This window comes from Salmo salar, chromosome 23 (genome assembly GCF_965601325.2).
Source record: "Salmo salar chromosome 23, fSalSal1, whole genome shotgun sequence".
Classification (NCBI taxonomy): Eukaryota; Metazoa; Chordata; class Actinopteri; order Salmoniformes; family Salmonidae; genus Salmo; species Salmo salar.
In genome coordinates this window covers 18,296,141-18,368,229 of record NC_138313.1, presented here as the reverse complement: position 1 = coordinate 18,368,229, position 72,089 = coordinate 18,296,141, and the positions used below count along the sequence as shown (strand labels likewise).

At 42.2% G+C, this 72,089-nt stretch overlaps 1 protein-coding gene across 2 annotated transcripts; it reads right to left on the bottom strand.

The window, feature by feature from the left end:
• Positions 1–16,923: 16,923 nt before the first annotated feature.
• LOC106584157 (zinc finger protein 644) lies at positions 16,924–70,211 on the bottom strand. Of its 2 annotated transcripts, none has more exons than XM_014169088.3 (9): positions 70,083–70,211; positions 66,438–66,487; positions 30,392–33,466; positions 29,914–30,121; positions 25,606–25,816; positions 24,711–24,876; positions 22,370–22,495; positions 20,416–20,521; positions 16,924–20,134 (listed from the first exon to the last, which is right to left on the bottom strand). In XM_014169088.3, the coding sequence occupies exons 3-9, from the start codon at positions 33,450–33,452 to the stop codon at positions 19,678–19,680; spliced, it is 4,335 nt and encodes a 1,444-aa protein (XP_014024563.3). In that variant the 5' UTR covers positions 33,453–33,466; positions 66,438–66,487; positions 70,083–70,211; the 3' UTR covers positions 16,924–19,677. The 2 variants fall into 2 exon arrangements, with proteins under 2 accessions (XP_014024563.3, XP_082824067.1); XM_082967941.1 differs by lacking the exon at positions 70,083–70,211 and adding an exon at positions 69,087–69,251.
• Positions 70,212–72,089: the final 1,878 nt, after the last annotated feature.

Sequence of the window (72,089 nt, the reverse complement as noted above, 5' to 3'; positions counted from 1 at the left end):
GAAAACACCATATTTTCGAAGTGTTTTAATTTAGTTCTAGGTCAATCATACACTGTGGTATGTTCAGCTATAGTCTCAATAAAACATACAATTCTACTCCTAACTATTATTGAAATGTATATCAGCACTTAGTCTATTAAATAATTAATAGTATAGGCTACTAATGCATTTGCAACACTTTGTATGTGTGCTCAATAACACCAGGCCTGTCCTCAATACCAAAACGTTCCCATAATGCGTATATTTTCATAAATAATAAGAACCATTCAAATATATTCTTTAAAAAAATCAAATTTCCTATACTATTTAACCCACTGGTGTATGCTGATCATTCCAGCGGTAAATGTAGCTTTAGTAAAGTGCCAGGACAAGCCAGGGGTATAGAGAGGAACAGAGGTGTTTCTATGATTTAAAGACATTGGGGACTTAGCAAAAAGCCAAGGGGGTTTGGGGGCATCCTCCCCCAGCAAAAAAAATCTAAAAAACTCAACAACTAAATGCATGAATTTGGTGCACTTTGAGATTAACATTGAGAGTTTAGAACATTGCAGGATTAAATATTTTTCAGGTAACTTGCACCTTCCCACCTGCCACAGCAGACACTCAATTACATGCATCTCACATGCACATACTGTGCAGTAGTTGGAATCCATTGAGATATTGTCTACTGTGTGCTCACCCCTCCTCTGCCTCTCCATTGCTTTCTCTGTGTCTCTCTTGTCAGCTGTCTTCTGTTGCTGTCTCTTAGTCTATGTTGCTGTTTCTTTTGTCTACCCTCATCTCTCATCCTGTCCTGGTTGGAAAAAGTGTAAAGTTAAACAATTGTTTTAATAGTAATTTCACCCGCCTTTTCACATCACCTGCAAATTCTTTGTAAATCATGTTTTACTTTTTCACTGTCTGTGTTTGACCTGTTATAATTTGTGCAAATACATACAACTAATTATAATCTATAGAGCAGCTTGAAATGACAAAGTCTACTGTGTGCTCAACCCACCTCTGTTCTTTCTCCATCTGGCCTCTTCTGTCACTTTCTCTATGTTTTGTCTGTTGCTGTCTGTCTTGTCTGTTGCAGTCTCAGGTTTTTGATTGTTAGTGTCTCCTTTGTCTATCCCCTCTGGTATGGTCTTTTCTGTTGTTATTGTGTCTCATATCATATCCTATTTTTATGTTGCTGTCTCTTGTCTGCAGTGGTGTGTATTCATGGATGCCAAGGGAAGCCAGGCTTCCCCAAATATTTGACCAATAAAAACATTTAAATTATGAAATAATTTATATTTAGTCTCTCTGTGTTTTCATAATATCAGTCAATTCGCAAATGACTGAATCTCACCAGAGAAATCATCCGAGCGAGGGAAACAGCACCCCTCTGTCTCAATATGTGTAGCCCATGTATTTGATGCTGTCTGGAACAAAAGAGTATGACATGTTGCTGTCACAAGTGTAGACAGGAGTAGGCAGGAGGCAGTCGCTGGTTTAGAACTTCTGAGTTTATTAAAGCACTATATATATATATATATATATATATATATATATATATATATATATATATATATATATATATATAATAGCGGGACAAAACCCAAAGTGCAAAATAATAAAGAACTCAGGAAATAGTAGGAGAAATTTCTCTCAGGAAAACAAACCACAATTACAATGACCGACAAAGACAAATGACAGAGGGAGTATGTATACAGTGATAGAGTGGGGATTGGAACCAGGTGTGTGTAATGATGATGAGAGTAGTCGGGGTTGATGAGTGAAGGGCGTTTGCCAGAAGCAGGTTCGGCACCAGGTAGAAGGCCAGTGATGCCGAACGCCTGAGCTGGACAGGAAGGGGAGCCAAAGTGAAGGCTGGTGTGACAGTTGCCACCGTAGCATTTGATTGATTGATGCCAGCAAGCATTTGCGCTCAACTGTGGGTTGTCCTGGCGCTGAAAAACTGGCCGGATTTGGCTTCACACCAATCAAATCCCATCCTAAGCTAAACGAATCGTCATTGTCAGCAAAACGTGTCTGTTTCTGGTCTGCTTGTGTTGATGTCCTGCAGTAGCTAGCTTGTTAAGCCATGGATGGAGATGTGGATATGGACTTGTGGTTTTGACTCAATTCTCTGTACAGACCAATGATTATGATGGAAATTCCGATCTACCCATAAGTGCATATATTGTGCCACTGGCCCGAGATGATTGAAGTTCAATATGTAGCATAGATGTAGCCTAGCAGGCTCACGTTAACTAGCTAGCTAACTTAGCTGGTTCATTGTTGCCCATGTGAGGAAGATAGGCCAGCAGGCATTTTAGCTAGGTAACCTATGAAAACTAAAACTAAAAGCAAACTGTATGACAGAGCCATAGACCGTTTTGACAACATCATTCAACTAGTCTACAAATAGTGAGTCAACCTTTTTTTTTTACTTGCACACGCACGCGTGCACACACACATTATGCTGTTTAAATGTTTAAGTTGAAATGGTGATGGAATAACGGAGGCAGTGCTCCTGTTGTCTTTGTGCTGACTTGCGGTAATTCTGTGGTTATAAATCAGTAGTTTCTTTAGTAAAATGTCAAAAAACATTAACTTGCTTGACCCTGCTACAGATCATATAACTGTTTGTTACATGCAATATTTGCTTTGTAGACTTCACCAGACAGATCTTGCTCTCCGGTTTTGTGATGAAACAAACGTATGTGTAATTTAATTAATTCCGCCACTGTGTCACTGTTGTCTTTTTGTTGTCATGGCCTATTGTATATCACGGTGGCATATGAACAAATGTTACAACATAGGTTATAATATGGCTTTTTAACTGGCTTGACTTCCCCAGTGATTTTACCCAAGCGTCGCTACTACTTGTCTGGTGAGTCTCTCTCCATCATATCCTATTATTCTGTTGCTGTCTCTGTGTCTTGTTTGGTGTGTCTCTCTCCAACATATCATATTCTTCTGTTGCTGTCTCTGTGACTTGTCTGGTGTCTCTCTTCATCATATCCTAATCTTCAGTTGCTGTCTCTGTGTCTTGACTGGTTTGGCTCTCTCCATCACCTATTCTTCTTTTGCTGTCTCTGTGTCTTGTCTGGTGTGTCTCTCGCCATCCTATCCCATTCCTCTGTTGCCGTCCCTGTGTCTTGTCTGGTGTGTCTCCCCTTAAGGTGTGTGCCCTCAGGCCTGGAGAGAGCCAAAGGTTATTCTGCTGCCCAAGAATAGCAGAGCACCCTTTTAATGGTTCAAACAGCCGACCAATCAGCCTGTTACCAGTGCTCAGCAAACTTCTGGGAAAAAATGTTTTTGACCAAATGCAAAGTAATTTTAACAGAAAACTCATTAACAACAGTCCTTCAGCATGGTTATAGTGAAGGGCATTCATCATGCTCGACAATGACACAAATTACTGATGATTGGCTGAAAGAAATTGATAGTAAGAAGATTGTGGGAGCTGTTTTGTTAGACAGTGCAGCCTTTGATATAACTGATCATAACCTATTGCTGAAAAAAACGTAGGTGTTATGTATTTGCATCCTCTGCCTTATCATGGATTGAGAGTTACCTATCTAAAAGAATACAGAAGGTTTTCTTGAATGGAAGTCTCTCTAATGCAAATTCAGTTGAGTCTGGTGTACCGCAGGGCAGACAGATTGGGCCATTATTGTTTTCTGTTTTTACAAATGACCTTCCACTAACCTTGAAAAAAGCCTGTTTGTTTATGTACGCTGATGGCTCAACAGTATACACGTCGGCTACGACAGTAAAATAAAAACCATAGCGCTCCAGTCAGTTTGAGAATGGGTAACTAGCAATAGGCTGATGCTAAATATCTATAAAACTAAAAGCATAGTTTTGGGACAAATCACTCGCTCAACGCAAAACCTCATTTAGATCTATTATTTAATAATGTGGCGATTGAGCAAGTTGAAGAGACTAAACTGCAAGCTGTAACCCTAGATAGCAAGCTCTCATGGTCAGGATACATAGCAATTGCTAAAATGGGAAGAGGTATGTCCATGATAAGGCGTTGCTCTGCTTTCTTGACAGCTCAATCAACTAGACTGGTCCTACAGGACCTAGTTTTATCGCACCTGGACTACTGGTCAGTTGTGTGGTCATGTGCGGCAAAGAGGGACATTGGTCAATTGCAGTTGGTCCAGAACAGAGCAGCACGTATTGCACCTGTCACGTCCGGACCATAGTAAGATGTGATTTTCTTTGGTAGAGTAGGTCAGGGCGTGACAGGGGGTGTTTTGTGTTTTCTATGTTTTCTATTTCTATGTTTAAGTTCTAGTTTTTCTATTTCTATGTTGTTTTTTTGGGGTTGATCTCCAATTGGAGGCAGCTGGTCCTCGTTACCTCTGATTGGAGATCATATTTAAGTCGGGGTTTTTCTTCCTGGGTTTTGTGGGTGATTACATTTTCAGTAGTGTTTGTTTCTCTCTGCGTCACGGTTTGTTGTTTTTGTAAATTCAGTTATTTATGTTTTGCAAAGTTTCACAGATTTAATAAAATGTGGAACTACAACCACGCTGCACTTTGGTCCGATCCTTTTGACAACTGTGACAGCACCTAGATGTACACAGAGGACAAATGTCAGTAACATGCATGTCACTCTCTACTGCCTCAAAGTTGAGGAGAGATTGACTGCATCACTATTGGTCTTTTTGCAAGGTGTTGATGTGTTGAAGATACCAAACTGTCTGTTCTAGCAGTTGGCACACAGTTCGGACACTCATCGATAGAACACAAGAGAGGTCTCTTCACAGTCCCCGTGTCCAGAACAGAGGCACACAGTATTTAATAGAGCCAAGACTACATGGAACTGTCTGCCACCCCAGGTAACTAAAGCTAGCAATAAAACCATATTAAAAAAAGAACATCTTAAGGCTCAACGGGGACTGTGAAGAGACACGGATATTTTTATATATTTTGTATTGTAATTTGCATTGTATTATGTAGGTGGGTGGCGGCTTGCATGAACCTTGACTTGTGCGAGCCGGAAGGGCTCATAGGGCAGGAGCCATCTCCTCTTTCTGAAGCGTGAGGCAGAGGCAGGAGATGATGTAGTGTTATGTATATTATGTACAGTGAGGGAGAAAAGTATTTGATCCCCTGCTGATTTTGTACGTTTGCCCATTGACAAAGAAATGATCAGTCTATAATTTTAATGGTAGGTTTATTTGAACAGTGAGTTGTTTTGTATAGTGCTCTGAGTTAAATAATAAATATTTATCATGAGCACTCAACACGCTGCACCTTGGTCTACTCCTTACGGCGATCGTCACAAAGGGAAATAAGTATATGACCCCTCTGCAAAACATGACTTAGTACTTGGTGGCAAAACCCTTGTTGGCAATCAGAGGTCAGATGTTTCTTGTAGTTGGCCACCAGGTTTGCACACATCTCAGGAGGGATTTTGTCCCACTCCTCTTTGCAGATCTTCTCCAAGTCATTAAGGTTATGAGGCTGACGTTTGGCAACTCGAACGTTCAGCTCCCTCCACAGATTTTCTATGGGATTAAGGTTTGGAGACTGGGGACCTTGCGGGCGATGCAGGATTTCAGTCCTTCACGGCGTAGTGTGTTACCAATTGTTTTCTTGGTGACTATGGTCCCAGCTGCCTTGAGATCATTGACAAGATCCTCCCGTGTAGTTCTGGGCTGATTCCTCACCGTTCTCATGATCATTGCAACTCCACGAGGTGAGATCTTGCATGGAGCCCCAGGCTGAGGGAGATTGACTGTTCTTTTGTGTTTCTTCCATTTGCGAATAATCGCACCAACTGTTGTCACCTTCTCACCAAGCTGCTTGGCGATGCTCTTGTAGCCCATTCCTGCCTTGTGTAGGTCTACAATCTTGTCCCTGACATCCTTGGAGAGCTCTTTGGTCTTGGCCATGGTGGAGAGTTTGGAATCTGATTGATTGATTGCTTCTGTGGACAGGTGTCTTTTATACAGGAAACAAACTGAGATTAGGAGCACTCCCTTTAAGAGTGTGCTCCTAATCTCAGCTCGTTACCTGTATAAAAGACACCTGGGAGCCAGAAATCTTTCTGATTGAGAGGGGGTCAAATACTTATTTCCCTCATTAAAATGCAAATCAATTTATAACATTTTTGACATGCGTTTTCTGGATTTTTTTGTTGTTATTCTGTCTCTCACTGTTCAAATTAACCTACCATTAAAATTATAGACTGATCATTTCTTTGTCAGTGGGCAAACGTACAAAATCAGCAGGGGATCAAGTACTTTTTTCCCCCACCGTATGTAATGTATATCCCAATATGTAATGTAGATCCCAATAAATACTAAATACAAAAGATATGTGATTTTATGTGAAGTTAATGTGATAACATGTGACATATGAAAACATGTGAAATCAATGTGATTTGGGGATGCAACATTTCAACATGTGATACCATGAAACTACACGTGACAACATTTGACCAGGTATCAAACGAGGATTTGTATTTCTTAACTGGAAACCATTTGTCATGCCAGTAACCTACAGTGCCTTCACTGACTCTTCTGTTGACAAACATTACTTGCTAATTGGCAGCGTACTGTAGCAGTGGCGGCCTATCAGAATATTGCAGGTGTGACTTATTGTAGGTGTGGCTTTCAGCTAGCTCTTTTTTCTCTTCCATGAGAGGGAATATCATCCCAGTTCATATGGTCTTTTGTATTCTGTTTATAAACATTAAGCTTGTACATTGTCCGTTTTCCAGCCTTATTAAAACTTACCAAAAGCACATGTGATAGCAAACAGCCATATAAAATTTTAGTTATAGCTTCTCACCATGTTGTTGTAAAACTCATTAAGTTAACACACCATCAGGTCAGTGAGATACAGTGAGTTACTGTGAAATTTACAATAACTGACTTGCAGCTAGTTGACAGCAAGTTTTTCCAAATAAAAAATGAATTTTCTGTGAACCAGCTGCCATTAAGTTATTGGAAAATGCTCACTAACCTCTTAACAGTGCAGCTCTTGATGGTGACAAGTTATTACAAAGACTGCAGAATTGTCAGTGTCAATAAAGGTGCTCAACCTTCATCAACATAACGATAGACCAATTAAACTCGTACATTTGGCACAAATACAACATATTTCACACCATGCCCCCTAAATATGCTAATGGCCCTGAGCCAGCACATTGCCACCACCTACATTTAAAAGTGGAGTAATGATTGTACCTTATATTAATATATATTGTGTAAAATGTTTTACCATTATGCATTATATATACAGTGGGGCAAAAAAGTATTTAGTCAGCCACCAATTGTGCAAGTTCTCCCACTTAAAAAGATGAGAGAGGCCTGTAATTTTCATCATAGGTACACTTCAACTATGACAGACAAAATGAGAAATAAAATCCAGAAAATCACATTGTAGGATTTTTAATGAATTTATTTGCAAATTATGGTGGAAAATAAGTATTTGGTCAATAACAAAAGTTTATCTCAATACTTTGTTATATACCCTTTGTTGGCAATGACACAGGTCAAACGTTTTCTGTAAGTCTTCACAAGGTTTTCACACACTGTTGCTGGTATTTTGGCCCATTCCTCCATGCAGATCTCCTCTAGAGCAGTGATGTTTTGGGGCTGTCGCTGGGCAACACGGACTTTCAACTCCCTCCAAAGATTTTCTATGGGGTTGAGATTTGGAGACTGGCTAGGCCACTCCAGGACCTTGAAATTCTTCTTACGAAGACACTCCTTCGTTGCCCGGGCGGTGTGTTTGGGATCATTGTCATGCTGAAAGACCCAGCCACGTTTCATCTTCAATGCCCTTGCTGATGGAAGGAGGTTTTCACTCAAAATCTCACGATACATGGCCCCATTCATTCTTTCCTTTACACGGATCAGTCGTCCTGGTCCCTTTGCAGAAAAACAGCCCCAAAGCATGATGTTTCCTCCCCCATGCTTCACAGTAGGTATGGTGTTCTTTGGATGCAACTCAGCATTCTTTGTCCTCCAAACACGACGAGTTGAGTTTTTACCAAAAAGTTATATTTTGGTTTCATTCTCCCAATCCTCTTCTGTATCATCCAAATGCTCTCTAGCAAACTTCAGACGGGCCTGGACATGTACTGGCTTAAGCAGGGGGACACGTCTGGCACTGCAGGATTTGAGTCCCTGGCGGCGTAGTGTGTTACTGATGGTAGGCTTTGTTACTTTCGTCCCAGCTCTCTGCAGGTCATTCACTAGGTCCCCCCGTGTGGTTCTGGGATTTTTGCTCACCGTTCTTATGATCATTTTGACCCCACGGGGTGAGATCTTGCGTGGAGCCCCAGATCGAGGGAGATTATCAGTGGTCTTGTATGTCTTCCATTTCCTAATAATTGCTCCCACAGTTGATTTCTTCAAACCAAGCTGCTTACGTATTTCAGATTCAGTCTTCCCAGCCTGGTGCAGGTCTACAATTTTGTTTCTGGTGTCCTTTGACAGCTCTTTGGTCTTGGCCATAGTGGAGTTTGGAGTGTGACTGTTTGAGGTTGTGGACAGGTGTCTTTTATACTGATAACAAGTTCAAACAGGTGCCATTAATACAGGTAACGAGTGGAGGACAGAGGAGCCTCTTAAAGTAGAAGTTACAGGTCTGTGAGAGCCAGAGATCTTGCTTGTTTGTAGGTGACCAAATACTTATTTTCCACCATAATTTGCAAATAAATTCATTCAAAATCCTACAATGTGATTTTCTGGATTTTTTTTCTCATTGTGTCTGTCATAGTTGACGTGTACCTATGATGAAAATTACAGGCCTCTCTCATCTTTTTAAGTGGGAGAACTTGCACAATTGGTGGCTGACTAAATACTTTTTTGCCCCACTGTATATACACACACACTACCGTTCAAAGGTATAGAGAGTACCAGTCAAAAGTATCAGTCAAAAGTTTGGACACACCTACTCATTCAAGGGTTTTTCTTTATTTTTACTATTTTCTACAGTACATTGTAGAATAATAGTGAAGACATCAAAACTATGAAATAACACATATGGAATCATGTAGTCAAATCAAATCAAATCAAATTTTATTGGTCACATACACATGGTTAGCAGATGTTATTGTGAGTGTAGCGAAATGCTTATGCTTCTAGTTCTGACAGTACAGCAATATCTAACAAGTAATATCTAAAAATTCCATAACAGATACCTAATACACACAAATCTTAGGAAAGGAATGGAATAAGAATATATAAATATATGGATGAGCAATGATAGAGCGGCACAGGCTAAGATGCAAATAGTAAAGAATACAGTATATACATGTGAGATGAATAATGCAAGATATGTAAACATTGTTAAAGTGGCATTATTAAAGTGACTAGTATTCCATTTATTAAGGTGGCCAAGGATTTCAATTCTGTTTGTCGGTAGCAGCCTCTATGTTAGTGATGGCTGTTTAACAGTCTGATGGCCTTGAGATATAAGCTGTTTTTCAGTCTTTCGGTCCCAGCTTTGATGCACCTATACTGACCTTGCCTTCGGGATGATAGCGGGGTGAACAGACAGTGGCTCCGGTGGTTGTTGTCCTTGATTATCTTTCTGGCCTTCCTGTGACATCGTGTGCTGTAGGTGTCCTGGAGGGCAAGTAGTTTGCCCCCAGTGATGCGTTGTGCAGACCGCACCACACTGTGGAGAGCACTGTGGTTGTGAGCGGTGCAGTTGTCGTACCAGGCGGTGATACAGCCCGACAGGATGCTCCCAATTGTGCATCTGTAAATGTTTCTGAGGGTTTTGGGTGACAAGGCACATTTCTTCAGCCTCCTGAGGTTGAAGAGGTGCTATTGCGCCTTCTTCACCACACTGTCTGTGTGGGTGGACGATTTCAGTTTTTCCGTGATGTGTACGCCGAGGAACTTAAAAATGTCCACCGGTGCTCCCTCTGCTGCTTCCTGAAGACCATGATCATCTCCTTTGTTTTGTTGACGTTGAGTGAAAGGTCATTTTCCTGACACCACACTCCGAGAGCCCTCACCTCCCTGTAGGCTGTCTTGTTGTTGTTGGTAATCAAGCCTACTACTGTTGTGTTGTCTGCGAACTTGATGATTGAGTTGGAGGAGTGCATGACCTCGCAGTCATGGGTGAACAGGGAGCACAGGAGGGGGCTGAGCACACACCCTTGTGGGGCCCCACTGTTGAGGATCAGCGAAATGGAGATGTTGTTTCCTACCTTCACCACCTGGGGGCGGCCCGTCAGGTTGTCCAGGACCCAATTACACAGGGTGGGGTTGAGAAACAGGGCCTCCAGCTTAACTTTTTATGGATGGGGGCAGTATTTTCACGGCCGGATAAAAAACGTACCCGATTTAATCTGATTATTACTCCTGCCCAGAAACTAGAATATGCATATAATTATTAGCTTTGGATAGAAAACACTCCAAAGTTTCTAAAACTGTTTGAATGGTGTCTGTGAGTATAACAGAACTCTTTTGGCAGGCCAAAACCTGAGAAGATTCCAAACAGGAAGCGCCCTCTCTGACCATTTCTTGGCCTTCTTGATCATCTCTATCCAAAACAGGGGGTCTCTGCTGTAACGTGACATTTTCTAACGCTCCCATAGGCTCTCAGAAGGCACCAGAACGGGGAATGATGACTCTGCAGGCCATGGCTGAAAAACAGTTGCGCATTTGGATAGTGGTCGATCTGAGAACAATGAGACTGGGGGCGCGTGCACGAGCCGACTCCATGTTTTTATTTTCAGTCTTTGAACGAAAACAACGACTCCCGGTCGGAATATTATCGCTTTTTTACGAGAAAAATCGCATAAAAATTGATTTTAAACAGCGTTTGACATGCTTCGAAGTACGGTAATGGAATATTTAGCATTTTTTTGTCACGAAACGTGCCGGGCGCGTCACCCTTCTTTACCCTTCGGATAGTGTCTTGAACGCACGAACAAAACGCCGCTATTTGGATATAACTATGGATTATTTGGAACCAAACCAACATTTGTTATTGAAGTAGAAGTCCTGGGAGTGCATTCTGACGAAGAACAGCAAAGGTAATCCAATTTTTCTTATAGTAAATCTGAGTTTGGTGAGGGCCAAACTTGGTGGGTGTCAAAATAGCTAGCCATGATGGCCGGGCTATCTACTCAGAATATTGCAAAATATGCTTTCACCGAAAAGCTATTTTAAAATCGGACACCTCGATTGCATAAAGGAGTTCTGTATCTATAATTCTTAAAATAATTGTTATGTTTTTTGTGAACGTTTATCGTGAGTAATTTAGTAAATTCACCGGAAGTGTTCGGTGGGTATGCTAGTTCTGAACGTCACATGCTAATGTAAAAAGCTGGTTTTTGATATAAATATGAACTTGATTGAACAAAACATGCATGTATTGTATAACATAATGTCCTAGGAGTGTCATCTGATGAAGATCATCAAAGGTTAGTGCTGCATTTAGCTGTGGTTTTGTTTTTTGTGACATTATATGCTAGCTTGAAAAATGGGTGTCTGATTATTTCTAGCTGGGTACTCTGCTGACATAATCTAATGTTTTGCTTTCGCTGTAAAGCCTTTTTGAAATCGGACAGTGTAGTTAGATGAAGGAGAGTCTTGTCTTTAAAATGGTGTAAAATAGTCATATGTTTGAAAAATTGAAGTTTTCGGATTTTCGAGGACTTTGTATTTCACGCCACGCCCATCATTGGATATTGGAGCAGGTGTTCCGCTAGCGGAACATCTAGATGTAAGAGGTTAATGATGAGCTTGGAGTTACTATGGAGTTCTTACATAGGTATTCCTCTTGTCCAGATGGGATAGGACAGTTTGATGGCAATTGCATCGTCTGTGGACCTATTGGGCCAGTAAGAAAATTGAAGTGGGTCTAGTAACCAAAAAAGTGTTAAACAAATAAAAAAAAATATATATTTGAGATTCTTCAAAGTAGCCACCCTTTGTCCTTTGGTCTGATGAGTCCATATTTGAGATTTTTGGTTCCAGCCGCCGTCTCTTTGTGAGACGCAGAGTAAGTGAATGGATGATTTTTACATGTGTGGTTCCCACTGTAAATCATGGAGGAGGAGGTGTGATGGTGTGGGGGTGCTTTGCTGGTGACACTGTCAGTGATTTATTTAGAACTCAAGGCACACTTAACCAACATGGCTACCACAGCATTCTGCAGCAATACGCCATCCCATCTGGTTTGCGCTTAGTGAGAGTATATCATTTGTATTTGTTTTTCAACAGGACAATGACACAACACACCTCCAGGCTGTGTAAGGGCTATTTGACCACAAAGGAGAGTGACGGAGTGCTGCATCAGATGTCCTGGCCTCCACAATCACCCGACCTCAACCCAATTGAGATGGTTTGGGATGAGTTGGACCGCAGAGGGAAGAAAAGCAGCCAACAAGTGCTCAGCAAATGCGGGAACTCCTTCAAGACTGCATTCCAGGTGAAGCAGGTTGAGAGAATGCCAAGAGTGTGCAAAGCTGTCATCAAGGCAAAGGGTGGCAACTTTGAAGAATCTCAAATATAAAATATATTTCGATTTGTTTAACATTTTTTTGGCTACTACATGATTCCATATGTGTTATTTCATAGTTTTGATGTCTCATTATTACACTACAATGTAGAAAATAGTAAAAATAAAGAAAAATCCTAGAATGAGTAGGTGTGTCAAAACTTTTGATTGGTACTGTGTATATATATATATGTATATATATATACACAGTGAAGGAAAAAAGTATTTGATCCCCTCTCAATCAGAAAGATTTCTGGCTCCCAGGTGTCTTTTATACAGGTAACGAGCTGAGATTAGGAGCACACTCTTAAAGGGAGTGCTCCTAATCTCAGCTTGTTACCTGTATAAAAGACACCTGGGAGCCAGAAGCAATCAATCAATCAGATTCCAAACTCTCCACCTTGGCCAAGACCAAAGAGCTCTCCAAGGATGTCAGGGACAAGATTGTAGACATACACAAGGCTGGAATGGGCTACAAGAGCATCGCCAAGCAGCTTGGTGAGAAGGTGACAACAGTTGGTGCGATTATTCACTAACAAGGATGAGAAATACACTTTTTGTGAATATGGAAAATTTCTGTGATCTTTTATTTCAGCTCATGAAACATTAAACCAACTCTTACATGTTGCGTTTATATTTTTGTTCAGTGTTTATATATATATAACCTACCTGTCAAAAGTTTTAGAACCCCTACTCATTCAAGGGTCTTCTTTATTTTTACTATTCTACATTGTAGAACAATAGTGAAGACATCAAAACTATGAAATAACACATACGGAATCATGTAGTAACAAAAAGGTGGTAGCCACCCTTTGCCCTGATGACAGCTCTGCACAATCTTGGCATTCTCTCAATCAGCTTCACCTGGAATGCTTTTCCAACAGTCTTGAAGGAGTTCCCACATATGCTGCTTTTCTTTCACTCTCCAGTCCAACTCATCCCAAACCATCTCAATTTGGTTGAGGTCAGGGGATTGTGGAGGCCAGGTCATCTGAAGCCATACTCCATCAATCTCCTTCTTCGTAAAATAGCCCTTACACAGGCTGGATGTTTTGAAAAACAAATGATTGTCCCACTAAGCCAAAACCCGATGGGATGGCGTATCGCTGCAGAATGCTGTGGTAGCCATGCTGGTTAAGTGTGCCTAAATCACTGACAGTGTCACCAGCAAAGCACCCCCACACCATAACACCTCCTCCTCCATGCTTCACGGGGTGAAATACACATGCGGAGATCATCCGTTCACCCACACTGCGTCTCACAAAGAGACGACGGTTGGAACCAAAAATCTCAAATTTGGACTCATCAGACCAACGGACAAATTTCCAACGGTCTAATGTCCATTGCCCGTATTTCTTGGCCCAAGCAAGTCTCTTATTATTATTGATGTCCTTTAATAGTGGTTTCTTTGCAGCACTTCAACCATGAAGGCCTGATTCACACAGTCTCCTCTGAACAGTTTATGTTGAGATGTGTCTGTTACTTGAACTCTGTGAAGCATTTATTTGGGCTGCAATTTCTGAGGCTGGTAACTCTAATGAACTTATCCTCTAAAGCAGAGGTAACTCTGGGTCTTCCATTCCTGTGGCGGTAAACATGCGAGACAGTTTCATTATAGCGCTTGATGGTTTTTGCAACTGCACTTGAAGAAACTTTCAAAGTTCTTGAAATGTTCCGTATTGACTGACCTTCAGGTCTTAAAGTAATGATGGACAGTCGTTTCTCTTTGCTTCTTTGAGCTGTTCTTGCCATAATATGGACTTGGTCTTTTACCAAAACGGCTATCTTCTGTATACCAACCCTACCTTGTCTTAACACAACTGATTGGCTCAATCGGTTTAAGAAGGAAAGAAATTCCACAAATTCACTTTTAAGAAGGCACACCTGTTAATTGAAATGCATTCCAGCTGACTGCCTCATGAAGCTGGTTGTGAGAATGACAACAGTGTGCAAAGCTGTCATCAAGGCAAAGGGTTGCTATTTGAAGAATCTCAAATATAAAATATATTTTGATTTGTTTAACACCTTTTTGGTTACTACATGCGTTATTTCATAGTTTTGATGTCTTCACTATTATTCTAAAATAGTCAAAATTACGAAAAACCTTTGAATGAGTAGGTGTTCTAAATCTTTTGACCGGTAGTGTATATATTATTATTATAATTATTATTTGTAATTTCTTTGACCATCAAAAGGTTTGGGGCTGGACCAAAAACATCAGCGGCTGAAGCTCTGGAAGCCCAGGCCTATGGACGCCACTGAGGACACCAGGGTCAATGGAGTTGATGAATTTCCATCAGCCACAATCAGTGCACCTGGGTTTCCTTTCCTTTGGTGTATCCAGACGTAAATTATTAAAGGGAGGATAAAAGCGTGAGTGCTGTGGAAACGAGACAGTCAGACACAGACAAACAGACAGACGACAGTGGCTGAGGCAGACAGGCTGACAGGCTGGGAATCCAACCCCCATCACCCCTCCATCCTCACTCACCTCCCCCTTCACTGCCCCTCCCCCCATCAACTTGCCCCCTTGCCCGTGTGGTGGGCTCTCACTCTCGGCCTCCTCAGACGACCGCTTGAAGTGCAAATCTGTGTTCCCAGAACTTCCAACTTATTCCTCTTGTCAGTGGAGCAAGCAATCGGAAGCCTCCCAAATGTCTCCCTATTCCCTATATAGTGCACTACTTTTGGACCATAGGAATTTGGAATAGGGTGCCATTTGTGACACAGACATGGAGTGGGGGCCCCTCGCCCAGCCGCCTCACCCCTGTACCGCCCCGGTAACGGGATCATTGACAGGCCAGTGACACTGCCCAAACAGATAATGGAAACCTATGGATTTTTCACTCCTTTTTTTGTACAGGAAGCGTCGGACAGCGGTCCCCGGGTTGGCACTTCAGAATAACCAGCCAGAACAGAAAGATAAAGAAGGACGTGATCAATGGATTTGAACTCTGGATCTCCGCTGCTGCCACAGACGATAAGGTGGGTGAAAAAAGCCAGGCTTGACAGATAAGTGCCATCAGTCAATCACCCAGTTTCTCATGGTGCAGTGATAGGCTGCTTCTCAAATGACACCCTATTCCCTACACCCCTAGGGCTCCGGCTCTGGTCAGAGTTAGTGCACTATATAGGTAATAGGGTCCCACTGGGCACATACTGGTTGAATCAACATTGTTTCCATGTCATTTAAATGAAATTACATTGAACCAACGTGGAATAGATGTTGAATTGACATCTGTGCTCAGTGGGGTGCCAGTTGCGACGGAGACATAGTCTACTGGTCCACCTGAAACACCTTAACATACACTATTTTTTATTTTTTATTTAACCTTTATTTAACTAATAGGAACTAACCTTCTTAGAGTGGCTGGAAGCTTCCCTTTAGTCTCCCCTACTGCAGTATCACACAGTATCACAGACACTCCTAATGTGAGTTTTTTTTTTACTTACCTCCTAAGGCTCTCCTATTAAAATTAAACAACTTGTCTCGTTGCTTATACTTTCTGGAGAGACTAAAATTAACAAATAAAATACCGTGATGATTCAAGGTAAATGCTGTTGCTATTCTCTCATTTTACCACGCTAACTCATTACTATTCACTGGTTCTGGTTAAATGCAGCTAGCCCCTCTCTCTCTCTCTCTACTCCATGTGGTATAGGGGAATCAGACGTTTATATACAGTTTTAATAGAGAAGTAATCTCCAGAGAGGGGCGTCTTTGATTCTCAGGCCCTAATAATAACCATGCTTTGGTCTACTACTAGCTACCACTGGACCACTACTGCAGATGGCCAGTGTGGCTCCTACCATGTAACACATTTCTTTATGTCTCTCTCTCGCTCTCTCTCCGGGCTGCCGGTGAAATAATAAAAACCCCACTCCTGGTCATGGCTGGCTCAATCTCATTATAATCTCTCTTTGGTTTTTATTCATGGTGCCCTTTGGGACGGTGTCTGCCCCGTGACGTGGCTCCCAACCTCCGCAGAGAACATCTTTTGAAACAGCCAGGAGACCTAATGAAGTCACAGAGTAGCACAATTATTTCCCTGAGAAGGAGCATTAATGTACTTGAGAATCCCCTCCGGAGGAACATGATGACAATTGGTTTGTACAGCTTTGATCATCCTGTTTTAAATACGGACCAGGATAAACTGCAGTGTCGGCCCCCTGTGCCATGGGTTGGGTTTCTAGCAGACGTCGAGTGCGTGTCAAATGGTACCTTATTCCCTATATGGTGCACTACTTTTTCATTGGTGAAATTTAATAGGAACTCTATGGTCCCACCAACCAAGCATACTTACAAAAGCTAAAAACAAAAGGCGAGAATGACAGGTTATATAAAATCAGTGTATATTTATTTTGTACAGCCACAATGTTATAGACCGAGTTACCAGGACTTGTAGGGGGTGAGAAACGAATAACTGTAAAAAAGTTAAAAGGCCAATTTAACTATTTAATTTCAGTATTTTATTTCAGCAAGTTCTTGATATATTTATTACAGAAAGCTGAACGAATACAATGTATATAGAGCCTACCTTTCTTAATCATCCAAAATGAAGTATGATGTTAAACCAACCAGACATTATTACAGTACATTCACATCTCTCAGACATTCACATCTCTCAGACATTCGCTAGTGTTGTCTAGATGAATAAAACATTAAACTTGTGTATTTTACTTAGCATAATACAATATCTAACTGGAAGTTTCAGCACCATGGAAATGTGATTTACGCTGTAACTTGACTTGGATTAAAAAGCTCCTAGTCTTTTTATTAGACTGTGAAATCCATTTCAGAAGGGATAGGTAAGTTATCCATAATAATATTAGAAATGGTGCTTGGCGGTGTTGAATCATCAAAAGAACAGTACAGAACAATGTGCTTCATTAACTAGGACTAATAAACGCCTTAAACCAATAATTCACCACTATCTCAGCCTTTCTTCATCTTTAGTCTTACCTCTAAATGTTATTGAAAAAAACTAGCCTCAATCCACTGCTTCTGCATGTTTATTTGGCAGGGTTAGCAAATTGGCAAAGGTTGATAGTCAAACCAATTAACAAGCAGTGTACTGAAGCACCTGCTTCTCCATAAAACCACTTTTGAGGTAAATGTGTATATTGCATGATATTGATGAGCTACTCAGCTTACACTGTACAAGAATCCAGTGACACAATGTTCAAACTTGTTGAATATTTCAGGAAATACACTATAATATTGGTCTTAGAGATAAATCACAAGAAAACATGTTTTCTTTTGTTGATTAACTTAAAATGAGAACATATCGCAATTCCAATTTCATCAGAACAAGACAAATAGGAAATAATTAACATGACAGTTAGAGAGAAAGCAGATAATGTGTCCATTCATACAGTATGGACAGTTCTAGCAATACATATAATTTGTGATATACAGTACCAGTCAAAGGTTTGGACACAGAAAACTCATTCAAGAGTTTTTCTTTATTTTCACTATCTTCTACATTGTAGAATAATACTGAAGACATCAAAACGATGAAATAACACATATGGAATCATGTAATAACCAAAAAAGTGTTAAACAAATCAAAATATATTTTAGATTCTTCAAAGTCGCCACCCTTTGCCTTGATGACAGCTTTGCACACCCTTGGCATTATCTCAACCAGCTTCACCAGGAATGCTTTTCCAACAGTCTTGAAGGAGTTCCCACATATGCTGAGCACTTGTTGGCTGCTTTTTTCGTCCAACTCATCCTAAACCATCTCAATTAAGGGGAGGATAAGGACATCTGATGCAGCACTCCATCACTCTCCTTCTTGGTCAAATAGCCCTTACCCAGCCATGCAAAGATCATCTGTTCACCTACTCTGCGTCTCACAAAGACATGGCAGTTGGAACCAAAAATCTCAAATTTGGACTCATCAGACCAAAGGACAGATTTCCACTGGTCTAATGTCCATTACTCTTGTTTCTTGGCCCAAGCAAGTCTCTTCTTATTATTTGTGTCCTTTAGTAGTTGTTTCTTTGCAGCAATTTGACCATGAAGGCCTGAGTCTCTGAACAGTTGATTTTGAGAAGTGTCTGTTACTTGAACTCTGTAAAGCATTTATTTGGGCTGCAATTTCTGAGGCTGGTAACTCTAATGAACTTATCCTCTAAAGCAGAGGTAACTCTGGGTCTTCCTTTCCTGTGGTGGTCCTCATGAGAGACAGTTTCATCATAGCGCTTGATGGTTTCTGCGACTGCAGTTTCCAAATTGACTGACCTTCACGTCTTAAAGTATTGATGGACTGTCATTTCTCTTTACTTATTTGAGTTGTTCTTGCCATAATATGGACTTGGTCTTTTACAAAATAGGGCTATCTTCTGTATACCAACCATACCTTATCACAGCACAACTGATTGGCTCAAACGCATTAAGGAAAGAAATTCCACAAAATAACTTTTAACAAGGCACACCTGTTAATTGAAATGCATTCCAGGTGACTACCTCATGAAGCTGGTTTAGAGAATGCCAAGAGTGTGCAAAGCTGTGACCAAGGCAGAGGGTGGCTATTGTGTTATTTCATAGTTTTTATGTCTTTACTACAATGTAGAAAATAGTCAAAAGAAAATAATAACCCTGGAATGAGTAGGTGTCGCCAAACCTTTGACTGGTACTGTTTATTGACCCTGTATTCTGATTATGGCTTCTATAGGCTACAGTTAAAAGTAACGGACAAAGCATATATCACTTACACAATGCTGAGGTGTCAGTTGTCACATTTGGTAATGGATTTAACGTTCTGACTGACTGCTAAACAGTGCAAAGAAGGAAGCAAGAAGACACATTTAACATGTGTACCTGTTGCAAGATGGCAAGATTACCTGTAGGTAAAACTTCCCCTAAACATAGTAGAGTAGAAGCGGTTACAGACTGCAAACGTTCGGTTAGAAAAGTTGAGATACAAGGTTCTGAACTGACTACTGTTCTAGCTTCAGCGATTGTTGGCATTTTTGCATCTCAAGCACAAGTCTTTGTTTCTGTACATATAAGTAACAAGATCCATTATATACAGTATAGAGACAGGTCTTATAAAATAGAGGGAAGGGCTGGTATTGTGCATATTAAGAAAAACATATAGCTTTAGAATTGTTCTATCTATCTATATTTCTATGTTTCTATCCATATTTACATGTAGAGGATACAGATATAAAGTGAAAATGTGTAAACAACCCTCTAGTTCAGGACGCCACTGGAAGAAGCTCTGGAAAGGACGTGGCCGTGTGCTGCTCCAGGCTTGGGTGCTCATTGGACGAGGGGGGTGCATGGTGCAAGGGATGCTCATCATGGAGCTCAGGGTGCTCGTGGGTTTCGGGGTGCTCATTGGGCAAGGTGGGCCCATGGGGCAAGGGGGGCTCCTGCTGGGGCAAAGGGTGATCATGAGGAGAGGGGTGTTCCAAGCAGGGGTGCTCATGGTGCGTCTGGGGCTCATGAGCCGTGGGGGGCTCATTGGATGTTGGGGGCTCCCGAGAGGGGTGCTGCTGGGGGGGCAAGGAGGGCGTCTCTTTGTGTAGTCGCAGGACCTCCACCATGCCAGCTCCTGTGCGAGGGACACTGGTGTGCATGAGGTGCCTCTGTAAGTGCCTGAGCCAATCCTCCTGGATAGACAGAGGACCCTGGAAGACGAGGTCACAGAATCTGCATAGGAGAGAGAGAGAGAGTTAAGTTATGTTATGTTAGGCTAGGTTAGGTTAGCATACATACGGATACTGTTTAGCATCTGAAGTGGCAATAATTTTCCTGTTCAGGTGTACAATACATACAATATATTTTTAGAACCGATGCATGACCATTTCACAATATTAAAGGGGCAATCCGTAATTTCTTTGTGCCTTGTGGCTACAGGGTGGAATGCACAACAAATCAATACGCGAACAAAAACAGGGAGGGGACAGAGAAGCTTGTGTGGTCCTACATACCTGCAGGTGAGTCTATACATCTCCTCAACAGCACATGGGAGAGCTGAGAACAGGGTGTTCTTTGGTCCAGCCCTCAACCTAGGCTTCTTCAGTATACAGGAATAGGCTGAAAGACACAAATCATGTCATTGCAGACCAAGTCAGTACAGACCAACTTACTATAGACAACTCCATGCAACTTAGCACACTGATTGACACCAGGACAGAGAGAGTCACAGGCTGTGTCCCAATGGGGGCCCTGGTCAAAAGTAGTACACTATACAGTACTGTACATTCGGAAAGTATCCAGAACCCTTGGACTTTTTCCACATTTTGTTACGTTATAGCCTTATTTTAAAATGTTCTTTAAAAAAAAAATCATCCTCATCAATCTATACACAATACCCCATACATTTTTGCAAATGTATACAAAAATAAAAAACAGGAATAGCTTATTTACATAAGTATTCAGACCCTTTGCTATGAGACTCGAAATTGAGCTCAGGGGCATCCTGTTTCCATTGATCATCCTTGAGATATTTCTACAGCTTGATTGGAGTCCACTTGTGGTAAATTCAAGTGATTGGAGATCGTTTGGAAAGGCACACACACCTGTCTATATGAGGTCCCACTGTTGACAGTGCATGTCAGAGCAAAAACCAAGCCATGAGGTCAAAGGAATTGTTCGTATAGATCAGAGACAGGATTATGTTGAGGAACAGATCTGGGGGAAGGGTACCAAAATATTTCTGCAGCATTGAAGGTCCCCAAGAACACAGTGGCCTCCATCATTATTCAATGGAAGAAATTTAGAACCACCAAGACTCTTCCTAGAGCTTGCCGCCCGGCCAAACTAAGCAATCGGGGGAGAAGGGCCTTGGTCAGGGAGGTGACCAAGAACCTGATGGTCACTCTGACAGAGGTCCAGAGTTCCTCTGTGGAGATGGGAGAACCTTCCGGAAGGACAACCATCTCTACAGCACTCCACCAATCAGGCCTTTATAGTAGAGTGGCCAGATGGAAGCCACTCCTCAATAAAAGCCACATCACAGCCCGCTTAGAGTTTGCCAAAAGGCACTTAAAGGACTCTCAGACCATGAGAAACAAGATTCTCTGATCTGATGAAACCAAGATTGAACTCTTTGGCCTGAATGCCAAGCGTCACGTCTGGAGGAAACCTGGCACCATCCCTACTATTGAAGCATGGTGGTGGCAGCATCATGCTGTGGGGATGTTTTTCAGCTGCAGGGACTGGGAGAGTAATAAGGATCGAGGGAAAGATGAATGGAGCAAAGTACACAGAGATCCTTGATGAAAACATGCTCCAGAGCACTCAGGGCCTCAGACTGGGGCAAACGTTCACCTTCCAACAGGAGAACGACCCTAAGCACACAGCCAAGACAACGCAGAACTGGCTTTCGGGACAAGTCTCTGAATGTCCTTGAGTGGCCCAGCCAGAGCCCAGACTTGAATCCGATCGAACATCTCTAGAGAGACCTGAAAATAGCTGTGCAGCGACACTCTCCATCCAACCTGGCAGAGCTTGAGAGGATCTGCAGAGAAGAATAGGATAAACTCCCCAAACACAGGTGTGCCAAGCTTGTAGTGTCATACCCAAGAAGACTTAAGGCTGTAATCGCTGCCAAAGGTGCTACAACAAAGTACTGAGTAAAGGGTCTTAATACTTATGTAAATGTGACATTTGTAAAAACCTGTTTTTGCTTTGTCATCATGGGGTATTGGGTGTAAATTGATGAGGGGAAAAAAATGTCATCCATTTTGGAATAAGGCTGTAACATAACAAAATGTGGTAAAATGAAGGGATCTGAATATTTTCCAAATGCACTATATAGGGAATAGAGCACCATTTGGGACGCAATGTTCTGTACATGTTCAATAAGGTACACTCAACACTGTCATTTCAGAAAGGTGCCTTTATGTTCTTGACTTTTGTGACCAGGCTTAGTGAACTTACTTGTTCCTTCTAACATGGCAACCCTCTTCCTGCGTGCGTAAGCGCGAAGATGATTGGACAGGCTAACAGCACTGGGAAATGTTGTGTTACAGTGAATGCAAATCTTCTTATTAGATGCATTTCTCTCTGGAAAGTGAGAGAGACATTGAAAGAGAGAAAAATCAAAAGAAAGCAAAGCACACAGAAGTTGAGTTCAAAACTTTAAACATGTTCCAGAAGCTCATTGACAACACTTTTCTTGCAAGGAGAACGTCTTTGAACAAGTGTCAAGAGTGTAGCATCTAATCAAAATGCCTCCGGAAAACCATGCTCTGTTTGTTTTTAACTTCATTAACAGTTACCTTCCATTAGAGACACTTTGTTTGGATGCTGCCCACTTTTTAAAATAGTTCAATAAGCATTACATCTATATTAATTGCTGCTTGGGTTTCATGGTCTTTGATAAGCGTCTTTGAGAAATAAAATCTGGAGGTGAGTTGAGGTGACTAAGGGAAGAATCTGAAGAAATATAAGAAATATGACTACAGAGCACATAGATGAACATGAAGTAAAACTGCTACTCCCTGAGTGCCATCACCTCTCCCTCCATCTGTTTTCATATTTTAAAGATGTTTTGCACTTAGCAGTTGGAGACGTGTTGTTGAGAGTAATGTTTATCACAATCTAAGGACTCCAGGATGCCTATTTTCACCTGTAGCAGAAGATTCACGCAGGGTTTGGAACAATTTTGGGTTTTACATTTTTATTTTGGCTATGGCAAGAAATTCGTACTGTGCTGATTGTGTCAATATTGCACATTAATTACAATGGTTTGGCATGGCACTGCAGGCTACATCTAGAGCATGATAAAATCGTAAAGGCGTTAGATTATGAAAGGTCTCTTCGAACACCTGTTAAAACAGATTTGATTGGGTAACAAGCCCACACCGAGTTTCTATGCAGGCTGTCCTGAAGCTACTGGCAGTTGTGTGAAAACAATAGCGACAGCTTCCCATTCATTTCACACCTAATAGGTGAAAAAACATCTGCTACTGAGGTGTTTTTTAACCATGACAAGGTACTAAAGGTTATTTAAATTACCAGCAAATTGTTTGCAACAATTTGTTTGCAAAAATGTGTGTTAAATCTCCATTTAACATAACACTGATTACAGCAATATGGTGTAGAAGCCATTGTTAGATGGTTAAAAGCAAATGCGTGAGTCAGTCTATTCTACCTTTAAGGTTTCAGCTTTCAGCTAAAATGTAAAAAGTAACTATGACATTCAACACTGTCAGCCACAAAATGGGCAATCACTGGAATTCTGACAGACCAAAAAAAATTGCTATCTGATTTAAAATCTTTATTAATCATTCTGCAAAACGGACAGGAACTCTTATTTGGACAGACATTAAACAAAGGTGTTTAAACACAGCTGATGTGCTTCCAGAGCCACATCAAAAGAACGTGACAGTTTTTTTATTTCAATTTCAAAGCCCCTTTGATGACATTCATTTTGTATGTGTGCGTTACAATACTTAAATTGACTGTGAACTTTTCTTTTTTTAATGTTTCTTCTTTTTAATCCAAGTCCATTTGATTGACATTTTGTGATTTAACATGGGCTCCTGTAAGTAATGAAAAGCTGTAGAGTTAGTAAAACATGCAAAACGGCTGTGGAACAAGACAAGTTTGTGTTTCATTAAAGCAAGCTGATACTGAAATTGGTGTGCACAAGTCACATATTATGTTAATCTGTATCATCGCACTCTATAAAACTATTACGAAGAACACCTAAAAGAATCATACTTATCCGCAAAGGACTAAACTGATCAATCTTATGAAGATAGAACACTGTGAAAAGAACAGACCGCCGACACAGTTTAGCTAATAAAGCTGTGTCTGTCACTTCTATCCATCATCTATCTGCCTTAACTGGATTTTTTTTGTCTTATTTGATTCTAGTTGAAACAGACTGTTTGTCATATATGATTTGCCATCACAAAGGGGGCCTTGTTGCACTACAATAATAATTACCATCAAATAAATTATACTTGGCAGACAAAGTAACTGCAGTTTGTAACTCTATAGTTTTTGACACTGTTACTCGGCAGAAAACAGAAAAATTGCACATTTTGGTTAACTGGGTTGTTTTAAACACTGTTCAGTCTCATCACAATAAAAAAAAAATGTTTTTTTTGGGGGGGGGTTGGTGAAAAAGACATGTAAATAGTCCTTTTCAACTGTACCATGATGTCACCAATTTTGAAATTGTACAATCTCAATGTCTTTTTCAGTTCTGAAAGTGCTCTAAAATGCTGATATTCTGATATGTATAGAAATTATTTGTGAGGCTTCTTACCATGGGCCCAGTGTGTTTCCAGGTTGCTGGCCTGTTGGTTCGGTCTCCCCTCAACCCTCTCTTTGGTCACAGTAAAGTGGTTCATATCTGCATCATCCTTGTCCAACTTCCTCTTCCTCAAAAGCTCGCCTAAAGTGCTCCGGGATGGTTCAATGACACCTCGTATCTGTAATAATAATAATAATAATACATTTTACTTGCACCTTTCAAGATACCCAAAGACACAGAGTAAAATAAAATAAAGACATTGAACATAAGCAAATCAAATCGTATTTGTCACATGCGCCGAATACAACTGGTGTAGACTTTACCGTGAAATGCTTGCTTATGAGCCCTTCCCAACGATAAAGAGTAATATATATATATATATATATAGTTGAAGTTGGAAGTTTACATACACTTAGGTTGGAGTCATTAAAACTCATTTTTCAACCACTGATTATTAGAAAACCCTTTTGCAATTATGTTACATAATTGCAAAAGGGTTTTCTAATGATCAATTAGCCTTTTAAAATTATAAACTTGGATTAGCTAACACAACGTGCCATTGGAACACAGGAGTGATGATTGCTGATAATTGGCCTCTGTACGCCTACGTAGATATTCCATAAAAAATCTGCCATTTCCAGCTTCAATAATCATTTAGAACATTAACAATGTCTACACTGTATTTCTGATCAATTTGATGTTATTTTAAATGGACAAAAAATGTGCTTTTCTTTAAAAAACAAGGACATTTCTAAGTGACCCCAAACCTTTGAATGGTAGCATATATATATATATATATATATATATATATATATATATATATATATATATATAAATAAAAACATAACCAAAAGTAAAAGTTAATCACACAAAATAGCATGGTAACAATACAGCACAACAACAGTACCTCTATACTCTTCCTCTCAGGAAAGAAACCCTCTCTCTCAACTCCCTCCTGCCTGGGTGTATTTGCACTGGGATCCCAAGGAGTGGGAGTGCCATTCTGGCCCAGCTGGCAGCCATGTTGGATCTTCACTGGGATCCCCATCGGTGTTAGGAAGAGCCCGTCGCTGCCAATGAACTTCTGGGAGATGATTGGTCGAGAGATGAACTGCTTCCTGTTCAGGTTTAAAATAAAACACAACAATGATATAGCCAGAGAGATACATGAAAAAGTACAATAAATAAAAGTAGCCAAAATGAAAAATAAATAAAAATTAAGACAAGTTCAAAAAAAAGAAATCATATCTACAGTACCAGTCAAACGTTTGGACACACCTACTCATTCAAGGGTGTTTCTTTATTGTTACAATTTTCTACATTGTAGAATAATAGTGAAGACATCAACACTTTGAAATAATACATGGAATGGAATCATGTAGTAAAGAAATCAAAATAGATTTGAGATTCTTCAATGTAGCCACCCTTTGCCTTGATGACAGCTTTGTACACTCTTGGCATTTGTACACTCAAGCATACTTCCAAAGTTGTGGCAAAATGGCTTAAGGACAACAAAGTCAAGGTATTGGAGTGGCCATCACAAAGCCCTGACCTCAATCCTATAGAAAATGTGTGGGCAGAACTGAAAAAGTGTGCGATCAAGGAGGCCTTCAAACCTGACTCAGTTACATCAGCTCTGTCAGGAGGAATGGGCCAAAATTCACCCAACTAATGGTGGGAAGCTTGAGGAAGGCTACCTGAAACATTTGACCGAAGTTAAACAATTTAAAGGCAATGCTACCAGATACAAATTGACTGTATGTAAACTTCTGACCCACTGGGAATGTGATGAAAGAAATAAAAGCTGAAATAAATCACTCTACTATTATTCTGACATTTCACATTCTTAAAGAATCTTGTTTCTCATGGTCTAAGAGTCCTTTAAGTGCCTTTTGGCAAACTCCAAGCGGCCTGCCATGCGCCTTTTACTGAGGAGTGGCTTCCATTTGGCCACTCTACAATAAAGGCCTGATTAGTGGAGTGCTGCAGAGATGGTTGACCATTTGGAAGGTTCTCCCATCTCCACAGAGGAACTCTGAAGCTCTGTCAGAATGACCATCAGGTTCTTGGTCACCTTCCTGACCAAGGCCCTTCTCCCCCGATTGCTCAGTTTGGTTGGGCGGCGAGCTCGAGGAAGAGTCTTGGTGGTTCCAAACTTCTTCCATTTAAGAATGTTGGAGACCACTGTGTTCTTGGGGACCTTCAATGCTGCAGAAATGTTTTGGTCCCCTTCCCCAAAACTGTGCCTAGACACAATCCTGTCTCGAAGCTCTACGGACAATTCCTTCAACCTCATGGCTTGGTTTTTGCTCTGACATGCACTGTCAACTGTGGGACCTTATATAGACAGGTGTATGCCTTTCCAAATCATGTCCAATCAATTGAATTTACTACAGGTGGACTCCAATCAAGTTGTAGAAACATCTCAAGGATGATCCATGGAAACAGGATGCACCTGAGGTCAATATCGAGTCTCATAGCAAAGGGCCTGAATACTTACGTAAATAAGGTATTTGTTTTTTATAAATTAGTAAAAATATCTAAATACCTGTTTTCACTTCGTCATTATGGGGTATTGGGTGTAGATTTCTGAGGATTTTCTTTTTATTTAATATATTTTAGAATAAGGCTGTAACGTAACAAAATGTGGAAAAAGTCAAGAGGTCCGAATACTTTCCGAAGGCACTGTGTATATATATAATATACAAACTACATGACCAAAAGTATGTGGACACCTACTCATCGAACATCTCATTCCAAAATCTTGGGCATTAATAAATGCGGAAGACACACCTTTTGCTGCTACAATAGCCTCCACTATTCTGGGAAGGCTTTCCACTAGATGTTGGAACATTGCTGTGGGGACTTGCTTCCATTCAGCCACAAGAGTATTAGTGAGGTCGGGCTCTGATGTTGTGCGTTTATGCCTGGTTCGCAGTCAGCGTTCCAATTCATCCCAATGGTGTTCGATGGGGTTGAGGTCAGGAACCTGAGCAGACCAGTCAAGTTCTTACACACCGATCTCGACAAACTATTTCTGTGTGGACCTCGCTTTGTGGACGGGGGCATTGTCATGTTGAAACAGGAAAGGGCCTTCCCCAAATTATTGCCACAACGTTGGAAGCACAGAATTGTCTGGAATGTCAGTGTATGCTGTAGCATTAAGATTTCCCTTCACGGGAACTAATGGGCCTAGGCCAAACCATGAAAAACAGCCTCAGACCATTATTACTCCTCCACCAAACTTTACAGTTGGCACTATGCATTGGGGCAGGCACTATGCATTGGGGCAGGTGGCGTTCTGCTGGCAATCGCCAAATCCAGATTAGTCTGTTGGACTGCCAGATGGTGAAGCATGATTCATCACTCTAGATAACGCGTTTCTACTGCTCCTGAGTCCAATGGCAGCGAGCTTTACACCACTCTAGCCAATGCTCGGCATTGTGCATGGTGATCTTAGGCTTGTGTGCGGCTGCTCGGCCATGGAAACCCATTTCATGAAACTCCCGACGAGCAGTTCTTGTGCTGAAGTTGCTTCAAGAGGCAGTTTGGAACTCGGTAGGGAGTGTTGCAACCGAGGACAGGTTCCATTCTGTGAGCTTGTGTAGCCTACCACTCTGCGGCTGAGTCGTTGTTGCTCCTAGACATTTCCAATTCACAATAACCACACTTACAGTTGACCAAGGCAGCTCTAGCAGGGCAGAAATTTGATGAACTGACTTGTTGGAAAGGTGGCAACCTATGACAGTGCCACGTTGAAAGTCACTGAGCTCTTCAGTACTGGCCATTCTACTGTCAGTGTTTGTCTATGGAGATTGCATGGTTGTGTGCTTGGCCATGTAGTAAATATACAAATTATACTAATTTTGTGTCACTGATTTACACACAATACCCCATAATGTCAAAGTGGAATTTAGCTTGAAGAACATTTTAGAAATCCATCCAAAATTAAAAGCTGAAATGTCTTGAGTTAATAAGCATTCAACCCCTTGATTATCTGTAAGGTCCCCCAATCGAGCAGTCAATTTCAAACACAGATTCAACCACAAAGTCCAGGGAGGTTTCCAATGTCCCGCAAAGAAGGGCACCTATTGGTCGATGGCAAATTGAATATCCCTTTGAGCATTGTGATGTTATTAATTACAATTTGGTTGGTGTATCAATACACCCAGTCACTACAAAGATAAAGGCGTCCTTCCTAACTCAGTTGCCGGAGAGGAATGAAACCGCTCAGGGATTTCACCATGAGGCTAATGGTGACTTTAAAACAGTTACAAAACAGAGTTTAATAGCTGCGATAGGAGAAACGTGAGGATGGATCAACAACATTGTAATTACTCCACAATAGTAACCTAATTCACAGAGTGAAAAGAAGGAAGCCTGTACAGACATCCTGTTTGCAATAAGGCAATAAAGAAACTACAATTTGGCAAAGAAATTAACTTTATGTCCTGAACACAAAGCGTTATGTTTGGGGCAAATCCAACACAACACATCAGATTTTTTTCAAGCACAGTGGTGGCTGCATCATGTTATGGGTATGCTTGTAATCGTTATGGACTGGGGAGTTTTTCCAGGATAAAAAGTACTGGAATGGAGCTAAGCACAGGCAAAATCGTAGAGAAAAACCTGGGTAGGTCTGCTTTCCACCAGACACTGGGAGATTAATGTACCTTTCAGGGCAAATCTACACTTGAGTTGCTTATCAAGAAAACAGTGAATGTTCCCGAGTGGCTGAGTTACAGTTTTGACTTAAATCTGCTTGAAAATCTATGGCAAGACCTGAAAATGGCTGTCTAGCAATGATCAACAACCAATTTGAGCTTGAAGGATTTTGAAAAGAATAATGCACAATCCAGGTGTGGAGACTTACCATAAAGACTCACAGCTGTAATCACTGCCAAACATGATTCTACAAAGTACTGACTCAGGGGTGTGAATACTTATGTAAATTAGATATGTCTGTAGTTCATTTTCAATAAATTAGCAAACATTTCTAAAAACACATTCACTTTGCCATTATGGGTTATTGTGTGTAGATGGTTAGAAAAAAACATATTTAATACATTTTGGATTCAGGCACAACAAAATGTGGAATAAGTCAAGGGGTATGAATACTTTCTGAAGGCACTGTATACATGATATAGGATAGAACATTGTATTACATCCCTTAAAGGTGTGAACAGTAACTTTTCAGAGGAAATGTATACAGTACCTGTTGAGAATCTGGAGGATGTTCTGGTGTTCCTGCTCGTCCTTTAGCAGCTCATTGAGGATACACACTGGACTCTTACTGGTGCTGGTGCTGGTCTTCCCTATTCGCTTCAGGTGGCCCCTCACGTGGTTGGAGAGGCCTGTCTTGGTGTCGAACCAGCCCCAGCACAGGGGACAGGTGTGCTCCGCCTGAGACTCCGGCTTCTCAGCTGCAACATGGAGATTATAAAAAAGGTTACGTTTTAACTATCTACATTTACATGTATCGCTCTTATCCAGAGCGATCTAGGTAAATTACTAGCTAACTTTGGGGTAACTTTGAATATTATACACTATCTATAGAAAAATAACATGACACACTTGACTGGGAAAAAAACTGTAATAAGTATAGTTACTTTGTAATAACAGATTACTTCAACCCTATTACAATGCAATAGTGCAGAAAACAATAAGTTATTGAATATAAATACGTTGCTCACCTTTTTTGATCCTCCGCACCACAGAGGGGACCTTCCTGCGTATGCGTGGCTGTCGGTCCTGTGAGGCTACCCGCTCAGGTGACACCACATGGCGAGCGTCATAACTCAGCCCCAACCTGTACAGGTGCCCTCGCACGTGATTGGATAAGCCCACCCCAGACTCAAACACAGCAGGACAGTAGGGGCAGGACTTCCTTTCTGTTCCAAAAGAAGGGGAGAAGTCATAGTCATAGGAGAGACTCTGGTTGTGTGTGCCGGTGGTGGTGGGTGACTCTGGAGAATCGTCACACACTGAGCTTTCTATACACTCCTCTTTGATGATAAGCTTCTGTATGTCATCACTGTCATACTCCCCGTCCTTGTCGTCAGTCTTATTAAAATGGTGGTCAACCTGAACGGCGTTCTTTTCAAAACGGCCGACGTCAGCAGCAGGTGCAGGATTCTCTTTGATAGAAGAACCCCTCTGTCTGCGTATGAAGTAGCTACGGGCGTAGGGGTTCCTCTCGTTCTCACTACTATCCAGGAAGTTGGCTGTAGCCTCACTGGTGTAAGCACTAAAGTCATACGTGTCCTCATAATCATCGTCTCCCTCTGTGTCCTCAGGAGTTGTAGTCTCTTTTAACTTTGGGTTCAGTTTTGGCAAAACATTATCAACCACCTTGTCCACACTGTTGTGGAAGGGAGTGGACATTTTTCTTTTGGATGGAGTCTTTTGGGTAACAGCTTGTGCCTCTGACTTCCTGCCGGTCAAGTCGTTGCTATCTCCCTGACTCTTGTCAGAGTTGTAGCTATGATACAGCATCTGGCCTGGTTTAACCATCTTGGATGTAAGCAACGCATCAACATTTGAGGGATATTTTGTCCTTTCGGAGATTCCTGAAACCACATTGTCGTATAGTTGATTGTCTTCCTCAACATAAGGGAGACCTGTTGTCACGTCTATTTTCTCTGTTGGTTTAGGAGATAATTTGCTTGGCTTGTCACTGCTCCACAGGGATGGTGACAGCTTGTTTGCTGAGCTGACAATGCTGCACTTGAACTGAGAGGAGGTAAGACCTTTGTAAGACTTCTGTGTGTCTGCTGTGTCTCTCATGTAAAAGTCAGCTACACTACCGGACCAAAAGCGAAAATCCGCTCTTTTCCAGAAAGCAGGCTTTTTAATACAGAACTTTGGCTTTAGCTGCAGTAGTTTTAAATCTGCTGTTTTTTTGGACGGGTCAGCTAGGCTATATTGATCTGGATGGTTAAGTGCTTTTTCAAATGGCAGATTTTCACATTCATCATCAGAATCAGACTGTTGGTGTATCAGCTCACAATGCCTTTTAAGGCCATCTTCGTTCTGGGTGCTGAAAGGGCACACTTTACATTGAAACAGAACATTACTGGATTCATCATTGTTATCTGTAAGAAACTCTGACTCCTCATCTTTGATCATGTTCTTGTACTTGGACTTCAGTGTGTCACAGTGCATCGCGTACAGGTGTGCTTCAAGCTCCCGTTCCGTCAATGCCACGTGGTTGCACTCCGCGCAGAGGTAATAACGTTTATCCTTGGTATGTGTCTTGGCGTGCTGGGCGAACGTCTTGGGGCAATTGGTCCCGAACACACAATGCGGGCACTGGAGCTTGGCGTTCCTGCCTTCGTCTCGGAGTTTGTTGAGTCCCTGTATCTCCTCCATGAGTTTCTCCCGTCTCTCCTGGTGGATAATCATGTGCTTGAGGAGGGAGCTGCGATCGCGGAACGAACGCCCACACTCCCTGCATATAAAAGGCCGGGGAACTTTCTCGTGGTGGTGTACCTGGTGATTTTGCCTATCTAAATGATACATCATATGTCTATGCAAATGCCTTTTCTCCTTGAAATTAACATTGCACATTGTGCATGGGAAGAATGATGGTTCTTGTTCGGATTGCTCTGTCTTAAGCTGTTTGGGCTTTCTACTAAAGAGGGAGACGGAGTGATTGTCCTCGTGGCAATCTGCTCTTACAATCAGCTTCTTGATGATTACAGGGCTGTCACTGGGATGCTCTTGACATGAATTCACAGAAGATTGTACATCAGCCTTTTTACAGGAGGAATCATCTTCATTTATGTTGGAGATGTCAAAATCCTCATCATCCTCCTCCTCTTCAATATGCCACTTTTTGTAGGTGTGATTTGTGCTGCAGTTGTAAACTTTTTCAGGAGAGCCTGCCGTACCCACCAGGTGTATTTTACGCTTCCTCTGTCTTTGGTTGGTAAGCTGAGACATCACTCCCACTCCTGCAGCGTTTGTCTCTAAGCTGCTGTCAACTGTGCGATTCTTCCACAACGCCCGTATGAGCTCTTTCTGTGAATCCCAGCGTAGTGCATCAGTCCCGTCAAAACCGTCCGACGAGCTCTCAGAGGACTCTGTGGTGTTTAAGTCCCATATAGATCTAGCTCTAGCCTTGACTCCCTTGGCCGTCCATATTTGGTTAATTGGCGTTTGGTGTGGCTGTGGACTGTGGCGTGACAAGGTGGTGTCGGGGGCCTGGTAGGGCAGTTCAGCCTCACTAGCCTCAGAGTCTGATGGTGACGTGTTGTTGGCCCCTGGCTGCGTGGTGGCTAGTGTTTTCAGAACGAGCCCTGCTGGGTTCTTCAGGGCGTCTGATTGAAGCTCACTGGGTGGTGGTAACACCTGAGGGCTTGTGTCCCTCCCAGATTGTCGTAGTTGGGCGTCCTGGGCTTCCACCAGGACATTGTTGGACATTGTGCTGTTTTTGTTCAGGCCACAGCTCTCCTCTGAGGCAGGGTGTGAACCAGGTCCATTAACAAGTGCTCCTGAAGGCAGTGAATGGGCTGCTTGGGCTGTGTGGGGAACAGCAGGGACACTGTTGGGTACAAATGAACTGGGCTGTGCTCCATTTAAAGGGGTTGGGAGTCCGTCAGAAGACAGCTGCTCTGACAGACCTGCAGCATTGTTCTTCAGGGAAGACGTGTGACGCTGTAATGGCTCCAGAGTGGCACCGGAGCTGTCACACACTGGTTCCACCACATCTCCTTCTTTGTTCTCTTGTGCATTTGGCTTTATATCAGCCATCTCACCAGTATGTTCTGAGAAGAGAGAAACAGAGAAAAATAACCAAATCAGCTTTAAACATGCTCAATAATTTATGTCATGTTTTGAGAGCTAAAGGCGGTGAAAAATGCATTATTAAAATGTGGCAAATTGAAATATGTACAGCCCAACCCACAACAATTATCATATCACTACATTGTATATTGTTTTAAAATCAAATGCAGGCTAATACTATGTTGAATAACAAATCCAAACAATTACTATTTTATTCACAGTGTTAAGTTTCAGCTCTGCCTACTTTCTCCCCAACTGTTCCACACAATGAGAGTTTTATCTGCATTACTTCAACGCTCCTCTCTGGTACTGCATTATGATTTTCCTCACACCCTCGTCCGCCACTTCTCTTCACAACAAACCCTGCTGTTAGCCCCAGATACCCCGGTGAGGGCTCTTAATTACCAGAGCACACCTCTGGGATACAACCTTCCTGTTCCTCCCCCGAAAGCTCCCAGACGCCTGCTAAAATTGACCAATTTCCATGGGAACAAAGTAGACTTCCAATGAGATCATACTCAGTCTTAGCACTCTGTGATGGTGCCAACACGGGTCCCAGCACGACGCTGTTGTTGCTCCAATCCTGACAAATTGGCATGCGTCGGGCTACACAATCAGTCTGTCTCACACAAACACACGCATGAACACACACACAAATACGTGCATGCACGCACACACACACACACACACAGATATAAAAACACACACAGCTATAAAAACACAAACATATAAACAGAAACCAATAGTCGTCAGGACAGATTGCTGAATGTAATAGAGACTCAACTGTTTAAACAAGTCACTTAAAAGAGTGAAAATACATGAATAAAATCTTCTAACATTTAACACTCTTCCTAGCCTTGTAATAGTCAAGCTGTGAGACTAAGAGACGAGGTGATGTATTTTACAGCTTGGTACAATGTGAAGTGTCCAGGCAGGGTTGTTGTAGCCCTAGCTGATAGACATAGGCTTCATCCCAAATGGCACCCTATTCCCTATTTAGTGCACTACTTTTGACCAGGACCCATAGGGGCTCTGGTCAAAAGTAGTGCACTATAAGGAATAGGGTGCCATTTGGAATAAACCGTAGTGTAGTCCACAATGTATGCTCAGTGGATTTGACATGATCCAGTGTTGGCTGCTCTCTACAGGAAGCTACGTCGCTAACGAAGTGGTAAATTCAGTGTTAATGAGTGGCTTCACTGTTACCACCTCTGAGGTAAAACCTTCCGAGCACCATATTCCCTCCATCTGCTGTAGTGTTACTGTAGGGGCTTGGGTTAGCAGGGAGGGTGAGGCAGAAAAGATGCTCTGCATTTAAAGCTAACGTCACTGCTACCCCCCTTGAACAGCAGGGTGGCAAAGCCATCAGAATATGATTACAGCTTTACATTTAGAGGCTCATTAGGAGTAGTACTAGCCAGGGGTGAAAGTAAGGCGGTACGGTCCGGTAAAGGGGTCCCAGCAAAAAAAATTGTGAGGGTATGCCGTACCGGTATATCATGAGCCTATCACAATAATGAAAACAAAATATCAAGAAAACGGTTGGCTATTACACCATTATTAATCATTAGGCTATCACATGTCAGAGGCATGAAAAATTAGCGAATGGACTTGAAAACGGGTGGTATAGCCTGCACACCAAAATGCGATGTGGTTCAACGAGAACACCGACATTTTGCCAAGGTACAGATGAATGGCCGACACTGAGCTGTGCGTGGACAGCAGTGGAAGCATACATTCTGGGCTAACGACTATCGCCTAAATGTCATTGGACTTTGTGGTGTTTTGTGTAACGGAGGCCTCTTTCCATTCATCGCTTTAGGTTGTGAGTGGATGACGTGCGCGGGTAGCCTAGTAAAGGAGCCCTTTGAATTGATTGTTGACAATCCGATGAAAACATCATGACTGGTTGTGTTTACGCCACTATCAATCAATCAAATGTATTTATAAAGCCCTTCTTACATCAGCTGATGTCACAAAGTGCTGTACAGAAACCCAACCTAAAACCCCAAACAGCAAGCAATGCAGGTGTAGAAGCACAGTGGCTAGGAAAAACTCCCTAGAAAGGCCAGAACCTAGGAAGAAACCTAGAGAGGATAAAATAGGTCATACATTTTAAAAGTTAAATGACACATCTTTACAACTAGGCCCACAGAGATCCTATTGAATTATTATGGATTCTATAAGTAATTATTGGATTAAGCGCGTGCATACATAAGAGGTCACCAACCGGGAAGAAATGACATCTACTTTGACCCCTGGTACTAGCATACAGTATGACTCTCCCTCTTTCTGTTCCAAATATAACAACCACAAGCAAGCTGCTAGGGTTCAACAGCAATGCAATTTTCAAACATTTATTTGCTTTTATTTACTTCATTTAGTTCATGTGAAAAAGGGCTGACTTTGTATTGCCAGAAGCTATTTACAATGATTATAGGCTTAAGTACATTTAAGCCGTATGCATAGATCGATCTCTATCTTTTCTATGAGATGTATTTCTATTAATCCAGCTCTACATCTTACCCCAGGACATCTTACTGTATATGGGAGAATGTTCAGTCATCATTATGTTCTAGAACATTCTTAAATAAAACCTTTGTGTTCAGCCAAATTCTACTGAATGCGTAAAAAAAAAAAAAAATCCCGGATATGTATAATATGTCACTGGGATTTTTCTTTCTTTGAATCCTTTTGGTTCTGGGTGTATCAGCACTGGCAGTAACACTCGTATAGCACCTCATCTTCAGGTTACTGCAGGAAAAACAGTGAGGCGATAATTGCATATTATCATAATTTTTCTGTATTCCCTGAAGATACACAAACCTTTCTGACATATTTTATAATCAGCTTGTCTCAGCGACCCAATGTCTTTAAAAGCATCGTAGAAAAGCAGTTCAAACTTTAGAACTTGAAGCATCTTACTCTTGACCTTACACCAAAACCTGCGACAAAAGTGTACAAAAGAGTGAACAAAACATTAAGAACACCTTCCTAAATTCCCCCCCCCCCCCCCCCCTTTTGCCCTTGGAACAGCCTCAATTCGTTGGGGCATGTACTCTGCAAGGTGTCAAAAGCGTTCCACAGGGATGCTGGCCCATGTTGACTCCAATGCCTCCCATAGCATCCCATTGACTGGATGTCCTTTGGGTGGTGGACCATTCTTGATAACACACAGGAAACTCTTTAAACTGTTGAGCGTAAAAAAAAACACCAGCGTTTCAGTTCTTGACACAAACCAGTGTGCCTGGCACCTACTACCATACGCCGTTCAAAGGAACTTAAAAATGTTGTCTTGCCCATTCCCCCTCTGAATGGCACACATACACAATCCATGTCTCAATTCTCTCAAGGCTTAAAAATCCTTCTTTAACCAGTCTCCTCCCCTTCATTGACACTGATTGAAGTGGATTGACATTAATACGGGATCGTAGACTGACCAGGTGAAAGCTATGTCATGGAAAGAGCAGGTGTTCTTAATGTTTTGTATATTCAGTGTATATTACATTTATTACAGTGATGAAACATTTTTATTTCAATTTTGTGTCAAAATGAAAGAAAACATATTTCTGTCGTTCCATTCATAGACATATGAATCACAATGTGTCCCTGAAATGGCTAAAATCTCACGTGAACAGCCTGAAAACATAATTAAACAAAGAAAGAGCCAGGCTTAACATCAGCAGAGAATCAGTGTTAAAGGCTTTGAGTTTAGGGTGTCTAAGGGAATTCCCTCTTCCCAACTGGGACCAGTCACCCAAACCAGTTCAACCGCTGGAGCTGTCTGGATGGATCAACAGACAGCCACCCATCCCCATGCAGTATGTCTATGCCTCCGCCTTCACCAGGAGAGAAAACACACAACTAAACCAGGCGGGGCCGCTGCCCCGCAAGTGCTGCAGCAGCTCGACAACTTCCTCAGCTAATGGGAACTATTGATTTACTTGACACAATGGGAATTTATGAAGCCGCCTCTGAAGTGTGAGAAGAGTATCAAAGCCCACGGCTCAAAACAAACAGGCAGAGATTCAGCCTGACACAGTCCCAAGGAGAGGAGAGCATAGTGTTGTTCAGCCACAATTCCACAGCGAGGAGGAAAGGCTTGGTTCAGTTCATATTCTGGAGAGCAGTCTAAAGTCTACTGTACCACACAGACCACGATACACCAGAACACCTTATATTTTGGCAAAGGATGGGGTAGGCTTTTGAGGCATTTAGAAGTTATATACTTCAAAAATCAATAGTTAATACCACAGGTTGCACCTTTACCCACACATACCCATACAGAGACACCAGAGAAAGGCCCAAAACGTTTAGTGTAGCCTATAACCTTCATAGTCTATGGTAATAATTCACTAGTTTCAAGTTGTATTACTCCTACGTACAGGATACACATGGTATACATTACACAGTCCAGAGAAATGCTTACTTGCAGGATCCTTCTCATCAATGCAACAACAATAGTAAATAAGAAAAGATAAGAATACAAAAATAAAGTAAATGGCTCAGTAAAATAGAAGAAACTTTTCAGCATAAGTATAATACAGGAAGGCACAATTTATAGTCCAGTATTTACACGGATTTTGGGGAAGTGGGGATTAAGGGGCAGTGTTTCGCAATAATAATAATAGTCTGCTAGCAGCAGTTGTGGTGTGTGTGTGTGTGTGTGTGTGTGTGTGTGTGTGTGTGTGTGTGGGTGCGTGTGTGTGTGTGTGTGTGTGTGTGTGTGTGTGTGTGTGTGTGTGTGTGTGTGTGTGTGTGTGCTAAGGTTCGGACAACTACAGCTATTCTAAAGAGCTATTCAGTAACTACTGTAAATTTAGAGCTCACAATGTTAGTTGACAATACATTCAATGGTGCTTGCATTCACAAAGAGAATAAAGTGGGCAGTTTCATCCATGATATTTGGCTTGATTAAGTGAATATTTATTTTCCAGATAGCTTGTCACCAAAAGGTCATTTCCATCATAATGGCATCCACTCTCTCTTTTGGGGTGTGATTATGTACGCCTGTATCCTGATTCCGTGTGTGATTATGTATGCCTGTATCCTAAACAGACACACTCGGTTCTGTCAGCCTGAATCGTGATAATGTGTTTACAGATAACCAAACAATGTCATCCACTGCTAGAGGAACAAGACATATATATGTATTTGACTCAAATGGTTCTAATTAGAAGATATGCATGAGTCACTGGCTACTTCCCAAATGGCACCCTATTCCCTATATTGTGCAGTAGTTTTGATCAGAGCTCTATACTATTTAGGAAAAAGCAAGTCATTTGGGACGCAACCACCGTTATAGATAAAAAAATGATCTATTAATAACTGAAAGGCCTATGATCTAAAATGAGTTCTGGTGTTAATTATTTGGAAGCAGTAATCAAAGATTCAGAAGAATGTATGAATTAAGTGATACTGCACTTTAAGCGTGTGTTTTGAGGATATATTGTCACGGGTGTTGTTAGGCCCGAGACGAAGTCCATTCGGAAAGTATTCAGAGCCCTTGACTTTTTCCCCAAAAATGTACGTTACAGCCTTATTCTAAAATGGATTAAATTGTTTATTTTTTCCCCTCATCAACCTACACACAATACCCCATAACGAAAAGCAAAAAACAGGTTTTTATACATTTTTGCAAAAAAACAGAAATAAGTATTCAGACACTTTACTCAGTACTTTGTTGAAGCACCTTTGGCAGCGATTACAACCTTGAGTCTTCTTGGGTAAGGCGATACAAGCTTGGCACACCTGTATTTGGGGAGTTTCTCCAATTATTCTCTGCAGATCCTCTCAAGCTCTGTCAGGTTGGATGGGGAGCATCGCAGCACAGCTATTTTCAGGTCTTTCTAGAGATGTTCGATTGGGTTCAAGTCCGGGCTCTGGCTGGGTCACACAAGGATATTAAGAGACTTCTCCCAAAGCCACTGCTGCATTGTCTTGGCTGTGTGCTTAGGATCGTTGTCCTGTTGGAAAGTCCTGAGCGCTCTGGACCAGGTTTTCATCAAGGATCTCTCTGTACTTTGTTCCGTACATCTTTCCCTTGAACAAGCCTAGTCTCCCAGTCACTGCCGCTGAAAAACATCCCCACAGCATTATGCTGCGACCACCATGCTTCACCGTAAGGATGGTGCCACGTTTCTTTCAGTCTTGACATTTGGCATTCAGGCCAAAGGGTTCAATCTTGGTTTCATCAGACCAGAGAATCTTGTTTCTCATGGTCTGAGAGTGCTTTAGTTACCTTTTGGCATACTCCAAGTGGGTTGTCATGTGCCTTTTACTGAGTAGTGGTTTCCATCTGGCCACTCTACCATAAAGGCCTGATTGGTGGAGTGCTGCAGAGATGGGTGTCCTTCTGGAAGGCTGTCCCATCTCCACAGAGGAACTCTGGAGCTCTGTCAGAGTGCTCATCGGGTTCTTGGTCACCTCCCTGACCAAGGCTCTTCTCCCCCGATTGCTCAGTTTGGTTGGGCGGCCAGCTCCAGTAAAAGTCTTGATGGTTCCAAACTTCTTCCATTTAAGAATGATGGAGGCCACTGTGTTCTTGGGGACCTTCAATGCTGCAGAAATGTTTTGGTCCCCGTCCCCAGATCTGTGCCTAGACACAATCCTGCCTCGGAGCTCTACGGACAATTCCTTCGACCTCATGGCTTGGTTTTTGCTCTGACATGCACTGTCAACTGTGGGACCTTATATAGACAGGTGTGTGCCTTTCCAAATCATGTCCAATCAATTGAATTTACTACAGGTGGACTCCAATGAAGTTGTAGAAAAATCTGAAGGATGATCAATGGAAACAGGATGCACCCGAGCTCAATTTCGAGTCTCATAGCAAAGGGTCTGAAAACGTATGTAAATTGCTTTGTCATTATGGCGTATTGTGTATAGATTGAATGGGGGGGGGGGGGATTTATTTTTATGCAGTTTAGAATAAGGCTGTAACGTAACATAATGTGGAAAAAGTCAACGGGTCTGAATACTTTCCGAATGCACTGTATACCCTACAAACACCGGCTTCAAGGGCATTATCACTTTTATACAACGGGTTACCAACATATTCAAATAGCAATTGACCTATTATCATTATAAATGTTATTTTGATGAAATTATTCATACTATTTGAATCTTCCACAGGATATAGTCCCGACACAAATCCAGGGTTGCTACGCAAGCCAGCTGGTCGTTCGTTCTATCGGTTCAGTTGCTTGAGACGCGACCCAGTCATTCGTTCTGAATGTTCCATTGCCATACTGGTTGGCAACGTTCTTATCCCTTGCTTGCTAGCAAGCCAACTAGCAAGCAAGGCAGGGGGTACAGAGGGTAGTGCGTACAGTCCAGCTTCCTGCCATCCAGGACGTTCAGTACCAGTCAAAAGTTTGGACACTCCTACTCATTCAAGGGTTCTTTATTTGTACTATTTTCTACATTGTAGAATAATGCTGAAGACATCAAAACAATGAAATAACACATATGGAATCATGTAGTAACCAAAAAAGTGTTAAACAAATCAAAATATAGTTTAGATTCTTCAAAGTAGCCACCCTTTGCCTTGATGACAGCTTTGCTCACTCTTGGCATTCTCTGAACCAGCTTCACCTGGAATGCTTTTCCAACAGGATGCAGATTTTTAGACTGCCGATTTTCTGCAGTCTAAGTCATCCCAAACCATCTCAATTGGGTTGAGGTCGGGTGATTATGGAGGCCAGGTCATCTGATGCAGCACTTCATCACTCTCCTTCATGGTCAAATAGCCCTTACACAGCCTTGAGGTGTGTTGGGTCATTGTCCTGTTAAAAAACAAATGATAGTCCCACTAAGCGCAAACCAGAAGGGATGGTGTATTGCTACAGAATGCTGTGGTAGCCATGCTGGTTAATTAAGTGTGCCTTGAATTCTAAATAAATCACAGACAGTGTCACCAGCAAAGCGCCCCCACACCATCACACCTCCTCCTCCATGATTCACAGTGGGAACCACTCCTAATCGCGACTTTTAATCCATGCTTCTTAGTGGGAACCGCTCATGGTCAAATAGCCCTTACACAGCCTTGAGGTGTGTTGGGTCATTGTCCTGTTAAAAAACAAATGATAGTCCCACTAAGCGCAAACCAGAAGGGATGGTGTATTGCTACAGAATGCTGTGGTAGCCATGCTGGTTAATTAAGTGTGCCTTGAATTCTAAATAAATCACAGACAGTGTCACCAGCAAAGCGCCCCCACACCATCACACCTCCTCCTCCATGATTCACAGTGGGAACCACTCCTAATCGCGACTCTTAATCCATGCTTCTTAGTGGGAACCGCTCATCCGTTCACTTCCTCTGCGTCTCACAAAGATACAGCAGTTGGAACAAAAAATGGCAAATTTGGACTAATCAGACCAAAGGACTGATTTCCACCGGTCTAATGTCCATTGCTCATGTTTCTTTGCCCAAGCAAGTCTCTTCTTATTATTGGTGTCCTTTAGTAGTGGTTTCTTTGCAGCAATTTCGACCATGAAGGCCTGATTCATGCAGTCTCCTCTGAACAGTTGATTTTGAGATGTGTCTGTTACTTGAACTCTGTAAAGCATTTCTTTGGGCTGCAATTTCTGAGGCTGGTAACTCTAATGAACTTATCCTCCAAAGCAGAAGTAACTCTGGGTCTTCCTTTCCTGTGGCGATCCTCATGAGAGCCAGGTTCATCATAGTGCTGGATGGTTTTTGCAACTGCACTTGAAGAAACTTTCAAAGTTCTAGACATTTTCCGGATTGCCTGACGTTCATGTCTTAAAGTAATGATGGACTGTCGTTTCTCTTTAGTTATTTGAGCTGTTCTTGCCATAATATGGACTTGGTCTTTTACCAAATAGGGCTATCTTCTGTATACCACCCCTACCTTGTCACAACACAACTGATTGTCTCAAATACATTAAGAAGGCGTCACGCCCAGACCTTAGGACCTTTTAATTCTCTATTTTTGGTTAGGTCAGGGTGTGACTAGGGTGGGTAATCTAGATGTTATATTTCTATGTTGGCCTGATATGGTTCCCAATCAGAGGCAGCTGTCTATCGTTGTCTCTGATTGGGGATCATATTTAGGCAGTTTTTTTCCACCTGTTGTTTGTGGGATCTTATTTTGAGTTAGTGCATGTTGCACCTCTGTCGTCACGGTTTGTTGTTTTGTTTATTGTATGTCTTGCATAGTTTCACATATTAATAAAGATGTGGAATGATATTCACGCTGCGCCTTGGTCCTTCTCTACAAACATTCGTGACAGAAGGAAAGAAATTCACAAATTAACTTTTAGCAAGGATCACCTGTTAATTGAATTGCATTCAAGATGACTACCTCATGAAGCTGGTTGAGAGAATGCCAAGAGTGTGCAAAGCTGTCATCAAGGTAAAGGGTGGCAACTTTGAAGAATCTCAAATATATTTTGATTTGTCTAATACTGTTTTGGTTACTACATGATTCCATGTATTATTTCATAGTTTTGATGTCTTCACTATTATTCTACAATGTAGAAAATAGTAAAAATAAAGAAAAACCTTTGAATGAGTAGGTGTGTCCAAACTTTTGACTGGTACTGTACATACTAGGCGGTGTCAGAGGAAGGCCTAAAAAATGATCAAAGACTCGAGTCACCCAAGTCATAGACGGTTCTCTCTGCTACCGCACGGCAAGCGGTACCGGAGCGCTAAGTCTAGGTCCAAAAGGCTCCTTAACAGCTTCTACCCTTATGCCAAATGACTACTGAACAATTAATCAAATGGCCACCTGGACGATATACTGCATTGTTGGTTAAGGGCTTTTAATTAAGCATTTCACGGTAAGGTCTACACCTGCTGTATTCGGCGCATATGACAAATCAAATTTGATTTGAAAATGTGATTTGAACTACAGCCAGAATAAAGTAGCAGCATTTGCATTTGTTTTGGCTGTTTTCTAGTGCCATTTATTTGGATACATCCATAACAATGCGCTAATGAGGCGCGATTTTGCCTGTCATAGGACACTGTTGTTCAGAGATGAGCTAGCCAACAACACAGCTAACACAATCACTTCAAACTGAAGCTGGAAAGACCACAAACTTGCTGCATTTAATTTCATTTTACCTTTTTTCAATTGACATTTTTTAGTATATACAGTCGTATGAAAAAGTTTGGGCACCCCTCTGAGGCTGCATAATAATTTACTCTGTCGACACAGAAAATGATCACAATGGCATGCCATTCATTTTCTAATAAAAGATGAGTACTGGGGTATTGTCCAGACAAAGATTTTTAGTGTAGCAATATTAAGTTGTATGAAATTAAACCAGATGTGAAAAATAGGCTATGCAAAAATTTGGGCACCCTTGTCATTCTGTTGATTTGAATACCTGTAACTACTTAGCACTGATTAATTGGAACACACAATTGGTTTGGTGAGCTCATTAAGCCTTGAACTTCATAGACAAGTGCATCCAATCATGAGAAAAGGTATTTAAGGTGGCCAATTGCAAATTGTTGTTCTCTTTGACTCCCCTCTGAAGAGTGGCAACATGGGGGCCTCAAAACAACTCTCAAATTACCTGAAAACAAAGATTGTTCAACATTATGGTTTAGAGGAAGGCTACAAAAAGCTATCGCAGAGATGTAAGCTGTCAGTGTCCACTGTGAGGAACATAGTGAGGAAATGGAAGACCAAAGGCACAGTTCTTGTTAAGGCCAGAAGTGGTAGGCCAAGTAAAATATCAGAGGCAAAGGCGAAGGATGGTGAGAACGGTCAAAAACAGCCCACAGACTACCTCCAAAGACCTACAACATCATCTTGCTGCAGATGGTGTCACTGTGCATCGTTCAACAATTCAGCGCACTTTGCACAAGGAGAAGCTATATGGGAGAGTGATGCGGAAGAAGCCTTTTCTGCACACACGCCACAAACAGAGTCGCTTGAGGAATGCAAACGCACATTTGGACAAGCCAGCTTCATTTTGGAATAAGGTGCTGTGGACTGATGAAACAAATATTGAGATATTTGGTCATAACAAGGGACGTTATGCATGGCGGCAAAAGAACACAGCATTCCAAGAAAAACACTTGCCACCCACAGTAAAATTTAGAGGGGGTTCCATCATGCTGTGGGGCTGTGTGGCCAGTGCCGGTACTGGGAATCTTGTTAAAGTTGAGGATCGCATGGATTCCACTCAATATCAGCAGATTCGTGGGAATAATGTTGAAGAATCAGTCACAAAGTTGAAGTTACACCGGGGCTGGATATTTCAACAAGACAACGACCCAAAACACTGCTCAAAATCTACCCGGGCATTTACGCAGAGGAATAAGTACAATGTTCTGGAATGGCCATCCCAGTCCCCAGACCTGAATATCATTGAGAATCTCTGGGATGATTTGAAGCGGGCTGTCCAACCATCAAACCTAACTGAACTGGAGATGTTTTGGAAGGAGGAATGGTCCAAAATACCTTCATCCAGAATCCAGACACTCATTAGAGGCTATAGGAAGCGTCTAGAGGCTGTTATTTTAGCAAAAGAAGGCTCTACTAAATATTGATGTGATTTTTCTATTGGGGTGTCCAAATTTATGCACCTGTCTAATTTTGTTTTGATGCATATTGCACATTTTCTGTTAATCCAATAAACCTCATTTCACTACAGAAATATTACCGTGTCCATCAGTTATTTGATAGATTAAAATGAAATTGCTGATCCAAACACCCAATTATTTACAAATGGAAATCATGGAAATTGTCAGGGGTGCCCAAACTTTTTCATATGACTGTATATCCATAAAAATGATACCAGCTGATTCATGATTTCAACTGGCTGAGAAATGCTGCCTGCCTCTCTCTCTCTCGTCCCGACTCCCGACACGTTCATTACTATGGGACAGCTGGAGATTGAATTTGAATATTGAAACAATGTTGCAAATATCTGAGAGACAGACAGCAAGGTTTATACAGATCTCCGCTGTTGAAAATGAAATATTCATCTAAAAGAAATGTGAGATAATGTCTAGATGCTTTTTATAGTGGAGATCAAGTTTATAAAGTGCCTGGCTGGGTTGATGAGACAGTGGATTGAGCAGTCAGATGGAACAGAGTAAATAGACATTTTAACATCATAGATTTAGCCGGTGGTAACTTGTGGAATAGACACCGGCTGGAATGCGGTTTTAACCAATCAGCATTTAGGATTAGACCCACCCGTTGTATAAAAAAATAACAAAAACAGCTAGAAAGAAACACTGATTACACACACAACGACAGCAATAGTGACGTAAAGTCGTAGCAATGTACTCAAATTCGACTAGGCAGATACATGCTCTGAGAGCAAGCTCCTAATTTCACTTACCAAAATAATAAAAGTCCTATCAGTCCAAACCGAGTGGACAAGTATCCTCTCAACGAGTTAAGACTAAGAAGCATGACTAAAAAAAACACACAACCCTCTCACCCCTCACCCCAAACCTTCCCATGCCCACTATCCAAAAAACAGACGAGAATAAATGAAACGGCTGTGATGAGTAGATTTACTGATGAAAAAAAAGGTGTAGAGAGAACATTGGGAGTGATAAAAGAGGAGAGGGAGCGAGTGACAGTTGGGTTAAGACAGAAGTCATGTTCAATAGCAGGTAGCAACATCAAACGCTTGAGTTCACAGGGAACCTATGCAACCTTGTCTAGCAGGAGGATTTTCTGTTGTGTGGAGGAGATTATATCTGTTCAAACCGCTGACACGGCCTCATTTGCTGCCCGTAGTGTTAGAGGGGGGATTAAACGATATAAACTTTGAAGCTTTAAACAATACCTTTCAAAATTAAATGGATTAAGGGAGGGATGTCTGATGGGGATTTCCCTGGGCTTTGTTAGTTTTAAACTTCTCTCCTTTTTAAGGAGAAAGGAGAAGGGGAAAAAAAGAGGTCTGAGGTTTCTCATGTGACGGTTTTAATGAGTTCTCTCTCTCACGTTGAGGAGGCGGCCAGGGCCAGTGGCCACAGAGGAGTTGTTTCTGTGTATGTCCCAAATGGCACCCTATTCCCTACATAGTGCACTGCTTTTGACCAGAGTGCAGGTCAAAAGTAGTGCGCTATATAGGGAATAGGGTGCCATTCGGGATGCAACCACGGCGAACACTACAGCGAACACTACAGCGAACACTACAGCAGACAGATGGCCTCATAAACATCATATCTGCTCTGTTTAGATACATGCACACCAATCCACCCAATACTGAGAGAAAAGGACTCACTAACCAAAGCATTGCCGCCAGACTCATCACCTTGGCTGGTTCTGGCAAGTTGTGCAGTGCTGTTCATGCCTGTTGAAAATTGCACATTTCCATTTACTACTTGGTTTGTTGCCCCCTTCATGACAATATGTATGAGCTGTTCATTCACCTGTTTTGAATATGTGATGTACACCTAGATGTAGAGATTGCATTGGTAGCTATGCTATTTTTGTATTTTTTATTAGTAGTATGGATGTTGGCTTTTATTAAATGTGATGATTACCATAGCCTCTAGAGCTTACTATATATAAATACTTTGGGGGTATATGCATGATACAAGCAGTTGCTATGATCATGATTGGACATGCTCAGATTGCACCCCGTCACTTTTGGATGAGATGGAATCCCCCCAAAATATAGGCCAATCAAACTTTGTCGCTGCCGCTTTGCTTTAGTCAGACACGTGACCAATCACATGAAAGAGAAGTCAGTGTCAAACTTCTCTCCAAACGGAGGACAGGCTCCCCTCTCTCTGCCGAGTGAGCAGACATCAGTACGCTTAAATCTGGAGAAATGTCAAGCGTCGCACACATCAGGATGAAACACCTCTCATTACCTTTCTTTAAAAACATAATATGGATATCTGGCTCCGTAAGTCGTACAGAGTACATGGCAAGCATGGATCAGGCAGAACAGGGTATACCAAGGACCTCTCACTAGCTAGCTACAGTACAAAGCAACCCAAACTCAATTGATTTATCATTATCAATTAAACAGAACATTGTCCTGACTTAAAGTACTTTCGACTTTTAAATATGTGTGTTTTCCGATATATATTCTGCCGTTTTAAAATACTTCGAGCAATGTGTGTGTTCTCCAGCTAAATAATGTGTAATCTAGCAGGGCATTAGAGTGTTGCTACATTGCTACTGTGTTGCAGCTGAGCTAAACTATATGGCTGATCAGAAGTGAGGATGTGGTTCTTAGTCCTAGCTAGGCTCATAACCAATACGCAAATTCTCTGCAACGTCTAACAACATTAATAACAACTGGGCCTGAACTGTACCACTGGCTAGAAGGAAGGGATATAGCTTTCCCATTCCAAAGCAAGCAATAACATAATAAAATACACCTAGAGATAGCCAGGGATACAAGTAAGCAAACAGAAACCTGTCTAATCAAACCAAATGGGTGGTCAGAGACACTGAGCAACTTGAACGCACTGACCCTGACAGCACTGGGATTCCCTCTTGTCATTTCTCAAGGTCCACCTATCTAAGCTGTGCATACACACATATTGAAACACACAGACACACACCTACAACTCCCCCCTCACACACACATGCACATACCACCCCCCCACATCACACACACACACACACACGCACACACGCACACACACACACACACACACAGAGAGAGACAAACTCACAAACGTAACATGAATATTCAGTCATGGTTGTCAATTGCACCTTTGCTGCGTGGATCAAGGAGTGGCCTTGCACCAGGGGTCCTACACCAGGACCAGTCATTAACATGGGACTGCCACTCCATCAGCCCAGCCTCCAAATAAATCAAAGGGTCGGCCGGGGAAGAAAAGAGGCTAATATTTCCTCAATAACCCCAGAGAGGCTCCATGGAGAGATGCAAATTGCCTCCCAGGAGACCCCAGGGGGATGTGGAGGAGAAGGGAAGCTGGCTGGGAGGCACCGCACTGGGGAAGCTAATGAGTATAATGGTAAATGTATACAAGGAGAGGTGGAGGAGAGTAGAAGAAAGCCCTCTCTATTCATACCAATTAATATAATCTTATCAATGGAGGTACACCGTGGAGAGGTGGGGTGGGCTGGCGTCTATGGTCTAACCCTTAGCCACTGATCACAGGCGAGGGTTCGACACAGACACACTCCCCACATCCACCTCCTGAGCATGTGTATTATTCAACACAGCCTGTCAGGCCTGGGGGATGGGGGGGGGGGTTTAAGGAGATTTTTCTTTTTAACTCCCCTCTCCTCTCCAGATCAAAACAAATCAGATCAAATCAAAGAGGTTCACAAATGTTCCTTTTTTTAAGAGTGAATGATCCCCCATTGTTCTGAGATCTTATCTTTTATAGTACGGGATGTGGCAACGTTACAACTGTACTAAATACCACTGTACGTGGTCTTCTTACACCAGTAATCTGTGCTTTTGAATGTAGATGAATGAATTATATACAGGGGCTTATGGCATCTATTGCTAATACATGATATGACGATATAACTTCATGTATTATTATGCTGCTGTAAGAGTGATCGCATCAGTGTGTACACATGCAGAAAAAAACTATCCACAGAATAAGGATTTTGTGAAGAATGATTTGATCTTCCATTCCTTTTATTTATTTCATACGTTTGTTTGTTATTTTCTTCTCACTAACTTTCTCTTTTATTAACCGATGCCGCGGGATTCATTTCAAGTTGACTTTTCAAAGACTCCCACTCTGCTGTTCCCCAGGCAGTGTTTTCATCAACAACATTAGGTTGACACACAATGCACACCTGATCTTGAAGCCCTCAAAATATTTTCATCTCTGACGATTCAGCTTATTAGTTTATTACTATTAAATCACTATCAAAGTCAAACATGAGTGAGTCTTCGAAACTGTAACTTATAGCTTGTTCAAAATATTTTCCTCTCTAATGATTCAGTTTATTACTATCAATCATTAATATCAACCAGTCGAAAATGTAAGACACACTCCCTTCATCAGTTTCTGTTTACATACTGTATGTCTTTTTATATCTATGCATCTTTACTTCAATAGAGCAAGCTATAAGTAATAAAGCAGAGATTTACGAAATTGTCAATTACCTCAAGTTATCAGATAACTGAGTACTGGTATTAACTAACATTAATCAATGATTGTTATACTCACATGGGCGTACTAGTCAGATTTGTATCATGAGAGGTATATTACTGTAACCTGATCACATGTATGTGGACCTCTTCCAATACCAACAGAGACCAACAGATGGCCCTGATGCAGCCTTCCTGTCCTGTACACACCGGTGGACTGGACACAACACTTCACCGGCAGAGACTCCACACACTATGAAACACTAGAAGACTGAACTGTGAGTCAGCAAGGTACTGTGTACATCATTCTATATAAGCAATAAAGAATAACTGTACCAATGGAGAAAAAAAACATATATTTTTACTCCTACCTTCATACTATCACACATGTAGTCCAAAGATCTGAGTAGGATGCTGTCATTTACCAGATAACAGTCCTTCAATGCAATTTTATTAGAATGTATAATAGAACCTCCCTGCATTCAGAATAATGAGGTTTCCAGCAGTTTAGTACAGCAGCATTAGTATGGACAGCTGACTGTGTGGACGTCTTAAGAAGTGAATACTCAAATCAGAATAGGACTTAGTTTAAGGGAGCATTTGCACTGCCCTAAAAAGGGCAAAAAATCCTTCAAAAACATAATATGAAATAAAGTCCCTGATCAATCCTTTTGAAGGTCATTTATAAATATAGATGAAAAGAACGTGTCCAGAAGGAGCTGATTGGACGAGGATTTGTCTCCCTGAGATGGTTGAGAGGAGAGAAAGGAAGGTTAATCACGATGAAACTACCCATAGGTATAACGGTAGGCTTAGAATGGCATCCTTCATTCAGTGTACCCATATAAACCTTAGCATCAGCATAATTGTAGCTAACCTGTGTACCCCTACACTCAAATCTCTAAAATATCACATCAAACTAAAGAATAAATGGTCAATTTAATGAGGAGGACCACAACCTTGAAAGATATCACAGAACGGTCCAGCTGCCTTGTTACTAATGTAGTGGCAAACTTCTGCCTTCATCCTTTCAATCAATACAGACAGAGGATTTACATTTTTGGTTAATTGGCGCTCAATGAGTGAATAGCTTCTACATCAATAGAATATTCTTGCGGCCTTGGTCGTATCGATCCTGGAATCTTCCCAAGCATTTACAAACATGTATTTTCCAACTGGGCCTTCTTGTCTGTGGTCTAGCATGTGGTTACGTTTGGATTACATTTTGTGGTCACATCATTTTGTGGATTATATTATTGCTACAGAATGGAAATACAAATCATTGAAAAATCACTAAATGTACCTGTAAATATTATGTGCATTCAACATACTGTAGATGTATCTATTTCAGTCATAAGTAAAACATTGTATACAGTTAACATCTTAGAAAGAGTTTAATTTAGTATGGAACACAAGGAAGTTTCAATCAGTTTTCTCTGAAATATTGAGAAGAAACAAAATGGATCGTCTTGTAAGGACTGCCTTCACTGTTGTCAGACAAATACCTGTCTTAAAATGATAGACTGCAATGACAAATCAAAAATAGTAATGAATCACTTATTATAAGGTGCTTTCTATAATGGTTGCTTATTGCTATGGGCCATTGTTCATCTAGGCTTGTAATTCAACTCCTCTGAATAAGGGGTTCAAGCATTAGTGATCATAGTGTGCCCCTTAGTGGTGGGAACGCTCTGTAACCTGACAGAGCTGTTGGAGGAGAACAGACAGAGAGGCTGGATATGTAGAAACACTTCAACATGCCTGTGTTACTGGAGTGGCCAGTGAGGTTAGGGGTCAAAACCCCAGCAGACCTTCAAGGGGCCAGGCCCCTCTCTCTACATATGATGCACTATATAGTCCCGGTAAGGGACCAACAGGGAACATAGTGAATGTCATGAGGACATCACGTTACCTGGGATATAGATCAAACATACCATAAAATAAAATATAATATTAATTTCAGTATTACTAGATCACACACAGAGCCTTCAGAAAGTATTCATACCCCTTGACTTATTCCACATTTTGTTGCGATACAGCCTGAATTTAAAATGGATTAACCTTTTACTGCAGCGTGCTAAATCAGGGTATCACAGAGTGTTGCTTGGTAGTCTTTAACAAATCTATTTTGAAACAAAAGTATACACCTCACACACATATGGTTATGGGCTTAAAAAAAGAAGACACCTGTACCATGTCAGATATAGAGATGAAATGTATTCAATTTTGAGTTTGCATCCAAATATTACACTTTATATACATTACAGAAGACTGAAATATAACAAAACCATTTGACATAGAAACACCGGAATTTCGGCAGGTTTTTTATAAATAATGTTTACTAATTTTGAAACAATGAAAAATATTTTGAACATCCCACCACTAGAGAGCGATTTGGTAATATGACTCCAGGAAATGGATATATACTGCTCAAAAAAATAAAGGGAACACTTAAACAACACAATGTAACTCCAAGTCAATCACACTTCTGTGAAATCAAACTGTCCACTTAGGAAGCAACACTGATTTACAATAAATTTCACATGCTGTTGTGCAAATGGAATAGACAACAGGTGGAAATTATAGGCAATTAGCAAGACACCCCCAATAAAGGAGTGGTTCTGCAGGTGGTAACCACACACCACTTCTCAGTTCCTATGCTTCCTGGCTGATGTTTTGGTCACTTTTGAATGCTGGCGGTGCTTTCACTCTAGTGGTAGCATGAGACAGAGTCTACAACCCACACAAGTGGCTCAGGTAGTGCAGCTCATCCAGGATGGCACGTCAATGCGAGCTGTGGCAAGAAGGTTTGCTGTGTCTGTCAGCGTAGTGTCCAGAGCATGGAGGCGCTACCAGGAGACAGGCCAGTACATCAGGAGATGTGGAGGAGGCCGTAGGAGGGCAACAACCCAGCAGCAGGACCGCTACCTCCGCCTTTGTGCAAGGAGGAGCAGGAAGAGCACTGCCAGAGCCCTGCAAAATGACCTCGAGCAGGCCACAAATGTGCATGTGTCTGCTTAAACGGTCAGAAACAGACTCCATGAGGGTGGTATGAGGGCCCGACGTCCACAGGTGGGGGTTGTGCTTACAGCCCAACACCGTGCAGGACGTTTGGCATTTGCCTGAGAACACCAAGATTGGCAAATTCGCCACTGGCACCCTGTGCTCTTCACAAATGAAAGCAGGTTCACACTGAGCACGTGTGACAGACGTGACAGTCTGGAGACGCCGTGGAGAACGTTCTGCTGCCTGCAACATCCTCCAGCATGAACGGTTTGGCGGTGGGTCAGTCATGGTGTGGGGTGGCATTTCTTTGGGGGGCCGCACAGCCCTCCATGTGCTCGCCAGAGGTAGCCTGACTGCCATTAGGTACCGAGATGAGATCCTCAGACCCCTTGTGAGACCATATGCTGGTGCGGTTGGCCCTGGGTTCCTCCTAATGCAAGACAATGCTAGACCTCATGTGGCTGGAGTGTGTCAGCAGTTCCTGCAAGAGGAAGGCATTGATGCTATGGACTGGCCCGCCCGTTCCCCAGACCTGAATCCAATTGAGCACATCTTGGACATCATGTCTCGCTCCATCCACCAACGCCACGTTGCACCACAGACTGTCCAGGAGTTGGCGGATGCTTTAGTCCAGGTCTGGGAGGAGATCCCTCAGGAGACCATCCGCCACCTCATCAGGAGCATACCCAGGCATTGTAGGGAGGTCATACAGGCACGTGGAGGCCACACACACTACTGAGCCTCATTTTGACTTGTTTTAAGGACATTACATCAAAGTTGGATCAGCCTGTAGTGTGGTTTTCCACTTTAATTTTGAGTGTGGCTCCAAATCCAGACCTCCATGGGTTGATAAATTGGATTTCCATTGATTATTTTTGTGTGATTTTGTTGTCAGCACATTCAACTATGTAAAGAAAAATGTATTTCATAAGATTATTTCATTCATTCAGATCTAGGATGTGTTATTTTAGTGTTCCCTTTATTTTTTTGAGCAGTGTTTATAGATGTTTTTTCTCTCACCCATTTATAAACAATACCAAAATGACAAAGTGAGAAAACATGTTTTTTTTAAATCTTTGCAAATTGATTGAAACTGAAATACCTAATTTACATAAGTATTCACGCCCTGAGTCAATACATGTTAGAATCACTTTTGGCAGTGATTAAAGCTGTGAGTCTCTGGGTAAGAGCTTTGCACACCTGGATTGTACAATATTTTCCCATTATTCTTTTCGAAATTCTGAAGTTCTGCAAGACAACCATTTTCTGGTTTTGCCATAGATTTTCAAGCCGATTTAAGTCAAAACTGTAACTAGGTCACTCAGGAACATTCAATGTCATCTTGGTAAGCAACTCCAGTGTATATTTGGCCTTGTGTTCTAGGTTATTGTTCTACTGAAAGGTGAATTTGTCTCCAAGTGTCTATTGGAAAGCAGACTGAACCAGGTTTTCCTTTAGGATTTTGCCTGTGCTTAGCTCTATTCCATTTATTTTTATCCTAAAAACTCCCTTGTCACGACTTCTTCCGAAGTCGATGCCCCTCCTTGCTCGGGTGGTGTTCGGCGGTCGACGTCATCGGCCTTCTAGCCATCATTGATCAGTTTTCATTTTCCATTGGTCTTGTCTTGTTTTCCTACACACCTGTTTCCAATCCCATTAATTACATGTTGTGTATTTAACCCTCTGTTTCCCCTCATGTCTTCAAAGGAGGGGAAACTCTTGACCCAAATTGCTACAGACCTATATCTATCCTACCCTGCCTTTCTAAGGTCTTCGAAAGCCAAGTCAACAAACAGATTACCGACCATTTCGAATCCCACCGCACCTTCTCCGCTATGCAATCTGGTTTCAGAGCTGGTCATGGGTGCACCTCAGCCACGCTCAAGGTCCTAAACGATATCGTAACCGCCATCGATAAGAAACAATACTGTGCTGCCATATTCATTGACCTGGCCAAAGCTTTCGACTCTGTCAATCACCACATCCTCATCGGCAGACTCAATAGCCTTGGTTTCTCAAATGATTGCATCGCCTGGTTCACCAACTACTTCTCTGATAGAGTTCAGTGTCAAATCGGAGGGCCTGTTGTCCAGACATCTGGCAGTCTCTATGGGGGTGCCACAGGGTTCAATTCTTGGGACAACTCTTTTCTCTGTATATATCAATGATGTCGCTCTTGCTGCTGGTGAGTCTCTGATCCACCTCTACGCAGACGACACCATTCTGTATACTTCTGGCCCTTCTTTGGACACTGTGTTAACAACCCTCCAGACGAGCTTCAATGCCATACAACTCTCCTTCCGTGGCCTCCAACTGCTCCTAAATACAAGTAAAACTAAATGCATGCTCTTCAACCGATCGCTGCCTGCACCTGCCCGCCTGTCCAGCATCACTACTCTGGACGCTTCTGACTTAGATTATGTGGACAACTACAAATACCTAGGTGTCTGGTTAGACTGTAAACTCTCCTTCCAGACTCACATCAAACATCTCCAATCCAAAGTTAAATCTAGAATTGGCTTCCTATTCCGCAACAAAGCATCCTTCACTCATGCTGCCAAACATACCCTCGTAAAATTGACCATCCTACCGATCCTCGACTTCGGCGATGTCATTTACAAAATAACCTCCAATACCCTACTCAACAAACTGGATGCAGCCTATCACAGTGCCATCCGTTTTGTCACCAAAGCCCCATATAGTACCCATCATTGCGACCTGTACTCTCTCGTTGGCTGGCCTTCGCTTCATAATCGTCGCCAAACCCACTGGCTCCAGGTCATCTACAAGACCCTGCTAGGTAAAGTCCCCCCTTATCTCCGCTCACTGGTCACCATAGCAGCACCCACCTGTGGCACGCGCTCCAGCAGGTATATCTCTCTGGTCACCCCCAAAGCCAATTCCTCCTTTGGCCGTCTCTCGTTCCAGTTCTCTGCTGCCAATGACTGGAACGAACTACAAAAATCTCTGAAACTAGAAACACTTATCTCCCTCACTAGCTTTAAGCACCAACTGTCAGAGCAGCTCACAGATCACTGCACCTGTACATAGCCCATCTATAATTTAGCCCAAACAACTACCTCTTCCCCTACTGTATTTATTTATTTTATTTATTTTGCTCCTTTGCACCCCATTATTTCTATTTCTACTATGCACTTTCTTCTACTACAAATCTACCATTCCAGTGTTTTTACTTGCTATATGGTATTTACTTTGCCACCATGGCCTTTTTTTGCCTTTACCTCCCTTATCTCACCTCATTTGCTCACATTGTATATAGACTTATTTTTCTACTGTATTATTGACTGTACGTTTGTTTTACTCCATGTGTAACTCTGTGTTGTTGTATGTTGTTGAACTGCTTTGCTTTATCTTGGCCAGGTCGCAATTGTAAATGAAAACTTGTTCTCAACTTGCCTACCTGGTTAAATAAAGGTGAAATAAAATTAAATACATTTTAAAAATGTCCTTGTCGGTGATTGTTTTTGTTATGTTATGTGTGTTTTGTATCGGTGTGCGACGGGTATTATGTTACCCATGTTATTTTGTATTTTGGTTGTGGAGTTTGTTTTGTAAATTAAATACTCCAGAATAACCTATTTGGTTTCTCATGCGCCTGACTTCCCTGCCACCAACATACACGATAATGACAGAATCACCGACCCGTATATTGAAGTCAGCAGGAGAAGATACCCCAGTCAGAGAGGTGGAGGAGCGCATCCAGAACAATACGGAGAAGCTACACCATCTATGCGCTGCCATGGAACGCGTTGTCCAGAATCTGGACCGCTGGGAGAGACAGGGAATTCATCCAGCGCCTCCACCAGCCCAACCGGGGTCTATCCGAAGTGCCCCGTGCCAAACGGAACCCTGTGGCATCAGTCTAGCCTTGCCTCAGGGTTATGACGGGAGTGCTGCCAACTGCCGCGGTTTCTTACTCCAAGTAGAACTTTTTCTGGCCACGGTTCACCCAGTTCCCACTGACCGTGAGAAGAGTTTTGCCCTCGTCTCGTGCCTCACCGGGAGAGCCCTGGAATGGGCCAGCGCTGTGTGTGGAGAAGGAGATGCGGCGTTGGACCATTATGAGGATTTCACCCGTCGTTTTCGGGCAGTTTGACCACCCACCCGGGGGCAGAGCGGTGGGTGAGCGCCTCTACCGTCTGAGGCAGGAGACGAGGAGCGTCCAGGATTTCGCCCTGGAGTTCAGAACCCTGGCAGCTGGTACGGGATGGAATCACAGGGCCCTGATTGACCATTACAGCTGCAGTCTGCGTGAGGATGTCCGTCGGGAGCTGGCCTGCAGAGACACCACCCTCACCTTCGACCAGCTGGTGGATCTGTCCATCCGGCTGGACAACCTGCTGGCTGCTCGCGGACGTCCAGATCAGGGTCTGGTGGTTCCATCCTCCCGCACCCCCTCTCCTATTCCCATGGAACTGGGAGGGACGGTGCACAGGGAGACTGGAGGGGGTTCCCTCTCGTGCACCATTGGTGGCCGCAGAGGTCACACTGCTGGTCGGTGCCGGGTGGGTTCCTCTGGGAATCGAGGTAACAGGCAGGGCGCTCTGGGGCCATCCCAGGTGAGTAGGCACCATTCTCATCAAGAGTCCTCTATTGCACATATATTTGTGTCTGTTACTTTTCCAGATTTTTCCCCGCGTTCCCAGCATAAGGCGCTAGTAGATTCACGCGCGGCTGGGAATTTCATTGATCAAGCTCTTGCTCGTAGTTTAGGGATCCCCATTGTACCCGTGGATGTTCCATTCCCCGTTCACACCTTAGATAGTCGACCATTAGGGTCAGGGTTGATCAAGGAGGCCACAGCTCCTTTGAGTATGGTGACGCAGGGGGGTCACAAGGAAAAATGTGTCTTTTCCTTATTGACATTCCTGTGTATCCCGTGGTGCTGGGTCTACCTTGGTTAACTAGTCATAACCCCACTTTTTCTTGGCCACAGAGGGCTCTCACGGGGTGGTCGCGAGAGTGCTCAGGTAGGTGTGTAGGGGTTTCCATTGGTGCTACTACGGTTGAAAGTCCAGACCAGGTCTCCACCATGCGCATTCCCCCTGAATATGCCAATTTGGCACTCACCTTCTGTAAAAGGAAGGCGACTCAATTACCACCCCATCGACAGGCGGATTGAGCGATAAATCTCATGGTAGACGCTGCACTTCCCAAGAGTCATGTGTATCCCCTGTCACAAGCGGAGAAGGTGGCTATGGAAACATATCTCCGAATCCCTGCGTCAGGGGTACATTAGGTCCTCCATTTCACCCGTCTCCTCGAGTTTCTTTTTTGTGAAGAAGAAGGATGAAGGTCTGCGCCCGTGCATTGATTATCGAGGTCTAAATAAAATCACGGTGGGATACAGTTACCCACTACCTCTGATCACCACAGCGATTGAGTTAATGCACGGGGCCAGCTTCTTCACTAAACTGGATCTCAGGAGTGCGTACAATCTGGTGCGTATCCGAGAGGGGGATGAGTGGAAGACAGCATTTAGTACCACCTCAGGGCACTATGAGTACCTCGTCATGCCGTACGGGTTGAAGAATGCTCCATCAGTTTTCCAATCTTTTGTAGACGAGATTTTCAGGGACCTGCACGGGCAGGGTGTAGTGGTGCATATCGATGAAATTCTGATATATTCCGCTACACGCGCTGAGCATGTGTCCCTGGTGCGCAGAGTGCTTGGTCGCCTGTTGGAGCATGACCTGTATGTCAAGGCTGAAAAATGTCTGTTCTTTCAACAGTCTGTCTCCTTCTTAGGGTATCGCATATCTAGGTCAGGAGTGGAGATGGAGAGTGACCGCATTGCAGCCGTGCGTAATTGGCCGACTCCAACCACGGTAAAGGAGGTGCAGCGATTTTTTTTTGTATTTTTCTTTTTTCAAATGTTTTTATATATATTTTTGGGGGTTTGCCAATTACTACCGGAGGTTTATCCGGGGTTTTGGTCAGGTAGCGGCTCCCATTACCGCACTATTGAAGGGGGGTCCGGTGTGTTTGCAGTGGTCGGCTGAGGCGGACAGGGCTTTTAGGAAACTGAAGGCTCTGTTTACCTCGGTTCCTGTGTTGGCTCATCCGGATCCGTCTTTGCAATTCATAGTGGAGGTGGAGGCTTCTGAGGCTGGGATAGGAGCTGTGCTCTCTCAGCGCTCGGGTACGCCATCTAAGCTCCGCCCCTGTGCCTTCTTTTCTAAAAAGCTCAGCCCGGCGGAGCGAAACTATGATGTGGGGGACCGGGAGTTGTTGGCTGTCGTCAAGGCTTTGAAGGTGTGGAGACATTGGCTTGAGGGGGCTAAACACCCTTTTCTCATCTGGACTGACCACCGCAATCTGGAGTACATCCGGGAGGCGAGGAGACTGAATCCTCGCCAGGCAAGGTGGGCCATGTTTTTCACCCGTTTTGTGTTTACCCTCTCTTACAGACCAGGTTCCCAGAATGTTAAGGCAGATGCACTGTCCCGGCTGTATGACACAGAGGAGCGGTCCATGGATCCCACTCCCATAATCCCAGCCTCGTGTTTGGTGGCACCGGTAGTATGGGAGCTGGATGCGGACATTGAGCGGGCGTCACGTACAGAGCCCGCTCCCCCTCAGTGTCCATCTGGGCGTCTGTACGTTCCGTCTGCTGTCCGCGATCGATTGATCTACTGGGCTCACACGTCACCCTCCTCTGGTCATCCTGGGATTGGGCGGACGATGCGCTGTCTTAGTGGGAGGTACTGGTGGCCCACCTTAGCTAAGGACGTGTGGGTTTATGTTTCCTCCTGCTCAGTGTGCGCCCTGTGCAAGGCTCCTAGACACCTGCCCAGAGGTAAGTTACAACCCTTACCCGTTCCACAACGGCCGTGGTCGCACTTGTCGGTGGATTTCATAACCGATCTTCCACCTTCACAAGGTAACACCACGATCCTGGTCGTTGTGGATCGTTTTTCTAAGTCCTGTCGTCTCCTCCCTTTGCCCGGTCTCCCTACGGCCCTACAAACGGTGGAGGCTCTGTTTACACACGTCTTTCGGCACTACGGGGTGCCTGAGGATATGGTGTCTGATCAGGGTCCCCAGTTCACTTCTAGGGTCTGGAAGGCATTCATGGAACGTCTGGAGGTCTCCGTCAGCCTTACCTTGGGTTTTCACCCTGAGAGTAACGGGCAGGTGGAGACAGTTAACCAGGATGTGGGTAGGTTTCTGAGGTCTTATTGCCAGGACCGGCCGGGTAAGTGGGCGGAGTTTGTGCCCTGGGCAGAGATGGCTCAGAACTCGCTCTGCCACTCCTCCACTAACCTCTCTCCCTTTCAGTGTGTGTTGGGGTATCAGCCGGTTCTGGCCCCTTGGCATCAGAGTCAGACCGAGGCTCCTGCGGTGGACGACTGGTTCCGGCGCGCGGAGAAAACCTGGGACGCCGCTCAGATCCAGATGTGTGCAATAATAGTGTTCAACATGATTATTGAATGACTGACTACCTCATCTCTGTACCCCACAAATACAATTATCTTTAAGGTCCCTCAATCAGGCAGTGAATATTGAACACGGATTCAACCACAAAGACCAGGGAGGTTTTCCAATGGCAAAAAACAAAAAGCAGACATTGAATATCCCTTTGAGCATGGTGATGTTATTAATTACACTTTGGATGGTGTATCAATACACCCAGTCACTACAAAGATACAGGTGTCCTTCCTAATTCAGTTGCCAGAGAGGAAGGGAACCACTCAGGGATTTAAAACAGTTACAAAGTTTAACGGCTGTAATAGGAGTAAACTGAGGATGGATCAACAACATTGTAGTTACTCCACAATACTAACCTAAATGAGAGAGTGAAAAGAAGGAAGCGTGTACAGAATAAAAATATTCCAAAACATGTGTCATGTCTGCAATAAGGCACTAAAGTGTGTGCAATAATAGTGTTCAACATGATTATTGTGCAACTTATTGTGCAATAATAGTGATTATCCAATCCATGATTATCCATGCAACTTATTGTGTGACTTTTTAAGCAGGTTTTTACTCCTGAATGTATTAAGGCTTGCCATAGACTCGAGACATTGAGACATTTCATCTTCTCATTTTTAATTAGTTTGTAAACATTTCTAAAAACATAATTCCACTTTGACATTATGGGGTATTACTGTGTGTAGGCCATTTTTTTTCCTTCAATTTAACAAATGTTAAATTCAGGCTGTAATAAATCTAATGACACCCAGCTATATTATAAGAACTGTTCATACATCTGAGCTACAGCTTCAGGTATTATTGCAGTATGTTTGGAGACATACAACTGAGATTCTTCAAAGTAGCCACCCTTTGCCTTGATGACAGATTTGCACACTTGGCATTCTATCAACCAGCTTCACCTGGAATGCTTTTCCAACAGTCTTGAAGGAGTTCCTACATATGCTGAGCACATGTTGGCTGCTTTTCCTTCACTCTGCGGTCCAACTCATCCGAACCCATCTCAATTGGGTTGAGGTCGGGTGATTGTGGAGGCCAGATCATCTGATGTAGCACTCCATCGCTCTCCTTCTTAGTCAAATAGCCCTTACACAGCCTGGGGGTGTGTTGGCTCATTGTCCTGTTGAAAAACAAATGATAGTCCCACTATGCGCAAACCAGATAGGATGGTGTATTGCTGCAGAATGCTGTGGTAGCCATGCTGGTTAAGTGTGCCTTGAATTCTAAATAAATCACAGACAGTGTCACCAGCAAAGCACCCCCACACCATCACACCTCCTCCTCCATGCTTCACGGTGGGAACCAAACATGCGGAGATCATCCGTTCACCTACTCTGCGTTTCACAAAGACATGGCGGTTGGAACCAAAAATCTCAAATTTGGACTCATCAGACCAAAGGGCAGATTTCCACCTGTCTAATGTCTATTGCTCGTGTTTCTTGGACCAAGCAAATCTCTTCTTATTATCGGTGTCCTTTAATAATGGTTTCTTTGCAACAATTCGACCATAAAAGCCTAATTCACGCAATCCCCTCTGAACAGTTGATTTTGAGATGTGTCTGTTACTTGAACTCTGTGAAGCATTTATTGGGGCTGCAATTTTTGAGGCTGGTAACTCTAATGAACTTATCCTCTGCAGCAGGCAGTCCTCACGAGAGCCAGTTTCATCACAGCACTTGATGGTTTCTGCGACTGCACTTGAAGAAACGTTCACAGTTCTAGACATTTTCCGGATTGCCTGACGTTCATGTCTTAAAGTAATGATGGACTGTCGTTTCTCTTTAGTTATTTGAGCTGTTCTTGCCATAATATGGACTTGGTCTTTTACCAAAACGGCTATCTTCTGTATACCAACCCTACCTTGTCACAACACAACTGACTGGCTGAAACGCATTAAGAAGGAAATAAATTCCACAATTAACTTTTAACAAGGCACAACTGTTAATATAAATGCATTCCAGGTGACTACCTCATGAAGCTGGTTGAGAGAATGCCAAGAGTGTGCAAAGCTGTCATCAAGGCAAAGGGTAGTAATTGAGAAATCTTGGTTTAACACTTTTTGGGTTACTACATGATTCTATATGTGTTATTTCATAGTTTTGATGTCTTCACTATTATTCTATAATGTAGAAAAGAGTAAAAATAAAGAAAAACCCTGGAATAAGTAGGTGTGTCCAAACATTTGCCTGGTACTGTACATTTTACTAATGGGCAATTCCATGCCAGTAGGAGCGGAAAATATTTATGGTATCTCTGATTGTTCAGGCAATTCTCACATTGAAACTTCATTGGGAGGAAGTATGATTGACATGCTTTTTACATTAGTATCACAATCTATTTTATAGAAAATTATGATGACAATCATGGACGGTAGATAGCTGAGCGGTTAAAGAGGCCAGACGGAAATTGGAAGGTTGCAAGTTCAAATCCCGGATCTGGCGGGAAGTGAGCTGGCAACCTGAGGGTTGCTGGTATCAAATCCTAGATGCCAGTGCCTGGCGTTGTGCCCTTGAGCAAGGACCTTAACCCCCCACAACAACAACTCCCCGGGCACCCAGTGTGGCAGCACCACTCCAAAAACCTGTATATGTATGTGTCATTCAGAGAGGTTGAGTTAAGAGTGGAAGTCAAATTGTGATTGGACCTTGTGTGCAATTGATTAATACAATTTATTTTGATGTTCATCATGATGAAAGTGGCCATTTTAGGCCCTTTTTAGACCTATACATGCCTCCTGTGGTACCTTATGATTCGTGAACCGTAGATGATACAAACAACATCTTGTTGTCATTATAGTGTGCTCTCAGTGGTGTCATGCACCCATTCATTTAGAGGGGGTATGAAGTACATTAGGATGGAAGGGGGTGGTGTGCCCCCTTCTGGAAGTTGGAGAATTTTGCATTGTTCAAACACCTGAAACGGCTTATTCCTGCAATCTAAACCCATAATCATTATCCCTAATTCTATGAACAAAATATGTATATTTTTCTACATAGGTAATCTTAGCTAAGATAGATAAACAAGCTACTCTAACTTGATTGATAGTCTGAAATGGCTTGGTAGCTAGTGATGAGGTTGGAAGATTGGGAACCTATCTAGCTGGCTAGCAGAAGTCAACTTCATAAAATTGATTGGTGGCTAGTATTACAGAGAAACAATCCACACATGTTTTATTTATTCATCAAGAAGGAATCAATAGGCTACACAGCTTGATCAAAATAATTTACAAACTTACCTCCGGCAGCTAAAATACATTACTGGCAGCTAAAATCAAATCAAATGCTGCGTACATCACTATACGCTGTGTGTGTTCTCTTTCGCCACCGACGATACTGCACACACTAGAGTAGCCTTGTCCGGTCAGTGTGCCAGGGGGCATGTGCCTGTGTCCCCCTGTGGGCATGACGCCACTGTCTGCTCTAACATGTGGAGTATGTCTAGATTCTGAAATACACATTTTCACATGAATTTATTCAACGTTAAAAATATTAATATGAATATCTCAAACCAGCCCTTTTAGATTGTGTTCATTTTAAGACATATTGCTTGGAACAATAAAAAAAAAGTAAAATAAAATAGTAAATAAAATAGTAAAAATAAATAAAAAAGTTCTGGGACACTGTAAAGTCCATGGAGAATAAGAGCACCTCCTCCCAGCTGCCCACTAAGGCTAGGAAACACTGTCACCACCGATAAATCCACTATAATTGAACATTTCAATAAGCATTTTTCTACGGCTGGCCATGCTTTCCACCTGACTACCCCTACCCCGATAAACAGCCCTCCACCCCCCACAGTAACTCGCCCAAGCCTCCCCTATTTCTCCTTCACCCAAATCCAGATAGCTGATGTTCTGAAAGAGCTGCAAAATCTGGACCCATACAAATCAACCGGGCTAGACAATCTGGACCCTCTCTTTCTAAAATGATTTGCCGAAATTGTTGCAACCCCTATTACTAGCCTGTTCAACCTCTCTTTCGTATCGTCTGAGATTCCCATAGATTGGAAAGCTGCCGCGGTCATCCCCCTCTTCAAAGGGGGTGACACTCTAGAAGCAAGCTGCTACAGACCTATATCTATCCTACCCTGCCTTTCTAAGGTCTTCGAAAGCAAAGTTAACCAACCGATTACCGACCATTTCGAATCCCATTGTACCTTCTCCGCTATGCAATCTGGTTTCAGAGCTGGTCATGTGTGCACCTCAGCCACGCTCAAGGTCCTAAACGATATCATAACCGCCATCGATAAGAGACATTACTGTGCAGCCGTATTCATCGACCTGGCTAAGGCTTTCGACTCTGTCAATCACAACATTCTTATTGGCAGACTCAACAGCCTTGGTTTCTCAAATGATTGCATCGCCTGGTTCACCAACTACTTCTCTGATAGAGTTCAGTGTGTCAAATCGGAGGGCCTGTTGTCCGGACCTCTGGCAGTCTCTATGGGGGTGCCACAGGGTTCAATTCTCGGGCCGACTCTCTTCTCTGTATACATCAATGATGTCGCTCTTGCTGCTGGTGATTCTTTGATCCACCTCTATGCAGACGACACCATTCTGTATACCTCTGGCCCTTCTTTGGAGACTGTGTTAACTAACCTCCAGACGAGCTTCAATGCCATACAACTCTCCTTCCGTGGCCTCACAACTGCTCTTAAATGCAAGTAAAACTAAATGCATGCTCTTCAACCGATCGCTGCCCCCACCTGCCCACCCGTCCAGCATCACTACTCTGCACGGTTCTGACTTAGAATATGTGGACAACTACAAATACCTAGGTGTCTGGCCCTCGCTTCATACTCGTCGCCAAACCCACTGGCTCCAGATCATCTACAAGTCTCTGCTAGGTAAAGCCCCGCCTTATCTCAGCTCACTGGTCACCATAGCAGCACCCACCCGTAGCACGCGCTCCAGCAGGTATATCTCACTGGTCACCCCCAAAGCCAATTCTTCCTTTGGCCGCCTCTCCTTCCAGTTCTCTGCTGCCAATGACTGGAACGAACTGCTAAAAAGCACTAAAACTGGAGACTCTTATCTCCCTTACAAGCACCAGCTGTCAGAGCAGCTCACAGATCACTGAACCTGTACATAGCCCATCTTGAAATAGCCCATCCAACTACCTCATCCCTATACTGTATTTATTTATTTATCTTGCTCCTTTGCACCCCAGTATCTCTACTTGCACATTCATCTTCTGCACATTCTACCATTCCAGTGTTTAATTGCTATATTGTAATTACTTCGCCACCATGGCCTATTTGTTTCCTTACCTTCCTTATCCTACCTTATTTGCACATGCTGTATATAGACTTTCTTTACTGTATTATTGACTGTATGTTTGTTTATTCCATGTGTAACTCTGTGTTGTTGTATGTGTCGAACTGCTTTGCTTTATCTTGACCAGGTCGCAGATGCAAATGAGAACTTGTTCTCAACTAGCCTACTTGGTTAAATAAAGGTGAAATATATATATATATATATTTTTAAATAGTCTACAAGTACATACAATTTCCAGAGTGGGCTCTCTTCTAATTCTGAAGTTCTGACGATACATTTTATGAGCACTACCAACACAGTGAATGGTAAATGGTTTCAAAGGGAACTTGCTCTACTGGTGATTTTCTGAATGTGCAATCCTAAAGGACGGCTGTGATTGGTTAAATGACCTATAATGTACATTTCTATGTATAAAATGGGTCATTTAGTTATAAGTACCAGAGAGCCCACTCTGGAAATGTTATGTGTTTAAATAGTATATTGTTCCAAACAATATGTGTAAAAATAAGCTAAATCAAAAAAAGGTTGTTTTGATATATTCATATTAATATTTGTAATGTTTAATAAATTTATGCGAAAATTTGTATTTCAGAATCCAGACATACTCCACATTATAGCACACTATAAGGAGTATATTGACTGTCACACCCTTAGCTGTTTCACCTGTCCTTGTGATCGTGTGTTCCCCCCCAAGTCAACCAGCGTGTTTTTCCCGTACTCCTGCTTGTATTCTTCTTTGCTAGTCCTCCCGGTTTTGACCCTTGCCTGTTTTCTGGACTCCGTACCCGCCTGCCTGACCATTCTACCTGCCCTGACCTAGAGCCTGCCTGTCTCTCTGAACCTCTTGGACTCTAAACGGGTTTTTACCTTTTACCTGTCCACGACCATTCTCTTGCCTACCCCTTTTGGATTGATTAATAAATATCAAAGACTCAGACCATGTCCCTCCCGTGTCTGCATCTGGGTCTCGCCTTGTGTCCTTATAATTGACACCAAGATGTTGTCTGTATCATATACGGTTCACGGATCATAAGATCTTACAGGAGGCATGTATAGGTCTAAAATGGCCCCTTTCATCTAGATTTTCTCAAAAATGGTTTGTGATACAAATGTAAAAAGCATTGTGGAATACCTTAATAGATGAATCCAAAGCAGTCATTACTTACCAGTCTATTACAAACCATTGGTTCCACCCTACGGTCTTCTGAAAACCCACCTGTAATTAAGAAATAAACATGTTCTATTTGTAATCATACACTAATATAACACAGTATCATAACTTGCCTGATAAAAGTGATACAGAAATATTCCCGTAATGGCAATGGTCAATGGCAGTGTTGGCTACTTAAGTAGCTTCAATAGGATATTTCCTATAGATTCAACGTTTTGTACTAAGAAAATATTGTCAATGTGTGCCACATCATTCAATTCCTTCTGCCCTTATTTCCTTTTGTCACATTTTTTTTTCTATATGTAATGTCCTTAGTACTATATCCTTCCTAAAGATTACTCAAATCGTATCTCTCTCTGCAGCTGCTAAATCAGGGCAGTGTACTCCCATTAAAGTAGTCCCTGCCCTCTTCATTTATAGCAGTATGTGCGCCTACTGACTCAGCTTCTGTTCCAAATGGCACCCTATTCCATATATAGTGCACTACTTTTGACCATAACCCTATGGGCCCTGGCTAAGAGTAGTGCACTATATAGGGAATAGCATGCCATTTGTGTTGCTGCCTCTGTAAACATGACTGTTTTGCTATGCCATGCATTCTGGGAATTCTGGCGGCTTGGTTAAAATATTTGACCTTGTCAAGTAACATATAATCAATTTGCAGTTAACTTGCCTAGTCAATCTAATTTATCGAGTCAAACTGTGAAATCAGTTTACAAGGAATTTGCTGTGTATTTTAAGCCAGAATGTAGATCAAGTTTCATATAAAGTAAATATAATTTGATTTATGTCATAATCATAGCTTATTCTAATATGTTATAAATGCTTTGGCATTTGCATGTATTTCAGGTATAGTGTAACTGGGGTAAGTTACTCCCATACCTACCTAACTGAAAGGTGTTATTAATGTGGGCCTAATTCATTATATCCTAGCAGATGCTGTGGCAGATGCCCTTCAAAGTGCAAAGATGTCAGTGTCTTTAAAGTAGGCTACTGCAGGAATCTGTTTCTAGAAAATCTGTGTCAATAAACAATGGTTTAGTTAACAGCAGGGCATTCAGAGACATGCTCCTCACATGATGCATATCAGATATTGGAATGTAATGGACACAGTGGAGTAAAGTGACATGTATAGGACTACATGCAAATAGGACTTGATTTCTATGATATTCTATAATTAGTATTCAAGGAATGGTAGCGGAACAAAATAATGTTTTAGAATAGAACTTTAAAGTGGAACTGACAGCGTTTTCACTACTCTGCAGGTATGAAACAAACAGACAATCATAATATTAGTCCAAGATATCAAATCCCCAGTTTATGCTACAACATCAACTTCATAAGAGGTTTTAAAAATAGGTTCTATTTGACAAAAGATTCCATGATGTACAGTAAGGCATTGTTGGCTGAATAAATGGATGCAGTTCAATGCATGATTAATATAAGTAGTCCAACAAAAATTGCTATCAGGTTGTAAATCACAGTTGGCCTGGTACATTGTTTGCTGCCTCCACCCATTCGGGACGCAATGTAACTAAGGCTGGGAATGTCAATACAATCAAACTAGTAAGGGCAATGATCAGTCATAATGTGGCTAATAGCCTAGTGTATCTGTTTATTTAACAAGCTAAAAACACGGAGCCTAACGTTAGCTAACTAGCTAGCTAGCTGCTGGGAGGATGTCATGTCATTGGAGGAGTGGATGAGTGAGAGACTTATTCCCTCATATAGTTTCACTGGCTACAGCTAGAGATACAGGTATCATTTGGTTAGCTGGCAAGACATTTGAATCGCTATGTTAGCTAGCTAGCTAGATATGCTGAACTTGAACGACTGTTATCCAGTTAGTATATCTCTTGCGTTGTAAATTCACTCCGGCTATCTACTCTGATTTCAGAGCACTCTCGTCTTGAGTGTGCCAGAGCGCAGAATAACTGCTGAATTTATGAACGCTCAACACCCGCTGAATATGACTGGTGTCAGTAAACGTCAGCAAAAAAAGTAATTAAATTCTTCCCTGCAGCACAGTTAGTCACTAACGCTCTAGATAACATGTAAACGGTCTAACCAGCTCTGCTAGGGCGAGTAAAATGGTCAGAGTGAGGCGTTCTCTCATTTGTGCCTGGAAGTCGCCAGCAAGCTAACCACCTTTAGCCGGTTAGCTTGGGTGATTGACTGCCGTTGTGAGGAACACTCCGATCAACCCTACTCCTCCGGCCTAAGCATCCAGTGTCAATAGTGCAGGGTGCGCTCGGAAAGCGAAACGCTCTCAATTTACCAAGACAATCTGACAACGCTCTGAATTTACGAACACAGAGCCCACTCTAACACACTGGAGGCAATTTACGAGCGCACCCATAGTTGTCAATCAAATGTATTTGGTATCGATCAAATGGGCAGGCAGGCAAATTCCCATTCAGTTGTCAAAACGTGGGTTGGGATAAGCATGCATTGGCATGCAAGCTGCAGAAAGACACTATTCCCGATTGTTTATAAGTGCATTTTTGACGGCCAACTAGCTGAAAAAGTTTCAGAGGGTTTATCTAATGTTCCCTCGTTAGAGTTTAGCTCATCTCACTCTTGTTAGTATTAGTTGTTGATCTTGTTGTTGTTGATGTGCATTACTGAGGGAGAGAGAGCCTACCTTTTCATGGTTGTTTGATCAATATGTTTCCAAATGTGAGAAGACTCCAGTGCTACATATTTGCAGAAATCCATTCTGGTTCATTTTGTGGCTTTTGGCGAATGCATTCTGAAGATCTAAAGTTACGCTGTTGCAACTGTCTGTAAACAAACACACAGTCCAGTTCAAAGTGAATTATGGCAGGCCAGTATGGCAAATTGATTATTTGCATAAAGGCCTACTGTAGCTCTGATTGGCTATGGCTCACTGGTCTGGGTAGACTCTGGTACTGGACAAGACAGGTGTTTTTATTAGGTTTTATTTACTGCAGTGTCTATTAATTGTCCAAATGCACTCTACTCTATTTCCCACTCTATATTGCTATAGAATTTTCACAAATGCCTTTACTTCATTCCCAAACATTTTATGAATTTATGGAAATGTGAAAATGGCTACATACCCATTGAGTAGGCTACAGAAACAAGAACGAATGTATTGAGTAAAAAAAAAACTAAAAACTTTTGGAATGGTGCTCAACTACTGTAGCGGGCGGCAGGTAGCCTAGTGGTTAGAGCGTTGGGCCAGTAACGGAAGAATTGATGGATTAAATCCCCGAGTTGACATGGTAAAAATCTGTCGTTCTGCCCGTGAACAAGGCAGTTAACCCACTGTTCCCCGGTAGGCCGTCATTGTAAATAACAATTTACGAATTTCTTGTTAATAAAGGTTAAATTAAAAAAACTTTGAAAAAAACTACAATACAGTCAGGACTTAAACAATGGAGTGCATACATGTGTGAATGGCAGTCAAACCCATCAGATACTGTCCATTATGAATGTCGAGCTCAGTGTCTTGCGTTAAATCATCTCTATGCCAGTATGGTGCCAGTGTGTCCCCGCTATGTTCCCTGCCCAATAAAACCAAGAGCTACCACGAACCTATCAACATGACAACACCCGATACGTCAATATACTAATCCATTTCCTATAGACGTGTGTATAGAAGCATGAGACCTACCTTCCCAATGCAGAAAACAATAACAATTGGAACGTTTGTCATTACACTTGACATTACGTTTTTCGTCCTCCATCCACTACACTGTCGCCATTTTGCTTAAAATTCTGCAGGTTAAACTATAATCTGAGAGGTATTTTCGCAGCGGAGAGAATTGTTTTAAATGTCAGTTGAATAGCACAGCGCATGGGACTTCTCTCTCATTTATACTGCAAAATGCCATGAACATAATGTCATAGAATCTGTATTTTATTCCACTCCTGCTCAATTTAATTATGGCAATGATCTCAACAAAACGAACCTTCCCCTATTCAAAATATGGATCATCCCAGACCTAGATCACTGTAGAAAAGTCGTTGGGTTAAATTGTGCTTGGAAGATGGTCAAACTGTGGGATGTAGTAGAGTGATACAGTTAACCAACACACACCGTCAAATATTACCATAACACAGTAGAACATTACATTGTAGCCTAACACCATCAAAGGTTACATATTACTGTACATAGATTTCACTCAACATTGTATTGGACAGGTAGCCTCTTACAAACCATCCTGATCTCGCGAGTTTACATTCTATTTGGACAGAATGTAAGCTTACGTTCTATTGTGGGCAAGAACTATCTTGATCTCGCGATGGTTCGTACGAGGCTATTGGACAGGTGGGAGTGGGGGGATAGGACATAATAGCGAAGGTACGTAAAGACATGATGTAATCGTTTGAGCACTACCCACAATAGGTTTCTTTTTTTTTATTGCAGCTGTCTTGTGGCTAGAATTGGGATCATTCACACTGATGGAGATTTCCAGTCTTTTCGGTGAACCACATCATTTGGCTCCGTTCACGTAAAAGAACCGCATCGTTTGCAGCAGTGTAAAGTACTGTAATCACTTTACAGTAATACCTTAGTATTTTGGGGGGATATATGTACTTTACTATTTATATTTTTGACAACTTTTACTTTTACTTCACTACATTCCTAAAGAAAATAATATACTTTTTACTCCATACATTTTCCCTGACACCCAAAAGTACTAGTTACATTTTGAATGCTTAGCAGGACAGGAAGATTGTAAAATTCGCACACATCAAGAGAACATCACAGGTCATCCCTACTGCCTCTGATCAGGCGGACTCACTAAACACACATGCTTCGTTTGTAAATTATGTCTAGTGTGTACCCCTGGCTATCAGTACATAAATAAAAACAAGAAAATGGTGCTGTCTGGTTTGCTTAATATACTTAAGTATATTTTAGCAATTATATTTACTTTTGATACTTGAGTATGTTTAAAACCAAATATTTTTAGACTTTTACTCAAGTTGTATTTTATGGGGTGGCTTTCACTTTTACTTGAGTGATTTTCTATTAAGGTATCTTTACTTTTACTCAAGTACATGTATGACAATTGGATACTTTTCCCGCCATTGATCATTTGGCCCTAAATCGACCTACAATTGCAAATGTCCAATGTAAAGCCAAAAATGATCAAATAAACGTTTACTTGGCCAAATTATTAGATCGTACTGTTAAAATGAGCGTGGACCAGAATGACATGCTCTCCCTACTATTATTTTTTTTCTGCAGTGAGGATTCACCATCTTCAGATAATGATTTGGTAACTTATTTATAAAAAAGCAGTAGTAGCAGTATGCATATCCGGGAGCCAAATGAACGGCTCTTTCATCGATACGATTTGGTTCTGTCACGACTTCCACCGAAGTCGGTTCCTTGTTCGGGCGGCGTTCGGCGGTCGACGCCACCGGTCTTCTAGCCATCGTCGATCCACCTTTCATTTTCCATTTGTTTTGTCTTGTTTTCCCACACACCTGGTTTACATTCCTTCATTATTTGACGTGTATATAACCCTCTGTTCCCCCCATGTCTGTGTGTGGAATTGTTTGTTGTAAGTGATTTGTACATTTCTGACTGGTTGGCGACGGGTTGTTTCAACCCGTATTTTGCTGTTCTGGGTGCCGTTTGTTTTTGCATCATTAAAGTGCTCCGGCT

Coding starts and splice junctions, on each gene's coding strand:
- LOC106584157 (XM_014169088.3), bottom strand. CDS start 33,452: ATGGCTGATATAAAGCCAAATGCACAAGAGAACAAAGAAGGAGATGTG. Junction 24,877..25,605: donor CTGAGAGGAAGAGTATAGAG/GTACTGTTGTTG, acceptor TTATTATTACAG/ATACGAGGTGTCATTGAACC. Junction 20,135..20,415: donor ATGTATAGACTCACCTGCAG/GTATGTAGGACC, acceptor TCTCCTATGCAG/ATTCTGTGACCTCGTCTTCC.